Raw genomic sequence first — 72,089 nt, 5'->3', positions numbered from 1 at the left:
ACCACAGGTCTGGCCTAAGCCCTCCCCTCCCTGAGCCCTCTTTCTTTTGATTTGAATTGCTTCCCTGATGGCTCAGAGGGTGAAGAATCCATCTGCAATGAAGCAGACACAAGAGATGCGGGTTTGATCCCTGGCTCAGGATGATCCCCTGGAGGAGGAAATGACAACCCACTTCAGTATTCTTGCCCAGAAAATCTCATGAACAGAGGAGCCTCGTGGCCTTCAGTTCATGGGGTCTCAAGGAGTCGGACACAACTGAGCGACTAAACATGCACACATGACTTCATCGTCAGGGAGCAGCACTGGGTGGGATTTCTAGCCTTTGTGGACAATCCTGTAAGTTCCCCATTTTCTTTAAACTGCACTCTTTTCTTACCCAACCCTGGCTGCTCATCACCTACCATCTGCTTTTCTGTCTCTCCCAGCCCTTTCTCTCCTTTGCACCCTTTGCCCCAGGGAATCCAGCCTCTGGGGCAACTTCTTAGGTCCCACCTCTTTTTCCAAGGAGTTCCCTGACAATATGCAGGTTGTTAAATGAGTCCATGTTAGTTGTTCGGTCATTTCTGACTCCTTGTGATCCCATGGACTATAGCCCACCAGGCTCCTCTGTCCATGTAATTCTCCAGGAAAGAACACTGGAGTAGGTAGCCATTCCCTTCTCCAGGAGATCTTCCTGACCCAAGGATTGAACCCCAGTCTTCTGCATCACAGGCAGATTCTTTACCATCTGAACCACCAGGATGGGAGGGGTTATTTATTTCCTTTAGAAAGCTGTCATTTTGGGATAAAAAGTTTGACTTCCAGGAGTGATCAGTTTAGCATTTTGCTGAGAGTTCTCCTGACTTCCTCCTTCCCCAGAAAACAAACCCAAACCCTTTGTCGTGATTTCCTGAGTTTCTAATTTTAAAGTGTGCCCACAGCAGCCATCTTCAGAAAGGCAGTGACCACTGCTATTGAGATTGCAGAGGGAGATAGGAGCTTTTATGCTCCTGTTCCTCCTGTAGTGTTGGTTTCTATGAGCACGCGGCGCTGGATGGGAGGGTCTTCATGCAGGGCCAGCCTCTTGTGCAAATGTCACTTCAGACAATAAATCATTTGTCTCCGCCTCAATTCTTCACCTGCAAGATGGATTCTACACCCCCTGAAAGAGGATACGAGATGAAAGATATGCCAACTTTTTCAAGATAAAGATGCTTTTTTAAAATGCAGAGTGGTGGTATTATCCTGCAGAGGCACTGTGATAAAAATATTCACTATCTTTTTTTATTAAAGACTAATAGACCCAAAATGTATGTACTTGTTAGACTGGATTTCAAAGCAAATCTGTTTTAGAAGATAAAAATCTGAAGTGCTTTTGACATCTTCATGCTGCATAAATTATTTGAGCCAAACGATTTTTGTAAAACTAATTGTGTTGATTTTAAGTCAGAGTCTTCCTTTTATATTGAAAGTAACTGTGGGACAAATTAGAAGTCATTGTATAAGAAAAGTGAGCATGAAAAACCACGGCTGTTGAATTTTTGCTACTCAATGAGAGACCGTGTTTACTTCTAGCCATTGGGGAAACTCATCACTCTTTATGTTTGCTGGTGACAGTCAAATGCAAGAAAACACCATTTTAAAGAAAAAAATCTAAATAAATATTTTAGAGGAGATGCAGATCCTTTTACATTTCCTCATATGAAAATACTGCAAAGTTGGTTATAGGATATTTATTTCACTTGGGACAACCCCAGTTGGGTCTTTCCTTTTATTCAAAGAATTGGAGTTTAAATGAAAAATATGCCTTCACGTCACAGTGATGTCCTATGTGGCCTACATTTCAAAATTCATAACTATCTACATAATCTCTTCTCTCTTGTTAGAAACTATGATCATATTGTAAGTTTGCTTCTCTTCAAAGGTTGTGATGTGCCTGGAAAACAGGAGATTTGGTCGGGTATTAAGGCTGAAAGATTGATGAAGTCCAGAAGTTGCAACATGAGACAAGAAGAGGGACAAGGTGATTTCGGCAAAAACCATCTTGAGTTTCCTAGGAAAATGATGAAGACTGGAAGAAAGCCTAATTTGCCTCAGAAATGCAAAGGCATCTCAGGACTGGGCTGTCGACTTTTCTGGAATGAGATTCTGAAGCACTGTAGCTCTCACTTCACCCATCCCCCCACCATAAACACGTGCATGACTCACTGTGGAAATGTAAAGTTCCATGCCTAATGACGTCAGTATCTCAATTTAGAATTTTACACCTGATGAAAGACTCAGTTTTCTCTCCCTTTCAGTTTGTTCTGTGAATTGGTGGGGTTTTTTTGGGTACATATTTCTATCTTCTGCACAGGGTTATGGACAACTTTCAATTGTACCCCTGGCAAGACTCATCACAGTAGCTTGCTCATTGTGAGAGCTTAATAAATACTCTTAATTTAAGAAATGAAATTTTCTGGTGTACAAGGTATTTTACTAGACAAAAACTTTAAATAAGTGTTTACAACAAATAGAATGGTTTGGATCATAGGGCCAGCCAGGTAGAAGGGTACATCAGATCAAATCAGTCACTCAGTCGTGTCCAACTCTTTGCGACCCCATGAATCGCAGCACGCCAGGCCTCCCTGTCCATCACCAACTCCCGGAGTTCACTGAGGGTCATGTCCATCGAGTCAGTGATGCCATCCAGCCATCTCATCCTCTGTCGTCCCCTTCTCCTCCTGCCCTCAATCCCTCCCAGCATCAGAGTCTTTTCCAATGTGTCAACTCTTCGCATGAGGTGGCCAAAGTACTGGAGTTTCAGCTTTAGCATCATTCCTTCCAAAGAAATCCCAGGGCTGATCTCCTTCAGAATGGACCGGTTGGATCTTCTTTCAGTCCAAGGGACTCTCAAGAGTCTTCTCCAACACCACACTTCAAAAGCATCAATTCTTCAGTGCTCAGCTTTCTTCACAGTCCAACTCTCACATCCATACATGACCACAGGAAAAACCATAGCCTTGACTAGATGGACCTTTGTTGGCAAAGTAATGTCTCTGCTTTTGAACATGCTATCTAGGTTGGTCACAACTTTCCTTCCAAGGAGTAACGTCTTTTAATTTCATAGCTGCAGCCACCATCTGCAGTGATTTTGGAGCCCAGAAAAATAAAGTCTGACACTGTTTCCACTGTTTACCCATCTATTTCCCATGAAGTGGTGGGACCGGATGCCATGATCTTCCTTTTCTGAATGTTGAGCTTTAAGCCAACTTTTTCACTCTCCACTTTCACTTTCATCAAGAGGCTTTTCAGTTCCTCTTCACTTTCTGCCATAAGGGTGGTGTCATCTGCATATCTGAGGTTATTGATATTTTTCCCGGCAATCTTGATTCCAGTTTGTGTTTCTTCCAGTCCAGCGTTTCTCATGATGTACTCTGCATATAAGTTAAATAAACAGGGTGACAATATACAGCCTTGACCAACTCCTTTTCCTATTTGGAACCAGTCTGTTGTTCCATGTCCAGTTCTAACTGTTGCTTCCTGACCTGCATACAAATTTCTCAAGAGGCAGATCAGGTGGTCTGGTATTCCCATCTCTTTCAGAATTTTCCACAGTTTATTGTGATCCACACAGTCAAAGGCTTTGGCATAGTCAATAAAGCAGAAATAGATGTTTTTCTGGAACTCTCTTGCTTTTTCCATGATCCATCGGATGTTGGCAATTTGATCTCTGGTTCCTCTGCCTTTTCTAAAACTAGCTTGAACATCAGGAAGTTCACAGTTCACATATTGCTGAAGCCTGGCTTGGAGAATTTTGAGCATTACTTTACTAGCGTATGAGATGAGTGCAATTGTGTGGTAGTTTGAGCATTCTTTGCCATTGCCTTTCTTTGGGATTGGAATGAAAACTGACCTTTTCCAGCCCTGTGGCCACTGCTGAGTTTTCCAAATTTAGTGGCATATTGAATGCAGCATTTTCACAGCATCATCTTTCAGGATTTGGAATAGCTCAACTGGAATTCCATCACCTCCACTAGCTTTGTTCGTAGTGATTCTTTCTAAGGTCCACTTGACTTCACATTCCAGGATATCTTGCTCTAGGTCAGTGATCACACCATCATGATTATCTGGGTCATGAAGCTCTTTTTTGTACAGTTCCTCTGTGTATTCTTGCCACGTCTTCTTAATATTTTCTGCTTCTGTTAGGTCCATACCATTTCTGTCTTTTATCGAGCCCATCTTTGCATGAAATGTTCCTTTGGTATCTCTGATTTCTTGAAGAGATCTCTAGTCTTTCCCATTCTGTTGTTTTCCTTTATTTCTTTGCATTGATTGCTGAAGAGGGCTTTCTTATCTCTTCTTGCTATTCTTTGGAACTCTGCATTTAGATGTTTATATCTTTCCTTTTCTCCTTTGCTTTTCACTTCTCTTCTTTTTACAGCTATTTGTAAGGCCTCCCCAGACAGCCATTTTGCTTTTTTGCATTTCTTTTCCATGGGGATGGTCTTGATCCCTGTCTCCTGTACAATGTCACGAACCTCATTCCATAGTTCATCAGGCACTCTATCTATCAGATCTAGTCCCCTTAAATCTACTTCTCACTTCCATTGTATAATCATAAGGGATTTGATTTAGGTCATACCTGAATGGTCTAGTGGTTTTCCCTACTTTCTTCCATTTAAGTCTGAATTTGGCAATAAGGAATTCATGATCTGAGCCACAGTCAGCTCCTGATCTTGTTTTTGCTGACTGTATAGAGCTTCTCCATCTTTGGCTGCAAAGAATATAATCAATCTGATTTTGGTGTTGACCATCTGGTGATGTCCATGTATAGAGTCTTCTCTTGTGTTGTTGGAAGAGGGTGTTTGTTATGACCAGTGCATTTTCTTCGCAAAACTCTATTAGTCTTTGCCCTGCTTCATTCCGTATTCCAAGGCCAAATTTACCTGTTACTCCAGGTGTTTCTTGACTTCCTACTTTTGCATTCCAGTCCCCTATAATGAAAAGGACATCTTTTTTTGGTGTTAGTTCTAAAAGGTCTTGTAGGTCTTCAGAGAACCATTCAACTTCAGCTTCTTCAGCGTTACTGGGTGGGGCATAGACTTGGATTACTGTGATATTGAATGGTTTGCCTTGGAAATGAACAGAGATCATTCTGTCATTTTTGAGATTGCATCCAAGTACTGCATTTTGGACTCTTTTGTTGACCATGATGGCCACTCCATTTCTTCTGAGGGATTCCTGCCTGCAGTAGTAGATATAATGGTCATCTGAGTTACATTCACCCATTCCAGTCCATTTCAGTTCGCTGATTCCTAGAATGTCGAACTGAAAAAAATGTAGTGAAATTTCAGAAACGTAAATGTTACTTTTAAAAGAAAAATTTCACTCTGGGAAATATTATACTAGAAGGAAGCATTTGAATGTAGCAGAGACATGCAGGTTTCTCTCATTGTGCCCTTCTTCCTGGCCCCCAGGTCAAATCTCTGCCTTTCTCTGCCTTACTCTGTGCTCTAGGAATGTAGCTTCTATGAACATAAGTTTTTATTCTCTAAGATAAATGCCCAAAAGTACAATTGCTGAGTTGGATGTTCAGTGCATGTTTTATTTTGTAGGACAGCTCCATTTTAACTTTTCCTATAGTTCTGTAAATATTCTCTTTTTAATCTTTTGAGTTAGCTATCTCTTTCCCATTTGAGTTGATATGCTAAAATTGGAGGGGAAAAGTGCTGGAAATATTAAAAGTCTCTAATTTTGTAAAAGTTTTTTAGTCATGTGCTCTTTTCATATAAATATATATGCCACCATTTAAAAAAAACTCATAGCTGTAAATATAAGACAAGAAAGTTGAACAAAGAATTATCATTGTCTGACTTTCCCATGATTAAGAATGCAGGGGACATAGATTCGGTCCCTGGTCCAGGAAAATCCTAAATCCCACAGAGTTACTAAACCCATGTGCCACAACTCCCGAGCCCCGAACCTATGATCAAGAGCCTGCGAGCCACAATTACTGAACCCATGTACCTCAACTACTGAAGCCTGTGGCACTCTAATCCTGTACTCTGTAACAAGAGAAACCACTGCAGTGAGAAGCCTGTGTACCACATTAAAGAGTAATCCCTGCTTCAACTAGAGAAAGCCCACTTGCAGCAACAAAGATAAAGCTCAGAAGAGCCTAAAATAAAATAAAGAAAGAAAAGGAAAAAAAAAAATCATTGTCTCCACCCTTCTTTCACAAGAAATCCAGAATAACATCATTTTCTAAAATACATCAACAAAAGTTTAATTTGGCTTTGGTCATGCCTATTAGTTATTATTCCCATAAGTCTTATAGATTTTCCACATTGAAAAATAAAAATAAAAAACACCAAAAAGCTACAAAACTCAACAGAAAAAAATTGGAATCACCCACCTATATGTGAGTGTATGGTATCAGATGCATACCCAGCATTGCCTAGCACAATTGCATAAGTTGTTAAAAAAGCAGAGAAAACACAGCATGTCCAAGGTACAATCCTGAAATAGTGGGATGCTCTGAGTTTCTCTTCTGTTTGAAGTGCTATGTCTCATTAATCATCCATCCATTCATTCTGCAAATATTTTTTTGGTCATCTACTATGTAAAATGCATTGTATGGGAAAGGAAGTTATCTTTCTATGCTTCAGGTTAATTCTCTGAGGACAGAGTAATTCATCAGAAGTAGCTTGAGCTATCATCCAAACATGAATAAATGTGTTAGTAAACTTGAAAGAGAAACTCTGTACTTGGATTTAAATAGTGACCCAGTTCTGCATGAGAAAATAATTGAATCAATCAATTCACCCCAAAAGAAAAGCTTGATTAATTAGGGTATTGGTGGCAATGGTACAAGAAAAAATATTGATTAAAAAATTTTTCATACTGACTTTATCACTCCTGGATGACACAAACCTAGATATAAAACTGCTAGATCTTACATTAAAATTACTGCCTTACAAATGCTATAAATGGTATGTAAGCTTTATAAGCTGGGCTTCCCAGGAGGCTCAGTGGTTAAAGAATCCACCTGTAATGCAGGAGACTTGGGTTCGATCTCTGGGGTGGGAAAATCCCCTGGAGGAAGTCATGGCAACCCACTCCAGTGTTATTGCCTGGAGAATCCCATGGAAAGAGAGAGGAGTCTGGAGGTGGGTTGGGGCGCTACAGTCCATAAGGTCCTATAGAGTCTGACACAACTGAAGTGGTAACATGAATGCATGTAGCTTAATAAGATCAGAAGCTGAGCATAATATATTGCTCAAAACAGTAGTGTAGATAAGGAAACAGCTCAAAGATAAAAAGAGATACAGATATCATTATTGATCTCAAGAATTCGTGGCACTGGAAAGTGGACAGGAATCAGAAGATGCTGGACAAATTCAGCCTGAAGCACTTTCCCACAGTATGTAATGTTGGGTGATTCACTGACTGGGGAGCTTACCTGTCTCTCTCTGTCTGTATGTCTGTCTCTCTTTCTCTTCAGTTCTAATATTTTTTCCCAGTTTTATTGAGAAACAGCTGAACATACATCATTGCATATTTTTAAGGTGTACAGTATGATGATTCGAATTACGTATTTTATAAAATGATTACCGCAGTAGGTTTGGTTAACATCCATCATCTTATACATTTTAGACGCATGGGTGTTCAGCCACTAAGTCATGTCCGACTCTTTGCAATCCCATGAAGCCTGTCAGCTTCCTCTGTCCATGGGATTTCCTAGCAAGAATACTGGAGTCACTTGCCATTTCCTCCTCTAGGGGATCTTCGCAACCCAGGGATAAAACTGGCATCTCCTGTGTCTCCTGCATTGACGGTCAGATTCTTTACCACTGAGTCATCTGGAAAGCCCATATTTTAGATGCAAAAAGAAAATAAAACAAATTTCTGTTTGTGATGAGTGCTGAGGATCTACCTTTTAACAATTTTCCCATGCAACACCCAGCAGTGTTAACTACAGTCCTCATGGTGTCTATTACCTCCCTAGTACTTATCTGGAAGTCTTTTCCTTTTGACCACCTTCCTAAAATTCTTCCTCATCTCTCTCTTTCAAAAATTTTTAAACTCATGAAATATTAACGCATGTCTTCCCAAAGTGATTATAACCCTTACTTCACCAGACTTTTGGAGTGGTCAAAATGAGAAGCTTTATACAGAAATACAGTTAAAAGCATGCCTTCGTGGTCAAATAGCATGATTTCATACAAACGGTACAGTAATTCCTCCCAGTTGATTCCATTGATTAAAATTCTTAGAAATCCTCTTTTGGATGATATTATCGTGGCCACTTTCCATGCTTCATAACAAAATCAATCTCATTAGATTACAGCCGCACTTCTTTTTTGGTTAGAACATCTTTCCTCGGTTTAATCACCTACTTTATTCATCAGCTTCAAAATTACCTTTGACTTTTTAAAAATAAGTTTACTCATATCCTCAGTGAAGTGAACATTTGCCATTACTGAAGATATTCACAAGAAATTCCCTCACATTTTAATTTAACTTTTTACTGTAAATAATATTTACATATAGGAAGTTCTGTAAATCCTAAGTGTAAAGCTCAATGAATTTTCACAAAATGGACATGCCAGTTCTTCGCTACCCAGTTGCCAGGTCAGAAAACCGAGCACTGCTAGCACCCCCAAACCCCCTTTCTGCCTTCTTACAGTATTCATCAATTCTTTTCTTCCTCAAAGTTATCTACTATCCTGATACCCATTAACATCATTTATATAGATGAACTTTATACAGACAGTCATGAAGTATGTACACTTTTGCGTTATTTACTCAAAATTGATAATTATACAAATTGTTGCATATGTCTATAGTTTATTCATTTTTACATGATGATATATATCAAATGAATATTAGGAATATAGTCCATTGTCCATGTAATGGTTTGATGATCATTTGAAGGGAATGTCAACCAATTTGGGGCTATTTGAAATAGCGTTGCTGTAAACATTTCTGTGCTTGTGTTTTTATGTATGCGTTTCTCTTGAGTACCTTCTTGGAAGTGGAGTTGCCTCTCTGGTGGACGTGTATTTCGTCAGTTTTGTTTGTTACTGTGTGTGTGTCTGTGTGTGTGTGCTAAATCACTTCAGTTGTGTCCAAACTCTCTGTGATCCTTATGGACTGCAGCCTGCCAGGTTCCTCTGTCCATGGGATTCTCCAGGCAAGAATACTGGAGTGGGTTGCCCTGCCCTCCTCCGGGGGATCTTCCTGACCCAGGGATCAAACCTGCATCTCTTCCATCTAACCTGCATTGGCAGGCAGGTTCTTTACTACTAGCGCCACCTGGGAAGCCCTTCACTTGTTACTGTTGCATTCTCAAAAGTGATAATACCAATTTGGACTCTCCTGATTAGAATGTAAGAATTTCAATTTTTTCCCTCTTCCCTCCTTCTCTCCTTTCTTTCTTTCTTCTCCTTCTTTCCTCCCTTTCCGAATTACTTAAATTTCAAACATAAGGTAGATTTACAGTGATTTGACCATTAGTGATTTCTGGATTTTCTTATAGTAGAGAAGATACTCTATCTGATTAAGTTCCTTTGAAATTGTTGCAGCTTGCTTTCTAGAAATGCATATAGACAGTTTTGATAACTACTCAATGCTTATTTGAAAGAGAATATATATTCATCTGTTCATGGTGTTTTGTTATATATTAAGTCAATCAGGTCAAGAGGATTAGAATAATTGTTTAAATCTTTTAGAACTTTAATGATTTTTTTTGGTCTGATTTCTCTTTCCATTACTGAGGTAGGTGTTTAAAATCTCTCACAATGACCTTTCTACTTCTCTTTATACTCTGGCAATTTTTACAGTAAATATTTTACGGATATATATTATTAGATGCGTACAAATTTAGAGTTGCTTTATTTTCTTTGTGGAGGAACATGAGGGACTATCACTTTCTATGTCTAGCAGGCTTTTTTGCTTACATTTTTCTTTGATTTTAATTTACACATGCTAGCTTTCTTCAAATTGATATTTGCATAAACTGTCTTTCATGCTTTTGCTTTCAATCTTTGTCTTTTTATGTGTTTTGTTAATGTGTATTTTAAGCAGCATTTGTCTTGGATTTTAAAAAACTCCAGTCTGGTAGCTTTTTTTTTTAGAGTATTTAGTCCACCTATTTTTATGCATGGATTTTTGTTATTTTTTGAATGTTGAGTTTTAAGCCAGCTTTTTCACTCTCCTCTTTCACTTTCATCAAGAGGCTCTTTAGTTCCTCTTTGCTTTCTGCCATAAGGGTGGTTCATCTGCATGTCTGAGGTTATTGATATTTCTCCCTGCTATCTTGATTCCAGTTTGTGCTTCATCCAGCCCGATCTTTTGCATGATGTATTCTGCATAGAAGTTAAATAAGCAGGGTGACAATATACAGCTTTGACATACTTCTTTCCCAATTTGGAACAAGTCCATTGTTTGATTGTCACGTTCTAACTGTTACATCTTGACCTGCATACAGATTTCTCAAGAGGCAGGTAAGGTGGTCTGGTATTCCCATCTCTTGAATAATTTTCCACAGTTTGTTGTGATCCACACAGTCAAAGCCTTTGGTATAGTCAATGAAGCAGAAGTAGATGTTTTTCTGGAATTCTCTTGCCTTTTCTATGATCCAAGGGATGTTGGCAATTTGATTTCTGATTGCTCTGCCTTTTCTAAATCCAGCTTGAACATCTGGAAGTTCTATGTTCACATACTGCTGAAGCCTAGCTTGGAGAATTTTGAGAATTACTTTGCTAGCGTGTGATATGAGTGCAATTGTGCGGTAGTTTGAACATTCTTTGACATTGTCTTTCTTTGCCTTTCTTTGGAAATGGAATGAAAACTGACTTTCTCCAGTCACATATTCTTTCTTATGGCTGAGTAGTATAACAGTGTATGATTGTTTTTCTGTCGACATAGAATTGCTTCCAGTTCTTGCATATTATGTTTAAAGTTATTAAAAGCATGTGTATGTGCATACGTTTCCATTTTTCTTGGGAGAAATAAAACAGGTTGAAATTTTGGGGTCATAGGATAGACGTACTTTTAGTTTTGTAAGAAACTGTCAAAAAGTTTTTCAAAGCCATTGAGTTGCCTTAGACTTCTACTAGACCATTTAAATACTTGTGATGTAATCATTGATACATTTGACGTTAAGTCTATTATCTTGTTCTGTTTTTCATTTGCTCTTCTTGTTCCATTTACTTTCCTTTAGGTTTTTACTTACACATTAATTAACTGTATTACAAATCATAATATGAATCCTTGACCTATGAGTCTAATATAATGGAATCTTGGACTCTATGAAGATCTTGCTAAGTTGCTTCAGTCATGTCTGACTGTTTGCGACCCTATGAACTGTAGCCCACCAGGCTTCTCTGTCCATGGGATTTCCCAGGGAAGAATACTGGAGTGGGTTGCCATTTCCTTCTCCAGGGGATCTTCCCAACCCAGGGATCAGACCGGAATCTCTTATGTCTCCTGCATTGGCAAGTGGGTTCTTTACTACTACGCCACCTGGGAAGCCCATATGAGGATCTTGAATGCTTTATTTTAATATCATTTATTGCCACCGCTTGCCTTTCAAATTGCTGTCATGCATTTTAATTCTATAAATACTTTTTACCATACAGTGTGAAAATATTATGATTGTTTTCAGTTAATATTTATTTATTTAAACTTACACACCTATTTAAGATTTCAGTGTGTTTTTCTTTCCTGTATTTCTGTGCTTCCATCTATTACAAGTTTCCTTTGGCTTGAAAAAATATATATAATATTCTTATATGCAAATCTGTTGGCAACAATTGTTATAATTTTAGTTTGTATAAAAATGTCTTCATTTGTCTTCATTTTAGAAGAATATTTTTACTTATCATAGATTTCTAAGTTGGCAGTTTTTTGTTTTTTTTAATTAGAAGATGTTTTCTGGCTTCACTTATTTCTATTATTTGTTATAGGGATTATTTTGCTCCTTGAAAGTAAAAGCCTGTAATTTTTCTCTAGATGCTTTGAAAGTTATCTCTTTTCCCTTAAAAAAAATATTTATTTGTTATTTTTGGCTGTGCTGCATTGTGGGCTTTGGACACAGGCTTTCCTCTAGTTGTGGCGAGTGGGGGTGAGGTGCATGGCCTTTTCATCATGGTGGCTTCTCCGTTGCAGACCACGGGCTCTAGGGTGTGTGGGTTTCAGCAGTAGCACGTGGGCTCAGTACTTGCAGCTCCGGGCTCTAGAGCACAAGCTCAGTAGTTGTGGCTCCCAGGCTTAGTTACTCTGTGGCATGTGGAATCTTCCCAGATCAGGGATTGAACTTGTGTCTCCTGCATTGGCAGGTGGCTTCTTTACCACTGAGCCACCAGGGAAGTCACTTCACACATTTTGGTAATTTGCCTAGGTGTGTTTTTCTTTGTATTTATCACGCTCAAGGTTCATGTTGCTTTTTAAATTTGTGATGATGTTTTTTAATTTATTTGATAGAATTCTAGGCTATTATATCTTCAAATATTAGTTCTCTCTCTTCTGCTCTTGTCTTCCCCTTTGGGACTATAATCCACATATATTAGACTTCACATGTGTGCCTGCTCATTCACACAATCGTGTCTGACTCTTTGTGACCCCTGGACTGTAGCCTTCCAGGCTCCTCTGTCCATGGGGTTTTCCAGGCAAGAAATACTGGAGTGGGTTGCCATTTCCTGCTCCAGGGGATCTTCCTGACCCAGGAATCGAACCCGCTTCTCCTGAGTCTCCTGCATTGGCAGGAGGATTCTTTACCACTAAGCTACCTGGGAAGCCATGTTAGATTTTGACATCTTGTCCAATATTCTCTCAGTCTCTTTTCTAGCTTTCTTTCCTCTCTATACGTCAAACTGGATATTTTGTCCTTGGATCCATTTTTCAGGTCATTTTCTTTTCTTCAGTTGTGTCTAAACTTTTATTATGCTTATCTAGGGCATCCTTAGTTTCAGTTGGTCATAATTTTCTGTTCTGGAGAGCTTGTTTCATTCCTTCTTTGAATAGATCTCAGTTTTCTTAGTCTTAGTTTGTTCAGGCCGCTGTAACAGAATGCTACGCACTGGGTGACTTGTATACAACAGGGATTTATTTCTTACAGTTTGTGACACTGGGAAGTTGAAAACTCAGAGAAAAAAATCAAAGAAGCAGGTCCTTAGCAATCCCTACCCCTTTAGAAAAAGTAGATATTTGATAAAGTCTGCTCTGAGGAGCAGCTCTGATCTATGCACGAAAATTTCAAAACACGTATGACTTTACACAATAGTTTTTGTCTGATTGTATACTATAGAAATATTATAAAACATGAGGCAATACTCTCACAGAAAGAAGTGGAGACTAATAAAATCATTCCATTAACTTGGGCTATGTCTATGTTATTAGTTGAAATATCTTAATCATCAAATCCCCTGTCTCTTTTCCAAATACACACACACACACACACAACCTCCAAAACTTTCTAAAATTTTTATGTGTAAATTTTAATATAAGATACATGAAGAGGAATACCACGAATACTAATTTGAAAAGATTCATGCACCCCAGTGATCAAAGCAGCATTATAGCTCAGACATTGAAGTAACCTGAGTGCCTATCAACAGACGAGGGAATAAAAATGTGTTGTGTGTATATATATGTGTACGTGTATATGTACATATATATATGAAATATTCCTCAGCCATAAAAAGAATGAAATTCTGTCATTTAAGCAATGTATATGGACCCAGAGAATATTATGCTTAGTGAAATGACAGAGAAAGACAAATGTTGTATGATATCGCTTATATGTGGAATCAAAAAAATAATAGAAATGAATGCATATGCAAAACAGAAACAGATTCACAGATACAGAAAACCGACTTGCAGTTACCAAAGGGGAGAGGGGAAAGGGGGAGGGACAAATTAGGGATATGACATCAACAGATACAAACTACTATGGATAAACGATAAGCAACAAGGATATACTGCATAGCACAGGGAATTATAGCCATCATCTTGTAATAACTTATAATGGAATATAATCCACAAAAACATTATGGAGTACACCTGAAACAAGTATAACATTGTAAATCAACTATACTTCAATTTTAAAAAAGAGAAATACAACAAACTTCTGTTTCAACTTTAATTGGACTAAAATATTTCAAGAATTTATTTTCTGAGTTTTCAGTTTTTTTAAATGAAAACAGAAATTGAATGACTAAACAGCAAATGTACAATTAACAAAACAATTGATTAATTGCTGTAATAAATCAGAGTAACCAAATTAGAAAATAAGTTTATGAAGACAAATATGGTTCACTCATTTCCTTTCAGATATAATGAATTCCTACCCTTACTATCTTAATGTCTTCTAACTTCTGGATTTTTCATTTGCTGGATTATTGAGATTAACTGCAAAATCCTTAGAAAAAGAAAATGAATAGCAAAAACAAAATTTTAAATAAATCATTAAATTTACACTTGAAACAAGCATTTACCAACATTTCAGAGTCTACTGCTTACATAATAAGTATATTATAATGCATTTCTGCCAAAGTAATTTTATCCCTTCCTTCTTTTTAAAATCAAGTCCTATTTTAATAGTGGTAGAGGATTTTACCATTTAAAAAATCCTGTAATAAATGCGTGAGGAAGAAGAACTTCTTTGGTAAAGTCAGCTCTTCCTTTCTGTTTATGCTTTTCCAAGTTTGGAATCACTGTTATTCAGTCAATAAGTCATGTCTGACTCTTTGCCACGCCAGGGACTGCAGCACAACCAGTCTTCCCTGTCCTTCACTATCTTATGGAGTTAGCTTAAACTCATGTCTATTGAGTCAGTGATACCATCAAAGCATCTCATCCTTAATCGCCCCCTTCTCCTCTTTCCCTCATCCTTTCCCAGCATGAGGGTCTTTTCCAATGAGTCAGCTCATCATATCAGGTGGCCAAAGTATTGGAGCTTCAGCATCAGTCCTTTCAATGAATGTTCAGTGTTGATTTCCTTTAGGATTGACTGGTTTGATCTCCTTGCTGTCTGTCCTCAAGAGTACTCTCCAGCATCAAATGTTTGGTGCTCAGCCTTCTTTATGGTCCAACTCTCACATCCGTACCTGCCTACTGGAAAAACCACAGCTTTGACTACACTGACCTTTGTCAGTAAGGTGATGTCTTTTCTTTTTAATATGCTGTCTGGGTTTGTCATAGAATATCCAAGTTTGAAATAACCATTACTAAATTGGAAAAAAGAATGAAGCAGAGCTATTTTTTGAGCAGATATAAACAATTCTGACACCCTATTCAAGAATGCAACTGTATTTGAAGTAATAGAACAGATTTTGAAAACACAATTAGACCCTTTGATATTAATAAATGCATATTTATCTAAATTGACATTTACCGGTTGGTTGTCTAGAGACTTACTTCCTAGGAGGGACATCTGTCTCCCTATGGCCCCCGCTATTGAGAGGCCATCTTTAAGACTCAACATTTTCCCTTAAAGCTTGCAGTAACATGAATTCCTTTTTAATCATAAGGTTAAATGTAGTCTTATGTGTTCTCTAAGTTCTCATTCTCTTTATTTGCTTTCCTTTGGCAGTTGTCTATAGCCAGAACCCTGCAGTTTATTCTGCTCAGAAGTGTTTAAGCCAGACTGCCAAACATCTCTTCCTGCAGCTTTTGAAAAACCATTTCTCATATGTATAGGGATTCTTATTTGTCGAAAATCTGCATGAATCTAAAATTAAACACAACAACAGCAATTCATGTTGAAAAGAATTTATAAAGAAGGAAACCATGGCAACAGAATCATTTATTTTTAAACTGCACCAGCCCTTATCTCTATATTCACCCCAAAACTAAGCACACTTAAGCCGTAGATTTCTCCATGCAGTTTTATTCCCACTGTCATTCGGCCAGAGTAAAAAATAGCCATGATAATTGTCATAGGTATGTTACTAAGTATTGTGCAAGCCTGCCTTCTTCATGTTTGCTCATTCATATTATCCGGCAAATGGCCTTGGAGGAACCTGCGTGGTTGTCAGGGGGAAGGAAGCTCAGGTAATGCATTTAACGAGGCAACACCACTGTTAATGCCAAGGACAGGCTCTCCAGTGGGGAGATTACAGCTCTGATTTAATTACTCAAGGATTCCGTATCTTATCAGAAATGGGCAAGAGCAGATGGAACTGCAGCAAATTCCAGCATGGCTTCCCCGGGCTCCCAGGAACCCTGTCTGTGCAGAGCATCTAGAAAGCTCTTTTTCTGCACTGCTTTTTATATCACTGCCCAACATTACATCACCAAGCCAGGAGAACTTCCACTTCCACTGTGCATGCTTTCATTACGCATACAGTTACAAACTTCAGGCAAAGTGTCTGAAATGTCTTAAGTCTTAAAATGTCTTAAAAGTGCTCATCAGAAAATTTCAGGTGATTGATAACACTGGAAAGCATAAGCATAGTTTTCTATGAATAATTTCAAAAAAAACACATTTTTCAGATTGGTATATATTTGAAAATCTACTAAGGCTGAGCACCGATGAATTGATGCTTTTGAACTGTTGTGCTGGAGAAGACTCCTGAGATTTCTTCAGACTGCAAGATCAAACCAGTCAACCCTAAAGGATATCAACCCTAAATGTTCTTTGGAAGGACTGATGCTGAAGCCGAAGCTCCAATACTTTGGCCACCTAATGCGAAGAGCCGATTCATTGGAAAAGACCCTGATGCTGGGAAAGATTGAAGGCAGGAGGAGAAGGAAGTGACAGAGGATGAGATGGTTGGATGGCATCACCAACTCAATGGACCTGATTTTGAGAAAACTCCAGGAGATAGTGAAGGACAGGAAAGCCTGGTGTGCTGCAGTCCATGCATGGAGTTGAAAAGAGTTAGACATACCTGAGCAACTGAACGACAACTAATGTTAGTGTTTTTTTAATAAATATCAACTGAAATGACATGGTATTTGAAATGTGTCTTTCTTAATTCCTTTGTCTATTCTATTTTCCATTAGTTCATGTGAAGAACTTAGGGTGTCCGAAGATAAAGATTAATTCATCATTGACTCAGTCAAGCTATTTACCCCCAGAAGAGCCCTCAGAGGAACACAGACTTTAGTTTTGAAGATCAAAGCCTTGGGTAATAGAATTAGGCACAAGAAGATATTTGAAGCCATGAAGGGCATTAACCCAATGAGCTGATTGAATTACTTGGAAAATTGATCTTATATTTTCTGAAATAAACCAGAAATCTGAAGGTTAAAAGGATGGTGGACCACTATCTATGAACCGTACTCAGAGTTAAGTCAGAAATGGCAGAAAGCCTCTGTCTTACAGTACACTCCTAACAACAAGAGGAATGCAGAGGCATTGCCTCCTTAGCGCTTCATTCTAACTTTTACCTTCTTAGCCCACTTGTTTCTGAGGCCCATTTCCCAGGATTCCCTCTGTTAGGTTGGTCTGTAGGTCAATGTGCCTGACTTTGTTTCACTGAAGGCTTTCTGGGTATGAATGAGCCAAAGGTTATCAGGTGTATTTGCACAAAAGCTTTGGCAAATTCTCACAGAGATACTGAATGAAAAGAATGAATCTTTGCCAAGGGCATGAAGTGCCTGGGTTTCTCTGAAGTGAAGGAAAATAAGAAAAACATTGGTCAGAAAAATGTCTTTGAAATCAGACAAAGCCAAAAGTATATGGCTTTTCAGCTTCAGTACAGAAAGAAACAAAAAAGAAACCTTTCCCATTTGGGGGAATTATGAGGAGAAGATCAGGAATTTCATGCAATTTCTGTATTTCCAGCTGCAGCTACTTTATATCAGAGATTGCTTCTTTGTCTCCAGTACTTTCCATATTTGGTAGCAGCTCTGAGGATTTATTCAGCAAATATTTATTTTGCCCTTAGAAAGTCTTAGTCACTGCCCATGATAAATGGCAGGTGGAGAGCTGGGCTACAAAAGCACAGAAACATGAGGGCGCCTGGGTGTAAATAAGGTTCCGAATAGCCATCTCTCACCATCCCAGAGAGACTCACAAAAAAGAAAGGGGCTTATTCAGCAAGAAAAAATAATAAGATCATAAAAATAAAGAAAAAGGACAGAGAAGAGATTTTTTTCCCCCCTCTGTATTTTGAGGAACATGGCTAAATGACCATCCTTGAAACAAACCGAATTTTGACACTATAATTCAATGAACTGGTAAGAAAAAGATAAAAGATTATCTTTGCTGAACCTATGGCCAGCTTTGCTATAGTCAGGCTTTATCAGCTTGGATGTCTTTGCACTGACAGAACAGCTAAGAAGTTGATAAATATTTCTATTATTTGGACAATTTATTAAGCATATTAATTAGGTAAGCAAGTGACAGGTGATTTTATTTATTTTTAATTGGAGGATAATTGCTTTACAATGTTGTCTTGGTTTCTGCCACACAGTAACACAAACCAGACATAGGTTATACATATGTGCCCCCTTCTTAAACCTCTCTCCCACCTCCCACCCCATCCACCCCTCGAGATTGTGGACCTAGAGGACCAGGAGGACCTAGAGGACCACAGAGGACCAGGTTGAGTTCCCTGCAACATACAGCACATTCGACGGGGGATATTTTGAAACGTTTGAACACATTGCTTTTAGGTGTTCAAGGTGCACCCATTTTGGGGAGTATGTAAGTATTTAAACTCCTTTCCATTGTCAGCAAACACAATGTAATGAAAAGAATGTTGAAGTGAGCATAAGGAAAACTGAAGGTTTGTACTTGAATATTTTTATAGCTAACCTATCCATTTAAAAAATTTTATTTTATTTTGGAGTAGAGCTGATAGTGAGCCTATTCTTAAATCATTGTTTTAAAGGGTCTGATGTGTAATAAGATAATGAGGGTTAAAATCAAGGGAAAGGGGATCACTGGATAGAAAAGAGCTGAGATTAAGCGGGAGGAGGGTGGGGATGCAAAAGGTATGTCTGTCCTAAGGTGCTGTCCCCTGGCCAGGAGCTTCCTGGCCACCGTCCTAAATGGAAAATGAGCATTTACATAATTCACATTGTCTATGAGCTAAATCTGGAGCAGTTGTTAAGAAGAAGCATAATTATTTCTGGTACTTAGAATTGAGAGAAATCTCTCCCTCCCATGAGTCCTCATAAAAAAGCCAGTGAGTCATCTTGTGAAGGTCCAGAGAGCATCTTCCCCGGGAATGGGGGTGGGGCACAGAGTGGGGGAACATTTTATGGAGGAGCTGCCTCCTATCAGGTCCCCAGGGTCTAACATCCACTCAGTATATGAAGTCACTTAACCTCTTGTGACTGTGATGCTTCCACTGAAAAAAAGGGGCTGAGTGGCCGTTTGGACTCCATCCAGCAGTAAAATTCTGTTTCTTGGATACTGATCATTATAGGATGTCCTTAAAAAGCTGTTTGTTACAGTGTTTCATCTTAGAAAGGCATATTTCAATGTTCTTGAAATAAAACTACATGCGTGTGTTCATGTGCATGTATTCAGACTTTTTAATTCATTGATCTGCTGTTTCAGAGTTCTAGGAAACAGAATTCACACCAGTAATTTGAAAAGAGATCATTTAATACAAAGAATTATTAACTGGTAGCAGGTATATAGAGAAGGCAATGGCACCCCACTCCAGTACTCTTGCCTGGAAAATCCCATGGGCGGAGGAGCCTGGTAGGCTGCAGTCCATGGGGTCACTAAGACTTGGACACCACCGAGCAACTTCACTTTCACTTTTCACTTTTCACTTTCATGCATTGGAGAAGGAAGTGGCAACCCACTCCAGTGTTCTTGCCTGGAGAATCCCAGGGACGGCGAGTCTGGTGGGCTGCCATCTATGGGGTCACACAGAGTCCGATACAACTGAAGTGACTTAGCAGTAGCAGTAGCAGCAGCAAGTATATAGCCTCTCAGAGGGCATAAAGGAGAACTCGAACAATCCCCTAGCACTGACAGACAGTACCTGATGAAGGAAGACAATTAGAGTGAGGGTTGGGCACCCTCTCCAACACAGATTTGGAATTCACTGGTGAGAGTGTGACTGGACCCATCCAGTGGCAGAATAGTTCACTGAATAGCCCTAGGACAAAACTGGTTATGGCCAGCTGGAAGGGGCTGGTGAGGAGGAACTGATTTCAGAGACTTCCATTGGGGTCCTGGCAAAACTTGCCAGAGGGCTGTGCAACTGGACCTGCTGAACCCACACCTCTAGCAGCTGCATCTGAGGGACAAGATGAGAGGATGCAATCCAGTCAAATGAAGTCTCTCTGGCACTGTCCCTCCTGTGACATACTCTATTGACAAAGCTTAGTATGGTACCAAATGGCAAAGGAGAAATCTTCATGTGTTCCAACTCCAGTATCACAAAGCAAGGAGCTGAGGGGTGAATTTGGAGCCCAGAGACAATACATTGATCACTGATACCTACCTTTCCTTAAGGTGTTAAATTCCAAAATGTATAGAGTGTATTTACAAATGCTCATGACATGGGGCTTCACTGGTGGTCCAGTGGTTGAGTCTTCTTGACAAGGCAGGGGATGTGGGTTCGATCCCTGTTCGGGGAACTAAGATCCCACATGCCACAGGGCAACTAAGGCTGTGTGCCACAACTACTGAGCCCATGCTGTAGAGCCCGCAAGCTGCAACTGCTGAAGCCCACATGCCCAAGAGCCTGTGCTCTGCAGCAACTGAAGCCACCACAGTGAGGAGCCGGCACTGCCAACAAAGACCCATCGCAGCCAAATATGGATAAATAAATAAACAAACAACAACAAAAAACAGACAAGTGCTCCTGTAGTATAAAAAAAGTGATGTGTTTTACAGTGTTCAAAAGGATTGGAATAAGAAACAGTGGGAATGAGGCCTAGGGTATCAGTACTTTCACCAACGACCACTTGGGGAGCCAGTAATCATCTGAAAACTATTTGGGGTAAATGTTCATTCATTTGTTCAGGCGGCCAACAAATATTCAGCTCTGTATCTGTGGGTTCCACATCTATGGATTTGACCAGAATTGAGAATATTCTGAAAAAAGAATTCTAGAAAGTTCTCCCAAACAAAACTGGTTTCCTGTGTCCTAGCAAATATTTACATGGTGTTTACATTGTATGAGGTATCATAAGTAGCCTAGAGATGATTTTAATATCTGAAACCATGTGTATAGGCTATATGTAAATACTATGTCATTTTATATGAAGGACTTGAGCATCGATGGATTTTGGTATTCACTGGGCTCCTGGAGCCAACCTTCTGTGGATACCAAGGAACAACTGTACTTACTATATGCCAGGTACTGGGGCTACAGAGCAAAATAAAAATGAAAGGGCCCCAAGGACTTTGCAGTGCTAAGTGATTTGAAGAAGCTGCATAAGTGCTGTGGAAGCAAAATTAGAGAAGATGTTACCTACCCAAGAAGGCTGGGGAAAATGCCATCAGGAAGCACAAGAGAATGTTAATGGAAAGGAGTTAGTTGCTCAATGACAGGATGTGGTGGCAAAAAGTGCCGCACGACTGGGCATATCAGGTGGCAAAGACCCGAGATGCGCAAGAATATATGTTCAAGGAACTGAAGGAAGGTCTGTGTCCCTGAAGGCTGAGGATCTCTTCTTGGGAAGGGATCACTGAGGGAGGTGAAGTCTCCAGTGGACCGCCTTTAACTTCACCTGTTCCATCCATTCTCCTGGGTCTCCCACCTGCTGGGCCATGCTGTGGATTTGGACTTGCCAGCCTCCCTGTTTATGTGATCCGATTCCTTATAATAAATCTCTTTCTATTGATACCACACTATCTATAAGGACTTTCCAGGTGGCTCAGTAGTAAAGAATCTGCCTGCTATGCAGGAAACCTGGGTTCAATCCCTGAGTCGAGAAGATCCCCTGGAGAAGGAAATGACAACTCACTCCAGTATTCTTGCCTGGGAAATCCCATGGACAGAGGAGCTTGGCAGGCTATAGTCCATGGGGTCGCCAAGAGTCAGACAGGACTTAGTGAATAAACACACACACATACTATTGGTTTTGTTTCTCTGGAGAACTCTGAATAATACAGGATTTGATAGGTAGGAAAAGGACATGCAGACTTTTTTTTGAGCATTTATCTCAATCTATCTCAGTGATTCACAGCCGACAGGAATTTGGGGACATTTGGCAATATCTGAAGACGTGAGTCAGACATGACTGAAGCGACTTAGCACAGCAGCATGGCATGGAAGACATTTTTGGTTGTTACCACTTGGGGAGAGTGATATTAGTATCTGGGGATAGAGACCAGTCTGTATCTTCTAAAATGAGAAGTGACAATCCCCACCACCAGGAATCATCCCATCCATATTGTCAATGGTAGCCATGTTGAGAAAGTCTGCTCTATCTGGATGGATAGTGACTGACATATGTTAAGCAGAATTGTGCCTGTGGTTGTTGGGGTGAGGTGATGGGCGGCAAGAGCAATGAGACTGATGTTTTACATTTCAAAAATGCCTTGCTCTAGAGGTGTACACTGAGATCAAAGGGGTCTTAAGAAATAATGCTGTTAGTATTACCCTTCTAAAACCCTAAGTAAAATTTGTTTATTATCTTTCATGTATTATTACTTAAAAATCACAGTTGTAAAAATTCTAGACCCCATTTTTTCAGGAAGAAGGAGAAAAAACGAGAGACAGCCTTATTTGAATGGCTTAAAGTAGGGGAAACACTTAAAACATGGATAATGTCCATCATTTAGTTATCTTATCCAAATGATGTACCAGATTTCTGTGAAATTAAGGGGTCAATTTATCTTCTATTGACTCAACTTTCAGACTCAAAACACTTTTAGAACTCAACAAATTCCCTCCAATTTCCATATGGTTAATTAAATTTTATTGAAGACTAGCTCTACAGGAAGTCATAAATATTCCAATGGGAAAGTAATGAAGAGTGAATTCTGAGATTTCTAATTTGAAACCACAGGACCCTTAGCTGAGATCTGAGGGGGGAAAGATTCTGGCTGCTGCAGGAAGTTTTTGGTGTTGTGGTGATAGATGCGAAAATTAGGAAAAAAATACATTCAAATAGCACAGAATGTTACATGGTATCCACAGACTTTCAGAGAGCAGAGTATACCTGCCACTCCACAGTTTGCAGCCCATTCACTTTTTCCTACCTCGACCTTAGGAAGGATAATGTTATACCAGTTGGACAACTTTCTATTGAAATCTGTCTAGAGATTACAAAATTGATAGACTGCAGATATACCTCTATAAACAGATTTGTATTAAGATTTTAAAAAGAGATTCCATTTTCAACTATTTAAAATGAATTAAAAATACTGAAAAATCTTTGTTGCCAAGATTTTAACTAGACTTGTTTGAGTACTTGGCAAACCCTTCATCTTCCTTCTAAATTATAATTAAACCAGGTTACTGTCCATCTAGAACTAACTTCATCAATGTGCCAGTTTGGACTGTATTTTCAAAGCAGCAAGCACTTCTTTTGATCCTTAGAGAAAGAGAAGCTGTGAGGAAAAAAAAAAAATCGGTGGATTTCCACTATAAAGCCAGTAAAAATAGCTAAAAATAAAACTGTCCCCAAAATAAATATTAAAATGGTCTATCTTAATGCAAAAAGAAAAAATAAGAATCTTCATGGGGGCTGGGAAATAAGTAACCATAACAGTATTCCTTAAGTAGACAAATCTCAGAGTATTAAAGAGATTGCATTTAATTCTCAGCTTGGTGAAAAAGCATACATCACCCTTTGCTGTATTAAGCCTTCACTCTTTTATTAAACTATAACTTCAAGCTTCCTCTTCCCTAATATTTGCTTTAAACAAATAAGCAAATGAACAAACTTGAGTATTAGAAAGGAAAACTCGCAAAAGGTCAAATCAATTGATAGTTACCAATCAGTAGTCTGTATTAGCCCTGGGTATGGAAGATCCCCTGGAGAAAGAAACGGCAACTCACATTTTTGCCTGGAAAATTCCATGGACAGAGGAGCCTGGTGGGCTACAGGCTTTGGGGTCACAAAGAGTCAGACACAACTGGGCAACCAAGCATGAATGTACACATGTGTAACAGTTGATATCATAAAGACTAAATTTGGGATTGACATGTACATACTGCTAGATTTACAATAGATAACCAACAGGGACCTACTATAAAAAATAATCAAATAAAATATAAAATAAAAAAAGAATTACTGTTAAAAAAAAGACCAAGTAATATTTGGGACTGAACATTTTATATACTGAGTAACTGTTCGATGCAGAGGGCTACTACACACATTTTTATTTTTATTTTATTTTATTTTTTTTTTTACACACATTTTTAAAATGAACTGTCTTGGTTCCTCATCTGTACTTGAGTTGGTTCCAATTCTGTTTTAGTCCAAATGTTTACACATATTCACCTTTCACTCACAATCCTGATAAGGGGAACTGCATTTCTTTGGACATGGAAGCAATTTAGATAGTGGTTAAAAGGAAGTGTTGATGAACACACAGCTGCAGGGGTGATGTCTGCAAGTTTTAATGACCAGCCTGCAAAGAATCAGAAGCACAATTTATAACAGCACCAAATTCCCACCTCTTGCTACATCACATTTTAAATCAAAGAAAACAAAGATTTTAAGAGAGGGAACATGTGGCCAACTGTTCACACTGTAGTCCCTGAAATCAATCTATTCCACCAGAGGACACTTTAAATGTTAGATATTTTCCTTCATGCTTTGTGATTTTTTTGTTTTTGTTTATGATACTTATCTTCTCTTGGCCAGATTGTTGGCTGACAAACTATTTTTAAACATTTATATGACTTCTGCTTATGCATTCCAGAGGGGGAAAGAGCTTTTGTTATAGGTAGTAAAAATCAAGAGAAACAGATAAGTCAGGGTTGTGATTTGCCAAAGGTCAAAGGTCATGACAAATGAATGACTCCAGAGGCTTTGAGGTCAAAGGTGCAACTGGGATCCCATAACCTCCAAGCAGCCTTTTACATCACAAAGGAAAGCAAAGCTTTTCTAGGCTTCATGAAGGAAATCTGTAGGCACATTCACACTTTTTCTTGAAAAATTATTTCAAAATGATTCTGCCCATGATAATTCTTCCTCTCAAAGCCAAGTGGCATGAAATAAGCTTTTATATAAATTGAATGTCTCCTTAGCATTTTATTAGTATTCTATATTGACAACCTAGAGGAAAAACTAACAAAGATGAATATGTGTTTCTTTAAAAGTGGAAAATAAGCACATTTTTTAGAAGATCAAGACCCACACTAAAGAAGTACATTTATCTTCTTTGTTATTTTTTCCAATCCCATGTGTATTTATAGAGTATACCTAAAATTTTGTTTTTCTTGAAAAACAAATTCACTTGAGAGAAATAGTGATCTCTTGTGCTTTCTATTTGGCATATAACTTTATGCTAAATTCTGAATACAGGTCCTAAATAAGGTTTTGTAATGCGCACCATTCTGATACTAGTATGTGCTTTTTCTTTTTTTAATTCTTTTTTTTTTTTTTTTTTGCTAATTTAAAGCAAATAAAAAAAAACTTCAGTGATACCAGGGCCACTGTTTATATCAGAATGTCTGTGGCGGTTCTCACAATATATTAGTAGCTGGAGCTATATCTATACCATGTAAATGGGAGAAAAAAAATGCAAAACCTTACTTTTCAACTCCATTGCTTTCTAACCTCTCATGAGCACTTAATTCCTCATAGAGAAGGAAATAGTCACGCTGTAGAATCCTGTGGCCCATGAAGGGTAATTGGATAACATCTTTTGAAAGATTTACAAGGCTGCCAAGGATTTTGCCAGCTTTAAACCTGATTGATTCAGTGTGAAAAGATCTGAACAATTCTGACCTAAAAGTTTAAAGGCAGACCTTTCCTGTGAAAGTATAATTTAAAGCCTGTAATAAAATTGTATTGGAAAACACCACATTGAAGAACACAGCTATAAATTGCAAAATAGCATTATGTTAAAGGACATTTTTTTTCCCCCGAAGTCCTCTGAAAGAACCCTAATTGTTCACCAGATACTTTAATAATGAGGTGTTTTTGGTTTGGCCTTTTATGTTCTCCTGGAAAAAGTCCCGAAACAAAGACAAAATGAGCCAACTATTTTGCTTCCCTCACCAAAAAGTTTGACTTCTTGCTTATGCACACAGATGGAATTTCTACAACTTTTTTCTTATTAGGTAAAATAAAGAAAAGTGAAATCTCGTTTATCTTGAACAAAGAAGAGACCAAACAGACTTGTTTCATATTTTAATTTCTCAAAGTGCTGATTCTCATCATATATTAATTTCCATCTTGACAAAATATATACACGCATAATGAGTGCAATACTTTGTGAGTGGGCGCAAATGCTTGTGATGACTCAGACAGATTAATGATTAAACATCTTCCAGCTAATTACTCCAGGCCATTAATTATTTATCCAAGTCCATAAGTCTATCATCTATTTTAGCCACTCTCTTCTATGTCCCATTTTAGAAGAGGTGGGTGTAGAAAAACTAGAAGCATAAAAATTTCAAATGAAATTAAGTGATGTTACACATATTTTTTTCCTTTGTCTTTAGAATCAGGGAAAAATTGAGACTGTGGTATTTAGACAGAGTCTGTGTATCTTTAACAAAGCCTCCTTTGTAACACGTTCACTAACTTTGCATTTCCTCCTCAAATTTCAGCTTGAAGGATTTAGGGGAAAATTCCATGTGCCCACTTAACCTGTGAAGATTTGGGCTCTCTGCCATTTGCCTTTTGATTTTTTGAAACATATGAACTGGTCTTAGGATGTTTAAAACAGGAATCTTGATTTATGGGTACTTTGTCACCACATACAAATTTACTTGTGACCAGAAATGACTGCTTTCTGTGTCAATTTGTGATCACACTGACTTTCCAACAAAGTGAAAGCCTACTTTCCTCCCGTCCTTTAAAAGGACAGAATAAGACCTGTGGCACTAAAGGAAAAAGTTGAGAAATACCTAAAAGAGAAGCTGTCTTTCGTGTAAAATAGTTTGTACCAAGAAAAGGCATTCAGAAAGGAAGGAGGGACAATGTTCTGGACGCTATTTCTTTCCTGAAGAATTAGGTAATGAGTTAGCTCAGGCTTGCACCCCCTTTCCATCCTCTAACTAGAGTTCAGTTCTAGGAGGTAATTCAACCAGCTTGCTGAAAATCCTCCATGGTCCCCCTTATTGCATCAAGAGTGGAATAATTTCCACTGTATCAGCTTCCAGCTGGCTGTTAGCTATTTCTTCAGGATGCAGTACTTGGTCTACGCTAGTGCTCTAAACTGGCAGGGTCCCCAGAAGCTGTTCTTTAGAATGTTACAGTCAGTTAAGCTGAAAATTGTTAACTATTGGGAAATACACCCCAGGGTGAAGGAAAAGGCAAATTAAGAATTGGCTATAAAAATATTTTTTGGTATGTTCACATCACATCAATTTTCCTTATACAAAGTCATCCTACAAAAAAGAACAGAGGGACAGCCTTTTCTGGTGACCTGATTTTGAGTTCTGGTGCCACCTAGTGGGAAGGGAAGGAATAGAGCATGCCAAAGAGGCCTGACCGGAGTCACCACTCAGCAGATCAAGACAATTGATTCATTTCCTTCTTGTCACTATGTACGTGTGTGTATGTGCGTGCGTGTGTGTGTGTGTATGTTTAAAACCTTCGTCACTTTCCTGATGCAATGCTTTTCAGCACTCCATATCAAAGGATTGAGGTCAAATCCCTCTTTTGCTGACATTCAAGGCTTCCTGCAATCTGATTCCAGTTTATATTTGAAACGTTACTTGGCAACCATTCTTCGTGAAGTTTTTCATAACAGCCAGGCTGGTCTGCTTCAAACAACATTCCTTACCTTTGCTCGTGTCGCCTTTCCACTCAATATAGATTCTCTTATCCTTTTAGAATCTCATATTTAGAGAGATCTTATGGTTAGATGTCTTCAATACTAGTGCCTCCCAGAAAATTCCCTTTTAAGAAGTCCTCCAAACCTCTTTTTGAGACAGTGAATTTAATCTTATCTGAGATGACTTGTTATATTTTCAGCTACTTCTGGTAGAAAGTACTTTCTTATATGGAACCCACACCTCCAGTTCAAGAGCAGAGTGAGTGCTCGAAGTAGATGGTTCAGTGCAGACTCGGAAACAAGGTGGGTTACAGCTTTGTAACCTTCTTAGCGTGTGACATTGGGCACATGATAAGTTCACTAGATCTTAGTTACTTTACTTGTAAAATTGGGATTAGAATAGTGCCTCTTATCATTCAGAATCATGTATTGGCTTATATGTGTGAAAGCGCTTAGAACAGTATGTAACATGCAGTGTGTGCTTTGTATGTGTCTGATTTATTATGTTTATAGCTTTTGGAAGCCATTAACATAAAGATCGGAGAAGGCGATGGCACCCCACTCCAGTGCTCCTGCCTTGAAAATCCCATGGATGGAGGAGCTTGGAAGGCTGCGGTCCACAGGGTCGCTGAGGGTCGGACACGACTGAGCGACTTTATTTCACTTTTCACTTTCATGCATTGAAGGAAATGGCAACCCACTCCAGTGTTCTTGCCTGGAGAATCCCAGGGACGGGGGAGCCTGGTGAGCTGCCGTCTATGGGGTCACACAGAGTCGGACACGACTGAAGTGATTTAGCAGTAGCAGCAGCAGCAACATAAAAATATGCATGATAGTTGCGGTAATGAAAAGAGTGTATTGAACAACACATGTTGTTCAACGGCTTACTTGGAGCACCCCACCTATAAGACGCTGTCCTCGCTAAGGTTCTATGGGGACATAAGTTGGGGAGATGTCACATGCCATTTGCATCTACATCCTATATTATATGATATATGATAATTAGCATAATTAAGGCTGTCAACTTCTGTCATATAACAACCTACTTTTATCAATCCTGGCATTTCCTAAACCTATTTGACTCAAGAATTCTTTTTAATATAACATCTTGCATGTGTGCTAAGTCACTTCAGTTATGTCCAACTCTTTGCAACCCTATGGACCACAACTCACCAGGCTTCTCTGTCCATGGGGTTCTCTAGGCAAGAATACTGGAGAGGGTTGCCATGCTCTCCTCTAGGGCATCTTCCCAACCCAGGAATCAAACCCGCATCTCTTATGTCTCCAGCATTGGCAGGCAGATGGGTTCTTTACCACTAGCACCACTTGGGAAGCCCAGTATATAACATCTCAACATCTCATTATCTATTTATATTTTAGGAGACGAGGGCTTCAACTCAAAACCTTAAAGGATTTTCCTTAGTTTAAGCTGGGGAAGTAGGCTGGGTGAAATACAATATGGAGTAGGGTGAGTTATGAAAAACTAGAGGACACATGTCTTACTTACCTAAGAACATTTCAATTTGGCTCCTGAAAAAAACACTGCGAGGCCAATGGAAACATAGCTACAGGCTGAATCTGGGCCATGTTCAGCAAATTTGTGATTCCTGAAGAGCAGGAAAAGAGAAGTAACTGTGTAACCTGGGAAAGAACAATATTTTAGAGATATTCGAGAGATGCTAACAAGAAATTGCAAAGGAACAGTAAGAGATGTGGAACCTGGAAACAAAAAGAGGCAAAACAGGGATGTCTTTGGGGTCAGAGAGAAAGTGTGTTGGTTTCCTTTTGCTGCTGTTACAAATCGCCACAAACGTAGTGGCTTAAACCAATGCACGTATATTATCTTTAAGTTCTCCTAAGCAGAGGTCTGACCTGGGTCTCACTGGGCTACCAGGAAGGGATCAATTAGAGTCTCCGTGTTCCTCCTGGAGACTGAGGGAACAATCCGCTGCCTACCCTTTCCCAGCTTCTAGAAGAAGGCTGCCTAACACCCTCGGCTGGGGGTCCCTTCCTCCAGTGAAGATGTATCCAGTCCTCTTCACATCACATCATTCCGACCTCCTCTCTTGTCTCCCTCTTCCACTTTTAAGGAATCTTGTGATAACGTGAGACTCTCCTAAATATTCCAAGATACTCTCTATTTTAAGGTCAACCAGTTAACATTAATTTTATCTATAACCATTAATTCCCTTTTGTCATGTAACACGTATTCACAGATTTTGGGGAATGTAGATATGTAGATATCTTGGGGGATATTATTTTCTCTGTAGCAGAGGGTAAATTGGAAGAATACTGAATAGAGACAAGATTCGAGCTCCCCCCACCCCAGCAATGCATCTCTGTATTTATAACAATGGGAGAGAAAGTTGGGAAAGAAGAAGGAATTGAAACCCACTTGGTGAGCAATTAGACTCATCATCATGGCACAAATGATAAAGAATCCACCTGCCAACGCAGAAGATGCGGGAGACCCGGGTTCAATCTCTGGGTTGGGGAGATCCCCTGGAGGAGAAAATGGCAACCCACTCCAGTATTCTTTCCTGGGAAATCCCTGGCTGGCTACAATCCATGGGGTTTCAAAGAGTTGGAAATGACTGAGCACACACACATTTTCACAGTGTATGGCTCTAATCAAGCTGCATGATGGTGTCTGTGCAAATTAGAATAAAGATGCCCCTCCAGGAAGATGGTGGCTCAGCTGGTAAAGAATCCACCTGCAATGTGGGAGACCTGGGTTTGATCCCTGGGTTGGGAAGATCCCCTGGACAAGGGAACGGCTACTCCAGTATTCTGGCCTGGAGAATTCACTGTATAGTCCATGGGGGTCACAATAATTCAGACATGACTGAGTGACTTTCACTTTCCAGGAAGATGAGTTAGAAAAGGAGGCTTTTCTAGCAGGTGAATTCCTCCCAACCCATCCTCCCTCACCTGGGGACAGACGATGGCACAAAGATGGCCCTCATCCAGGCTGATGCAGGTCTATGTAGGGTGAAGCAGCTGGGCAGCCCCCGGCTGGACTCCTCTGTTGGGAGTCTTCACTACCACAGTGATGGCCTGCATCCCGGCCTCCGCTGGGAAAGCTTCTCCTTGTTCTCTCTCGTGCCCAGAGTTGTGCTTCTGGCCCGGTTTTCCCCAAACTTCCTGGGTTCTCTCAGAACAATTTGTGCAGAGTTCTAGAACAGCCCACAGCACATGTCAGCTTGGTTTCTTCCTCTTTAACAATGAGTTTGCTGAAAGAAAGGACACTTGAAACATTTTTTTTTCAACTGCAGCAGAATGTTTGCATTTATATCATTAGATTTACCACGGGTGGGGTATGTGACACGATTTTACACAATATTAGAATATATTTTAAAACACTGCTGGCAGACCTGGGTTCGATCCCTGGGGTTGGGAAGATCCCCTGGAGGAGAGTGTGGCTACCCACTCCAGTATTCTGGCCTGTAGAATTCCATGGACTAGTCCAAGAGGTTGCAAAGAGTAGGACACGTCTGAGTGACTTTCACTTAATGCATTGTCATAGTGACTTCCCAGATGGAGCCCGTGATAAAGAATTTGCTTGCCAATGCAGGGGAGGCAAGAGATGTGGGTTCCATCCCTGGGTGGGGAAGATTCCCTGGAGCCGGAAATGACAACCCACTCCAGTATTTTTGCCTGGAAAATTCCATGGAGAGGAACCTGGCAGGCTACAGTCTATGGGGTTGCAAAGAGTTGGACATGACTGAGCATGTATGCATGTGACAATGCGTTGTCATACCAATCTTGTAAGTACCTGGTTCTTTCTTCCTTTCCACCTATACCCTGGTGTTCTTTTCCTTTTTCCTGCCCAAGTCACTAATTTCAAGGTTTTATCTTATTCATTTCTTTGCTCAATCAGTTAATAGATATTTACTGAGGACTTGACTATATTCTCAGTATTGCTACATGAGTCAGAAGTCCCTGCTCTAGTAGACAAGATAATATATAGGTATTATATAGATATTTTGTATCTATATAATCTATAGAGATTTTATAGATATCTACTGTGTAAATGTTATACCACCATACCTATGGTCTCTGAAATTTGGGTAGGCACCTGAAATACTGCCTTTATCACTGACTTACCTAAAAACAAACACAAATTTGCTCAAGTTTGTGTGAATCAGATGGCCCAGTGGACACATGCAGATGTCACATACCTTAACTGTAAGTGAAAGTCTCCATCCTTAAGTCACAGAGTTCCTGCTGCATAGGAAACAAGACCAGCTGAGCAACAGTATCAATGCCAAGCTCCACCCAGATTCTATAGCTCCTAGGAATGGAATCTGCCATATCTTCATTCCTTAATATGAAGGAGACATGGGCCCCTGAAGGCAGTGGACGGTCAGGGGTTATAAATAGTCAAATAGCCCTTTGCTCTGAATGGCTAATTGCTAGCTGCTACTTTGAGATTGCTCCTGGGGCAATACAGCTTTACTCTCGAAATCCTGGGCATTTAATTGTTCAACCATATCATCCTTAATCTAGCCTGCATGAAGCTAGGGATTTTGGAGGAAAAATACTTAACTATAAAGGCTTTTAATTTTCATACTTTCAAGAAAGCCAGACTTCATGATGCAGATAAAGTAAAATGTTTTTCATGATTCTATTGTCTGTTGACCAGTAAATCTTTTAGAGGGTCACACTGGGAACATTGTCAGAGAAGGCAATGGCAACTCACTCCAGTACTCTTGCCTGGAAAATCCCATGGACGGAGGAGCCTGGTAGGCTGTAGTTCATGAGGTCGCTAAGAGTTGGACACAACTGAACGACTTCACTTTCACTTTTCACTTTCATGCATTGGAGAAGGAAATGGCAACCCACTCCAGTGTTCTTGCCTGGAGAATCCCAGGGACGGGGGAGCCTGGTGGGCTGCCATCTATGGGGTCGCACAGAGTCGGACACGACTGAAGCGACTTAGTAGCAGCAGCAGCAGGGAACATTATAAGGCTGTGTTATGCTGATTTGAGTTTTTCAAATGCCTAAATGAAGTGATTCCTGAGTGACTTGGAGTATAGTTTTAAGATTAAAAGGCATGGGGCATTTGTACCTATGGAATATCCTTCACCTTTGAAAGTGTTAGTCACTCAGTCATGTCCGACTCTTTGCAACCCCATGGACTGTAGCCTGCCAGGTTCCTCTGTTCATGCAGATTCTCCAGGCAAAAATACGGGAATGGGTTGCCATTCCGTTCTCCAGAGGATCTTCCTGACTCGGATTGAACTTGGCTCTTCCACATTGCAGGCAGATTCTTTACCATCTGAGCCACAAGGGAAGCCCATGGAATATCCTTCACCTTTAAGGAAAGCTTATCATTTGAAGAGTTAAGGAAACTGGCAATCAATGCTGTATTCACTAGAGAACTGATTCAATATTCCAGTGAATTTCTAGAGTGAATTTTTGACAACTGAAGCCATTTTATTGATGTAAGAGCTATAATTTAATGTTCATTTCATATCTCAAGTGCTTTATTTGTACCTTCTCATTTAATCTTCAAAACTTCCATTTTATGGGAGAGAAAACTGAGGTATAGTTGACTTGAATCCAGGGGCAATCTGAAAATCAAGTTCAAGCTCTTCAGCCTTTCATTCCTTTCTCAATATGAACTTTAAAGCATTTTTTTTTCTTTTTAAATAATGAAGCATGAGTGTGTAATATTAGGAAAGAAACTGGCCAGCTTTAAGTGAAAATGAAATGGAAAGCAATTAATTTCTCTTAAAATGAATGAAGGTTGTTCTAAATGCATACAGAGGGGATTTCATGTATGAAAACTTACCAGAAAAATAAATCCTCTTCTCTAAATAAGCAATCATAGTGTTAATCCTTCTGTCTTTTCAATGTTTATATTTATATTTTTAAACATTTGTTCTTAAAAGTTGGTATTTTCTACCATTGTATATTTCTACCATTGTATATAATCTACCATGGTATATTATTTTCTCTCTGCCTCTCCTCTCTCTCTATATATATGTGCTAAGTCATTTTAGCCCTGTCCGACTCTTTGTGACCCCATGGACTGCAACCTTCCAGACACCTCTGAACATGGGATTCTACAGGCAAGAATACTGGAGTGGGTTGCCGTGCCCTCCTCCAGGGGGTCTTCCCAATCCAGGGATTGAACCCACATCTCTTATGTCTCCTGCATCTACAAGCAGGTTCTTTACCACTAGCACCAGCTGGGAGGCCCGTATATGTTTATGGGCTTCCTTTGTAGCTCAACAGGAGACCCCGGTTCAATTCCTGGGTGAGGAAGTTTCCTTGGAGAAGGGATAGGCTACCCATTCCAGTATTCTTGGGCTTTCCTGGTGGCTCAGACAGCAAAGAATCTGCCTGCAATGCGGGAGACCTGGGTTTAATCCCTGGGTTGGGAAAATCCCCTGGAGGAGGACATGGCAACCCTCTCCAGTATTCTTGCCTGGAGAATCCCCATGGACAGAGGAGCCTGGCAGGCTACAGTCCATGGGGTCACAAAGAGTCAGACATGACTGAGCGACTAAGCACACACATATATACACATATACATAAAACATTACTTATTCATAAACTAACTGAGAATCACTGCCCTGAACCCTCTCTACTTGCCTATAAATCAGTTCTCCAGCATTTGGAAAGGAAGTATAAGCAGTAGAATAACGTGCAACCAAAGAGGCTTTTAGTCAAAGCCTAGTCAAAGCCTTTCCTAAACCTGACTGGCTGTTTGCTCCTCAGTATCTTCTCTCTGTAGCATGGGAACCATAGCAGAACTTAAAAGACAGGGCTATTGGGAGGATTATGTGCAATGAGAAATGTCAATATTATTCTCTCTATGGAGGAACTTTAGGATTTGAGCCTTCTAAATCAATCCGTTTGCTGACGTTCGAGTAAAAGACAGTCTTTTTCGAGGAAGAGAAAGTCGCTCAGTCGTGTCTGTCTCTTTATGACCCTACGGATTATAAAGTCTATGGAATTCTCTAGGCCAGAATACTGGAGTGGGTAACCTTTCCCTTCTCCAGGGGATCTTCGCAACCCAAGGATCAAACCCAAGTCTCTGGCATTGCAGGTGGATTATTTACCAGCTGAGTCACAAGGGAAGCCTCCTTTTTGGTTAAATTCCAGCCCTGTCTCTCTGAGTCAGTAAGCTAGGGCTTGACATAAGCCCTGCTCAGCTGACCCCCCTGTTCTGTGTGGTAAAAACTGCACCTCTCACAAAGACAGTTTTGCCTCCAGTGTGTGGTAGCAATGAGAGAGACTGAGAAACAGTCAAACAAAGATCTAGTGAATGAAGTTCCTGAAAAATCACTGAAGTGATGTACATCGGAAAATGCATGATGGCACAATTTGTAATACAATTTTAAAGTTCAGTTTTTTTTCTCTCTGTAGTTATTGTTACCAAGGCAGTTGCCCCAGAACCATACCTCTCCCTCACATTGTTGTTTGTTGTTCAGTCGTGATCATGCCAGGACTTCAGCAAGTCAGGCTTCCCTGTCCTTCACCATCTCCCGGAATTTGCTCAAACTAATGCCCATTGGGTCAGTGATGCCATCCAACCATCTCATCCTCTGTCACCCCCTTCTCTTCCTACCCTCAATCTTTCCCAGCAGCAGGGTCTTTTCCAATGAGTTGGCTCTTTGCATCTGGTGCCAAAGTATTGGAGCTTCAGCTTCAGCATCAGTCCTTCCAATGAATATTCAAGGTTGATCTCCTTTAGGATTGACTGGTTGGATCTCCTTGCAGTCCAAGGGACTCTCAAGAATCTTCAACACCACAGTTCAAAAAAATCATTTCTTTGGTCCTCAGCCTTCTTTATTGTCCAACTCTCACATCCATACACGATTACTGGAAAAACCATAGCTTAGACCTTAGTCTTATTATACACTCATTGTGATACATTAGTTAAACGACATACCCAAAGTGCCATGACAGTTGATGAGTGCCATGACAACAACCAGAAAAGTCCATACAAGGACGAAAAAGGAGAGATGCATCAGTTCCGGGTCCAAAACACACACCTGTTCTTGAAATACTCTTGAATATTCTGCTCACTCTTTCCAGTGTTTCCCCTTTTTATCTTGATCCTCCTTTATATTTAGTGTCTCCACCCAAATTGGGCTGACAAGTTGATTTGTGAATTAGGTTCTCACTTCTCTATTCTTTGGCCTTTTAGTAAAGCCTATGCTGTTCCAGTCTTAGCATTGATTTTGCTGTTGGCTGGGTAAATTCAACCAAAAAAGGAATCTCTCCAGGACAGGGGGCCTCAGCCTGAGCTAGAACCCCAGTTGGAGGTACGGTTGATGACTTTAGTAACATTATGACCATGGACAGTCCTTTTTATGTGGCCACGAGACTTATATATGGATTGTTTAGATTTCTTTCTTCTATATCTTTTAGGAAATCAACTGCTTTTTTAGCCATCAGAGGGACATGAGTTTGAGCAAGCTCCGGAAGTTGGTGATGGACAGGGAAAACTGGCGTGCTGCCGTCCATGGGGTCACAGAGTGTTGGACACGACTGAGCGATTGAACTGACTGACTGAAGAGTAATTAAGGAAATCAAAAAAGAAACACTCAAATGTTTTAAATAAATATTCTGTCAACTTAAATCTTCTATACTTAGCATGTATTGGAGTATTTATAGTTTTAAAACACTTTAAATTACTTTAGATAATGTTTCTTAAAATGACTTTTTAAAAATTTGCTTTGGGGATGATTATAGCCATTGGGTGGAGCCAGCAATTAAAAAGTATTTGACACTTCAAAAAAATAAAACACTTTTGGCATGTGAAAAGTCATTTACAATCACACCTCAAACTTTAGCTGTTAATATTAACAGCCGAAAGGGTCGTTACACACTTATAAAGGAAGTTTCACTAAATATAGTCGACATTAAGGAGACGTGTTGACAAGAAGAATTGAAAATAAAACCTCAAGACAACTTTTTGATTTAAAATTCTATTTTTTGAGCGTGAATGTCATTTTTGAGGAAACTTACACTGTCTTGCAACATTATAAAGAAATGAGAAAATAAGCCAAAGAAAATGCTGTTTAGGTGGATAGTCTTAAATAGGCACATAAGTTTCATCTTGTTCACCCTGTTCGTCTATTCAGGAGACTTCCTTACCCCCGTTGATTGCAATATATTATGTTTTTTAATTGAATTACAGGAAAATGATTTTGTCCTGATAAATAATTTGGATTTTCTTTACTATAACACAAAGGGTTAATATTCTTATAAATATTAAACCAAAACATTTACATTTCTTACTGAAAACATGTCTCCCTTCAGGTCAAGGGCATAGGGGAAGGCAGTTTTGGTCTCTTTACTGAAAATGATAGCCTTGCAAACCCAGTTATTTTCATGAGAGGGTTTTCCTAATTTATTTATATCTTCTATAAGCATATTAAACCTGGAGGCCTTGAACTTGGGTTTTCCACAGAGAAGATAATCTTTCCAATGTACAGACACAGTAAGCTCTCCTAAATGTTATACTTTTTGAGGCCCATAGGAGTCAAATAACCATTATTTTTTTCATTGTGCTAGAGAATAGCAACATTCTCACCATGACATTTGAATCTTTAAAAGAAGTTTAAATTCATCTCAATATAAATTGAGTGATTTCATTCCTTTCCTCAAATCTGTGCACTGAGGAATCCGGGAATCAACCGCAATGCCACTGGATTTTAGATTCAAGATATTGGACAAGTCACTTAAACTTCTCAGCATTGATAGAAGCATAAAATGATGCCAAAGTATAGTAAACATGACATGAAGAGCCTTGGCTTAAGGTAGTAGCTGTGGAGATGGGGAGAGTTGATATTATAGGCCCTATAACATGCATGCCCCAAAAGGGCATATTCTGGAAGTAGAGTATGACAGGAGGAGAAACAGGAAAATCAAGGACAGCTATAAGTTTTTCGGCATGCAATTGGGTAGTCTGTGATACCATTTGCTGAACTGAGGAAATTTAAGGAGGAAGAAAATGATGCCATGAGGAAAATGTTCAGAGCCACCTGGCCAACCTCAGGTGCTGATGGTGTCCATTCCTTCAAATGTGATGACTTAGGAACCGAGTAAACCTGCCTCTTCCTTCCTCCTTTCAAGACGTCGTTCACCTTCTAGTTCATGCCTAGAACTTTATGCAAAAACTTGAATTTTGATGCTTAACATTTGTCTAGAGCTCCATGTCTGCAATTCTAAGATCCATTAGCTTGAAAAACTAGAAGGTTTGCATAACTCGCCTGGTGACAAAACTCATCTGATGTGATCTCATCTGGTGGCAGATTCAAGCTTGAATTTAATTTGAGGCCAGTTTATAACTTTCATCCCTCTTGGTATTGCAATTCTTACATTTTAGTGCAGAAATATTGGTGGTTCCCTGATGGCTCAGATGGTAGAAAATCCACCTGCAATGCAGGAGACCCAGGTTTGATCCCTGGGTAGGGAAGATCTCCTAGAGAAGGGAATGGCTGCCTCCCCAGTATTCTTGCCTGGAGAGTTCCATGAACAGAGGAGCCTGGCAGGCTACAGTCCATGGGCTTGCAAAGAGTCAAGTATGACTGAGTGACTGAGCACAAAAGCTAAAAATAAATCATCTCTATAAGGGTACTTAGGGCTTCCCTGGTAGCTCAGATGATAATCTGCCTGCAATTCAGGAGACCCAGGTTCAATCCCATGGTCAGAAAGAGCCCCTGGAGAAGGGAATAGCAACCCACTCTATTTTTTCTTGCCTGGAGAATTCCATGTACAGAGGAGCCTGGCAGGCTACAGTCCATGGGGTCACAAAAAGCTGGATACACTGAGGAGAAGTACTAAAACATCTGATTACAGGGTGCTGCTCTAGATCCTATTGGATTACATAGGATATGATACAAATATGGTATTTTCTTTATAAAATTAAAAGAAATTGAGAATTCTGACACACATCTGTACCAAGGCATTAGAGAATAGATTGTAGAGCTGGTATTCCTAAACTTCAAATTGGATAGTACTTTATTACACGTTTTATTATTTGATTGAAAAAAAATGTTGGATCCTCATCTGAGAGAAGAAGGTATTTACAAGGTACACTCTGCCCAGGGAAGAAGTTGGGAGAACAAACCTTGCTGACATTATAATCTCTCTAGATCCAAGCATGAAGAACAATGTAGGGGACTCCAAATTAATGGATTTTGAGGGCAGAAAGGTCAGTATTCTTATGAAACAAAAAGTCACATAGACATGTTAAACAGGTTACATTAATCAGCAGTTGTTTCACTGTAATAAATAAAGAATTATGTCAAAACTCAAATTGTTTTGCTCACATTAACAAGGAACAGCTTGAACATGTAATGCCATTAATTCTAAATTATACATTTTCCACCTTTTAGCTTTTATGAAATGGGCATGTATCTTACAATGGATGTAATCTCAAAATGGACCCTGATCAGGTAGAACGGATGATGTATTATTGCTTGAGTGTACTCAACCTTGATTGTTGTTTCTGGCAGCATGATGGGAAAAAGAAACCCTCAATGTCTAAATCATAAACTATCTAAGGGCTTTAATATGACAGTATCTTAGTCCACTCAATCTGCTGTAACAAAAATACCATAGGCTGTGTGGCTTATAAGCAACAGAAACTTATTTCTCAGAGTTCTGGAGGCTGCCAAGTCCACGATCAAGGCATGAGCAGATTTGGTGTCGGGTGAAGAACGCATTCCTGGCTCATAGATGGTCTCCTTATTGCTGTGTCTTCACATGGTGGAAGAGGCAAGAGAGCTGAGGTCTGTTTTCTAAGGGCACTAATTTTATTCATGAGGGTGCCACCCTCAAGACCTACTCACCTCCCAAAGTCCCCACCTTCAAATACCACCACATTAAGGATTAGGCTTCAATATATGAATTGTGGTCAGACATAAACATTAAGTTTTAGAATAAGGTCATAATCGTTACCTGAAATCCTTCATGGTCAGTATTCAGTTGGGATTAAGAAAGCACCATCATCAAAACTTGCAGGATGTCAGAAACTTGAAAGAAAACCTCAAAGGCAATTATTGGGACATATTTTAAGAGTATCACCAGTTTTCTGGATGGCACAGAGGTTCATAGTTCATAGTTAGTTCAGTCGCTCAGTTGTGTCCGATTCTTTGCGACTCCGCGGACTGCAGCACACCAGGCTTCCTTGTCCATCACCAACTCCCGGAGCTTGCTCAAACTCATGTCCATTGAGTTAGTGATGCCATCCATCACCTCGTCCTCTGTCATCCCCTTCTCCTGCCTTCAATCTTTTCCAGCATCAGGGTCTTTTCCAGTGAGTCAGTTCTTCACATCAGGTGGCCAAAGGATTGGAGTTTGAGCTTCAGCATCAGTCCTTCCAATGAATATTCAGGACTGATTTCCTTTATGATGGACTGGTTGGATCTTCTTGCAGTCCAAGGGGCTCTCAAGAGTCTTCTCCAACACCAGAGTTCAAAAGCATCAATTCTTCTGCTCTCAGCTTTCTTTATAATCCAACTCTCACATCCATGTATGACTACTGGAAAAACCATAGCTTTGACTAGACAGACCTTTGTTGGCAAAGTAATGTCTCTGCTTTTCAATATGCTATCTAGGTTGGTCATAGCTTTTCTTCCAAGGAGCAAGCATCTCTTAATTTCATGATTGCAGTCACCATCTGCAGGTGATTTTGGAGCCCACGAAAATAAAATCTGTCACTGTTTCCATTGTTTCCCTATCTATTTGCTATGAAGTGATGGGATCAGATGCCATGATCTTAGTTTCTTGAATGCTGAGTTTTAAGCCAGCTTTTTCTCTCTCCTCTTTCACTTTCATCAAGAGGCTCTTTAGTTCTCTTCACTTTCTGCCATAAAGGTGATATCATCTGCGTATCTGAGGTTACTGATATTTCTCCCAGCAATCTTGATTCCAGCTTGTGTTTCATCCAGCCTGGCATTTTATATAATGTACTCTGCATATAAGTTAAATAAGCAGGGTGACAATATGCAGCTTTGACGTAATCCTTTCTCAATTTGGAACCAGTCCATTGTTCCATGTCTGGTTCTAATGGTTGTTTCTTGACCTGCATACAGATTTCTCAGGAGGCAAGTAAGGTGGTCTGCTATTCCCCATCTCTTTCAGAATTTTCCACAGTTTGTTGTGATCTACACAGTCAAAGGCTTTGGCATAATTAATAAAGCAGAAATAGATGTTTTTCTGGTTTTATCCTGCTTTTTCAATGATCCAACGGATGTTGGCAATTCTTTTTTTTGTGATAAAAAATTTTATTTGAAGTCCACCAATTCCTTTAATTTTTTCCTCTCAATGAAAATTACAGCTGCTACTTTTATTTTTATTAATTTTATTTTATAAAATATAAATTTATTTATTTTAATTGGAGGCTAATTACTTTACAATATTGTATTGGTTTTCCATACATCAACATGAATCCACCATGGGTGTACATGTGTTCCCCATCCTGAACCCCCCCTCCCACCTTCCTCCCCATACCATCCCTCTGGGTCATCCCAGTGCACCAGCCCCAAGCATCCTGTATCCTGGATCGAACCTGGACTGGCGATTCATTTCATATATGATATTATACATGTTTCAATGCCATTGTCCCAAATCATTCCACCCTCTCCTTCTCCCACAGAGTCCAAAAGACTGTATCCAAAAGTCTACAAGCAATAAATGCTGGAGAAAAGGGAACCCTCTTACACTGTTGGTGGGAATGCAAACTAGTACAGCCACTATGGAGAACAGTGTGGAGATTCCTTAAAAAACTGGAAATAGAACTACCTTATGACCCAGCAATCCCATTGCTGGGCATACACACTGAGGAAACCAGAAGGGAAAGAGACACATGTACCCCAGTGTTCATCGCAGCACTGTTTATAATAGCCAGGAAGCCATGGAAGCAACCTAGATGTCCATCAGCAGATGAATGGATAAGAAAGCTTTGGTACATATACACAATGGAGTATTACCCCGCCATTAAAAAGAATACATTTGAATCAGTTCTAATGAGGTGGATGAAACTGGAGCCTATTATACAGAGTGAAGTAAGCCAGAAAGAAGAACACCAATACAGTATTCTAATGCATATATATGGAATTTAGAAAGATGGTAATGATAACCCTGTATGCAAGACAGCAAAAGAGACACAGATGTTGGCCATTTGATCTCTGGTTTGGTTCCTCTGTTTTTTCTAAATCCAGCTTGAACATCTGGAAGTTCACGGTTCTTGTACTGTTGAAGCCTGGCTTGGAGATTGTGAGGATTACGTTACTAGTTTGTGAGATGAGTGCAATTGTGCAGTAGTTTGAGTGTTCTTTGGCATTGCTCTTCTTTGGGATTGGAATGAAAACTGACTTTTCCAGTCCTGTGGCCACTGCTGAGTTTTCCAAATTTGCTGGCATATTGAGTGCAGCACTTTCACAGCATCATCTTCTAGGATTTGGAATAGCTCAACTGGAATTCCATCACCTGCACTAGGTTTGTTTGTAATGATACTTCTTAAGGTCCACTTGACTTCATACTCCAGGATGTCTGGGTCTAGGTGAGTGATCACACCATCATGATTACTGAAGATCTTTTTTGTATAGTTCTTCTGTGTATTCTTGCCACCTCTTCTTAATATCTTCTGCTTCTGTTAGGTCCATACCATTTCTGTCCTTTATTGTGCCCATCTTTGCATGAAATATTCCCTTGGTATCTCTAATCTTCTTGAAGAGATCTCTAGTCTTTCCCATTCTATTGATTTCCTCTATTTCTTTGCATTGATTGCTGAGGAAGGTTTTCTTATATCTCCTTGCTATTCTTTGGAACTCTGTATTCAAACGGGTATATCTTTCCTTTTCTCCTTTGCCTTTTGCTTCTCCTCTCTTCACAGCTATTTCTAAGGCCTCCTCAAACAACCAGTTTGCCTTTTGGCATTTCTTTTCCTTGGGGATAATCTTGATTGCTGTCTCCTGTACAATGTCACAAACCTCCGTCCATAGTTCTTCAGGCATTCTGTCTATCAGACCTAATCCCTTGAATCTATTTGTCACTTCCACTGTATAATCATGAGGGATTTGATTTAGGTCATACCTGAATAGTCTAGTGGTTTTCCCTACTTTCTTCAATTTAAGTCTGAATTTGGCAATAAGGAGTTCATGGTCTGAGCCATAGTCAACTCCTGGTTTTGTTTTTGCTGACTGTATAGATCTTCTCCATCTTTAGCTGCAAAGAATATAATCAATCTGAGTTCAGTTTTGACCATCTGGTGATGTCCACGTGTAGAGTCTTCTCTTGGATTGTTGGAAGGGGGTGTTTGCTAAGACCAGTGCATTCCCTTGGCAAAGCTCTATTAGCCTTTGCCCTGCTTCATTCTGTACTCCAAGGCCAAATTTGCCTGTCACTCCAGGTATTTCTTTAATAATTAGTAAAATAACTATATTGGTGTATTCATTCTTTTTACCATGTTATATAAATTACCACAAATTTCTCGAGGTAAAAGCATATAAACATTCAGTATTAGATGTAATAATGAAGTAATACTTTGATTAATTATTTTTAAATACAGTAACAAAGATCCATAGATTAATTATATTGAAATGTCCTGAAATAGTAAGTACTTAGGCAGGTAGCATGCAATATACAACTTAAATCTCTGAAAATAATTTGTGTCTTTGTGAACTATGTGTTTTTTTGTTTGAATATATTGTATGAAATGTTAAATAATGCATAATAAGAAAATGATCAAATCCTTGACAAATGCTGTTAATAAACACAGAAATATGGTAAAAGAGTATAGTAAAAGGTGAAAGTGAAACAGAGTTCTTATTGATCCCTAGTCTTTCCCATTCTATTGTTTCCTCTATTTTATGACAAAGCAGAGCTTATCTATAACTCTTTGTGGGAAGTGATTCAAAAGAGTAAGTTCTGGTGAAGAAGTTATGGTTCCTTTACCAATTTTTTTATATTCTATTTTCCTTTTTTATGAGTGCAAAAGAGACCGATATGAAAATATTATATGCATATGTAATAATTTACATTTTTATGTGAACCATTTCTAAAGTCTCATTTGAATTTGTTACAATACTGCTTCTACTTTATATTTTGTTGTTATTTTTTTGCCCCAGGGCATGTGGGATCTTAGTGCCTTGATCAGGGATAGAACCCACATCCCTGCATTAGAAGTCAAGGTGGACTGCCAAAGAAGTCCCAGCATATTATTTCAACAAACATAAAATAAAAATTCTAGTTATAAGAAAGTACTGTCAGGTTGATTCACATTGTTGTACAGCAGAAACTAACACAACATTTTAAAGCAATTACATCAAAAAAACTCAATTTAATTGGCTGATTAAAAAAAATAGCTCTATGAACCAGGGGCACATTTCAAAATTGATGTCTTTTATTTGATGAAATATGAATCTCCTTTATAGAAAAAAGCTAAAAGGACTCGGAGATAGACAGATGACTGTGCAAAAGGCAAAGATTGCAGTCTCAGGTTATACTTCTACTCTGCTTTTTTTCTGAACTCAGGTTCATGTATTACTTTCCCTCTGGCCTTTTCCTGGCACTCTGCTCTCATGCTTAAAAGGAGTATTCACTTCATTAATTTCCAGCATTTCCAGCACATAAACCTTTGAGTACCGGTCAAAGATTGGACTTATGGCCACAAGCAACTTAAGTGCATGTTTTTCTCAATGATGGCATATGTCTCAAAAGGTTAGCCTTCATTTTCATGAATCTTAACCTAATGCAAAATTAACTTTGAATTTATATTCCTTGAGTCTATCCTGCCTACCAGCTTTTTCTCTTAAATTCTCATTACTAAAGAAGAGTATGAGCTCATTTGTAAGGTTTTTTTTTTTTTTAATTCTTTAACTGAAGGATAATTGCTTCACAGAATTTTGTTGTTTTCTGCCAAATATCAACATGAATCAGCCATAGGTATACATATGTCCCCTTGTAAAGGTTTTTGATATGCAAAATTGTATACCTATGCAAACAGGAGACAGGGATCAAGACCATCGCCATGGAAAAGAAATGCAAAAAAGCAAAATGGCTATCTGAGGAGGCCTTACAAATAGCTGTGAAAAGAAGAGAAGCGAACAGCAAAGGAGAAAAGGAAATATATAAACATCTGAATGCAGAGTTCCAAAGAATAGCAGGAGAGATAAGAAAACCTTCCTCAGCAGTCAGTGCAAAGAAATAGAGGAAAACAACAGAATGGGTAAGACTAGAAATGTCTTCAATAAAATTAGAGATACCAAGGGAACATTTCATGTAAAGATGGGCTCGATAAAGGACAGAAATGGTATGGACCTAACAGAAGCAGAAACTATTAAGAAGAGGTGGAAAGAATACACAGAAGAACTGTACAAAAAAGATCTTCACGACCCAGATAATCACGATGGTGTGATCACTGACCTAGAGCCAGACATCCTGGAATGTGAAGTCAAGTGGGCTTTAGAAAGCATCACTACGAACAAAGCTAGTGGAGGTGATGGAATTCCAGTTGAGCTATTCCAAATCCTGAAAGATGATGCTGTGAAAGTGCTGCACTCAATATGCCAGCAAATTTGGAAAACTCAGCAGTGATCACAGGACTGGAGAAGTCAGTTTTCATTCCAATCCCAAAGAAGATCAGATCAGATCAGTTGCTCAGTCGTGTCCGACTCTTTTCGACCCCATGACTCGCAGTACGCCAGGCCTCCCTGTCCATCACCAACTCCCGGAGTTAACTCAGACTCACATCCATCGAGTCAGTGATGCCATCCAGCCATCTCATCCTCTGTCGTCCCTTCTCCTCCTGCACCCAATCCCTCCCAGCATCAGAGTCTTTTCCAATGAGTCAACTCTTCCCATGAGGTGGCCAAAGTACTGGAGTTTCAGCTTTAGCATCATTCCTCCCAAAGAAATCCCAGGGCTGATCTCCTTCAGAATGGACTGGTTGGATCTCCTTGCAGTCCAAGGGACTCTCAAGAGTCTTCTCCAACACCACACTTCAAAAGCATCAATTCTTCAGCATTCAGCCTTCTTCACAGTCCAACTCTCACATCCATACATGACCACAGGAAAAACCATAGCCTTGACTAGACGAACCTTTGTTGGCAAAGTGATGTCTCTGCTTTTGAATATGCTATCTAGGTTGGTCATAACTTTCCTTCCAAGGAGTAAGTGTCTTTTAATTTCATGGCTGCAGTCACCATCTGCAGTGATTTGGGAGCCCCCCAAAATAAAGTCTGACACTGTTTCCACTGTTTCCCCATCTATTTCCCATGAAGTGGTGGGACCGGATGCCATGATCTTTGTTTTCTGAATATTGAGCTTTAAGCCAACTTTTTCACTCTCCACCTTCACTTTCATCAAAAGGCTTTTGAGTTCCTCTTCACTTTCTGCCATAAGGGTGATGTCATCTGCATATCTGAGGTTATTGATATTTCTCCCAGCAGTATTGATTCCAGTTTGTGTTTCTTTGAGTCCAGCGTTTCTCATGATGTACTCTGCATATAAGTTAAATAAGCAGGGTGACAATATACAAACTTGATGAACTCCTTTTCCTATTTGGAACCAGTATAAAGAAAGGCAATGCCAAAGAATGCTCAAACTACCGCACAATTGCATTCATCTCACATGCTAGTAAAGTAATGCTCAAAATTCCCCAAGCCAGGCTTCAGCAATATGTGAACCGTGAACTTCCAGATGTTCAAGCTTGTTTTAGAAAAGGCAGAGGAACCAGAGACCAAATTGCCAACATCCGCTGGGTCATCGAAAAAGCAAGAGAGTTCAAGAAAAACATCTATGTCTGCTTTATTGACTATGCCAAAGCCTTTGACTGTGTGGATCACAGTAAAGTGGAAAATTCTGAAAGAGATGGGAATACCAGACCACCTGACCTGCCTCTTGAAAAACCTATATGCAGGTCAGGAAGCAACAGTTAGAACTGGACATGGAACAACAGACTGGTTCCAAATAGGCAAAGGAGTATGTCAAGGCTGTATATTGTCACCCTGCTTATTGAACTTATATGCAGAGTACATCATGAGAAATGCTGGACTGGAAGAAACACAAGCTGGAATCAGGATCGCTGGGAGAAATATCAATAACCTCAGATATGCAGATGACACCACCCTTATGGCAAAAAGTGAAGAGGAACTCAAAGCCTCTTGATGAAAGTGAAGGTGGAGAGTGAAAGAGTTGGCTTAAAGCTCAACATTCAGAAAATGAAGATCATGGCACTGGGTCCCATCACTTCATGGGAAATAGATGGGGAAACAGTGGAAACAGTGTCAGACTTTATTTTGGGGGGCTCCCAAATCACTGCAGATGGTGACTGCAGCCATGAAATTAAAAGACACTTACTCCTTGGAAGGAAAGTTATGACCAACCTAGATAGCATATTCAAAAGCAGAGACATTACTTTGCCAACAAAGGTTCGTCTAGTCAAGGCTATGGTTTTTCCTGTGATCGTGTGTGGATGTGAGAGTTGGACTGTGAAGAAGGCTGAGTGCCGAAGAATTGATGCTTTTGAAGTGTGGTGTTGGAGAAGACTCTTGAGAGTCCCTTGGACTGCAAGGAGATCCAACCTGTACATTCTGAAGGAGATCAGCCCTGGGATTTCTTTGGAGGGAATGATACTGAAGTTGAAACTCCAGTACTTTGGCCACCTCATGGGAAGAGTTGACTCATTGGAAAAGACTCTGATGCTGGGAGGGATTGGGGGCAGGAGGAGAAGGGGATGACAGAGGATGAGATGGCTGGATGGCATCACAGACTCGATGGATATGAGTCTGAGTGAACTCCGGGAGTTGGTGATGGACAGGGAGGCCTGGTGTGCTGCGATTCATGGGGGTCTCGAAGAGTCCGACACGGCTGAGCAACTGAACTGAACTGAACTGAACTGAATGCAAACAAAAAATGCACATTGTAAGAAATGTCAAATTTTCAGCTTTTAGCCAAAACACATTAAATGACAAAATTCATTTTATATTTACTCTTCCTAAAATGTCACAGTGACTACTAGGACATTGGTTTTCAGATCCTTCTAATTTGTCTTTTATGGTCCAAATGAAATTGTATCCATTGAGGCCAGTTTAGATGTGCTTGTATGATTAAAAGAGACACAAATATTATTTCCAAAAGTGTTAGAAAGTAAAGTTTGTTGATATTTTTTGTATTTTTGATGTTTCTATAAAAGATATTATGTTAGTAAACTATGTGCAGTCTAGTGGCTGAGTGAAGAAGCTAAGAACCAGACTATCTGGGTATGAATGCCAACTCTACTACTGTTAAACTCATTTTAGCAAGGTACTTTTCAAAGTTCCAGAGTATTCTTATGTGCAAATTGGAGGATGATAAGATGATGTTACTATTTTATAGTGTTGTTGTGAGGATCAAATTGAATTCGTACATGTAAGCCCCTTAAGAGTGATACCTATTACATAATTAATAATCAATGAATGTTCATTACTGCTACTAATTTTAAAACATGTCTTTTTTATGTTGCTTTCACTCATAGTGACAATTATTTCTCAAATTTCTTTCCCTTGGGTCTTTTAAGTCTTTAGCTTATTTCATTATGTCACTTTCTTTCAGGTCAACTGTTTTCTTATTTTCTAAGTGTAGCTCTTTTCTTTCTTACATGAACCAACTTAGCTTTTGTAGGCATAATTCTCTACCCATTATTGCAGATAGCCCAATAAAAGTCTGCTGCTGCTGCTGCTGTCGCTTCAGTCGTGTCTGACTCTGTGCGACCCCACATCAGGCAGCCCACCAGGCTCTACTGTCCCTGGGATTCTCCAGACAAGAACACTGGAGTGGGTTACCATTTTCTTCTCCAATGCATGAAAGTGAAAAGTGAAAGTAAGTCGCTTAGTAAGTGTCCGACTCTTCGTGGACCCATGGACTGCAGCCCACCAGGCTCTTCCATCCATGGGATTTTCCAGGCAAGAGTACTGGAGTGGGTTGCCATTGCCTTCTCCAAATAAAGTCTAGAGCCCAGTAAAATTTGGAGCAGGTAAATAAAGTATCTTTCTAAGAAACAGAAGTGACTGGTACATGAGTATCTGGTGGGGAGGAAGGAGACTTATATAGAAGACTTATAAAAAATATAGAAGACTATATTTTTTATTTTATAATGTGTCCATTTTGTGTGCATATTGTGTGTATGTTCTTGTGGGAATTTTTAAATTCTATTTGTAAAAGTTGTATAAATATATAAAATAGGACATGAAGTAATTTAGTATCTCAGCCAACAATGGAAAATATATGCTGACATTTATTTTTAACAATTAATGGAATGAAATTTAATGGGTCAAGTCTGGACTGGAAAGCAGGGTGTGTTATTGATTTCTCATTGAGCCTGCCAAAGCACTCTTTTTTTCTTGTTGAGTGAAGTGGGGTAACACATTTAGAAATGACCTACAGGAACATTTTGAGGTTCGTTGTCCTCAAATTAATTTCTGTACTTTAAGAACATGACAAAAATATTCATATCTTTTGGTAATATTACACCCTATATATAATGGTATGCTGGTAAATGCTTAACTGCTGCACCCTGACACCCATCCTCCCCCCACCCCAAAAAGGAAGATTTTGGGAGAGATATTAGTAGGATATCATTATAGGATATTTCCACCATAAACATTGTAAATAACCTCAAGAGCATAGATAATAGGAAAATCCATTAAAGTGATGAATTTAAGTATTTACTGCCTTTGATTTTGATGTAATTATTTAATTTTAAATTTATATGATTAAATATTTGATAATGGCTATGTTTAGTGACTGACTTTCAAACTGCCAGAAAATTAAAGAACTGCTGCTTATAAGCTTATAGGAGCAGGCTTTAAGAATAGCACTTCCATATGTATACATGCTAGTTGATGTTGCCCTTTATAACATAATAACATAGGTTAAAGATACTGGAACTTAACCTCCTGTCATATCCCTTCCTTCTTTCTTGCATTCCTTCCTTCTTTCTATAGGTTTTTGCAGATTTGCTGCAGACATCAAGGACTTAAATGGGCAGATATCAGTTTGGACAAATTATCAAGTTACTCATTTATGGTGTTGACATGGGGACTGAAATAAGAAGGCTATTATTTCAATTAGGATTTTACAATATATACTTTCATTATATATCATGACATAGCATATCTGCCAGTGTATCTAGATAGAGTAGAGGACCTATCTTTGTTTCTATAAAAAACATGTTGAATGCTATGGAAAGAATTAAGAAAGGTGAGTCACTGGAAAAGGGTCTCTAGGACTTCGCTGGTGGTCCAGTGGTTAAGAATGTACTTCCAGTGCAGGGGCATGGGTTCAATCCCTGGTTGGAGAACTAAAATTCCACATGTCTCAAAGCATGGCCAAAAAATAAAGCAAAAAATTTTTAAAAGGTTTCTAGGTATGAGCAAGAGCTGTGAAGGATAGATATAAGGAGGACCAGCTGAGAGTTTCTGTATCTGATTGGGCTACTAGCCGCTTCTTTAAGTTCTTGGACCCCTTTACAGAAATAAAACTGGAAATTTTAGATAATGAACTTCTGATTGTGGAGAATACTAATCTGTTTATAATCAAAGCAAATAGCCATATGTAAAGAGAGGCAAACCAATGTGCTTTTATGTTAAAATAAAAATAATTTTAATTACTACTAATGATTATTTGCTTGAACTGTTTTTTCTCTCTCTCTCTCTTTTTTTGCCACTAACTGACAAACTACTGCTCTAAACTCAGTGAATAACATGGCTTCAATTATATTTACACTTACCATTTCCAAAATTTATAGACAGAGAGTAAGAATGTTGTAAATCAACCAGATAATTAACAGCTTTAGATGTTTCTCTCCATACAACTAAATTTGACTAAATTCTATCGGAAAAAAAAAATCAGCATAGCTAGTTCATCTCTTTTGTTGAAATTATTACACAGTTTATTTATTTTAGAATCAATTTTCTAATTCCTAACAGTTCTTGTTTACTTTTTGTTATGTAGTCCAGGCATAATAGGTACTTCTAAAGGGGAAAAAAATCCAAACTCTCTTGATCACAAAAGTCTTTGTACAGAAACAAACACACAGACTTAGAGAATGGTCTTAGGGCTTCCAGAGAAGAATAACAGGGGAAGAGATTGTCAGGGAGTTTGAAATCAACTTGTACATACTGCTGTATTTAAAATGGATAACCAACAGGGACCTACTGCATAGCACAGGGAGCTCTGCTCAATGTTATGTGCCTGACTGGGTGGGAGGGGAGTTGGGGGAGAATGGATCCATGTATATGTATGGCAAATACCCTTTGCTGTCCACCTGAAACTATCACAACATTGTTAATTGGCTATAATCCAATATAAAATAACAAGTTAAAAAAAGGAATAAAAAATTAAATTTCTCTAGACCTGCAATATTTTATAAATGACATTTCTTGGGTTACTATGTAACCTATAGCATTATTAAAAATAACTTCTTTCAAAAAAAAACCAAGTAAAGTCTTTGTAATGAATGGGACTTTATAGATGCTTCTAAAATAAGTGTGTATGTGTGTCTTGGCACAAAATAACTATTCAAGGATTTTTGTGAAAATTAATATTAAATTTGTTAAAGTCAGAAATTCTAAAATGTAGTTCTTTGTTTAGTTGTAAATCAATCTATAGAGTTCAAATTAGAGGGGTTTAATGATACTTTAAAGACATCTTTAATGATTAGTGCTATTTATAACTTAAAGACTAGTAAATGTTTTAAACCAAATTTTCATTTGACATAGTCAAACATACTTTTAAAGTAATTTGATTTTTTGACTGACCAACATTCAAATGCTCAAGTAGTACACTTACTTATTAAAATTATTAATATAGTTATTTGTAAGTTCCATTAAATGTCCAATACTTTTCATTATTATTTCATTTACACTTCCAACTTTAAATTATGAGTTGAAATAAATTATTCAGCAAGGCATATTAAATTGAAATCATAAAGCTGTTCCTCTAATAGGGCAAATTCTCTGGAACATTACAAATTGTAGAAACTAAAAGCCCAGATATCTTAATGTGTGTGTGCTAAGTCCCTTCAGTCATGTACAACTCTTTGTGACCCCATGGACTGCAGCCCGACAGTCTCCTCAGTCCATAGGATTCTCCAGGCAAGAATACTGGAGTGGGTTGCTATGCCCTTCTCTAGGGGATCTTTCTGACCCAGGGATCCAACCTGCATCTCTTATGTCCCCTGCATTGGCAGGTGGGTTCTTTACCACTGAGCCACTTGGGAAGCCCAGATATCTTAGTACAAAGATATTGTCTCCTGAGAAATCTGTATGTGGGTCAAGATGCGATAGTTGGAACCCTGTATGGAACAGCTGATTGGTTCAAGATTGAGAAAGGAGTACGGCAGGATGTGTGCTGTCACCTTGCTTGTTTAATCTATAGGCTGAGCACATCATCAGAAATGCCGGGCTGGATGAGGTACAAGCTTGAATCAAGATAGGCAGGAGAAATATCAACAACCTCAGATATGCAGATGATATCACTCTAATGGGCAGAAAGCAAAGAGGAACTAAAGAGCAGAATGGAGGGAGGGAAGGAAGGGAGTGAAAGAGCCAGATTAAAACTAAATATTAAAAAAGCTAATATCATGGCATCTGGCCCCATTACTTCATGGGACATAGAAGGGGGAAAGGTGGAAGTGGTGACAGATTTCCTCTTCTTGGGCTCTAAAATCACTGCAGATGGGGACTGCAGCCATGAAGTCAGAAGATTATTGCTTCTTGGCAGGAAAGTGATGACAAACCTAGATAGTGTGTTGAAAAGCAGAGACATTACTTTGCCAACAAAGGTCTGTATAGTCAAGGCTATGGTCTTCTCAGTGGTCAGGTACAGTTGTGAGAACTGGACTGTAAAGAAAGCAGAACACCAAAGAATTGATGCCTTCAAACTGTGGTGCTGGAAAAGACTCCTGAAAGTCCCTTGGACTGTAAGGAGAGCAAACCAGTCAATCTTAAGGGAAATCAACCCCGAATACTCGTTGGAAGGACTAATGCTGAAGCTTCAGTATTTTGGTCATCTGATTCGAACAGCCGACTTATTGGCAAAATTCTTGATGCTGGGAAAGATAGAGGGCAGAAGGAGAAGAGGGCGTCAGAGGATGAGGTAGCTGGATGGCATCACCGATGAATGGACATGAACTTGGGCAAACATCGGGAGATGATGAGGGACAGGGAGGCCTAACATGCTGCAATCCATGGGGTCGCAAAGAATCGGACAAAACTGGGTGACTGAACAACAACAACAACAGCATTAACATCACATGCTTGCTTCTCTTAGGCCTTTTTACAATGAATTTTAAAACCTCCCTGGGTTTAAGGAATCTTGTTTGTTAAATAAACACGTTTACCATGCCAAGCAATTTGAGGTATATATGCTTAGCTGGTTGTGATTGCTCAACAACCAGAAGCATTTGACAGAATATCCACTGGCCTCTTTTTTTGGGACACCAATGGGACAACATACATATGTCCTATTTATAACCTCTCATATTTTAAGCTCTAAACCTATAGCCCCCAAAGTCTACTTTCCAGGGCTACTCATGAAAACCTGAAATTCCCACCCATAGTGCTATATTATTTGATTTGTCTTTGCATTCTCTTAATATTTAAATGGGGCAGTCCAGTGGTTAAGAATCTGCTCACCAATGCAGGGCACAGGAGTTCCACCTTTGGTCTAGGAACGTCTCATATGGTGTGGGGTAACTAAGCCAGTGTGCCACAACTACTCAGCCTCACGACTACTGAGCCCACATGCCCTTGAGCCTGGGCTCCACATACGAAGTTTCCACAGTGAGAAGCCCATGCACCATAACTAAAGAGTAACCCTTGTTGCTGCAACCAGAGAAAGCCCATGGACAACAACGAAGACCTGGCACAACCATAAAAAAAGTAATAATATTTAAATGACTTCCTATGCAATTTAAAAAGACCTTAAAAATTGAGGGGATCATGCACTCATTTCATATTCAATTTATCTCTTGGGGCCATACAATGTTTCAAATATAATAATGGTGTATGATTAAATTTTGAACATATCTCATGGCTTTAACTTGGAGAAGGAAATGGCAAGCCACTCCAGTAATCTTGCCTGGCGAATTCCATAGACAGAGGAGCCTGGCAGGCTACAGTCCACTGGGTTACAAAGAGTCAGCATGACTGAGCAACTATCACTCACTCATGGCTTTAACTAATTGGTCTTCCAAGATCTTTTGACTGTCAGAAAAGCATTCAAGCCTTCTCTTTAGTTCAAACAAGATGAGTGGTGCGTCTATGACTTTACCACCAAAAGAATGGAACAGAGGTATGGTGAAGAGAATGAACCAGTGCCGTCTGTTCAGTCCTCACCTTTTGGTTAATGTCTTCTTTGTGAAGAAATTGGGCTTTCTGGGTGGCACTAGTGGTAAAGAACCCACCTGCCAACGTGGGAGATGTAAGTGACGTGGGTTCGATCCCTGTGTTGGAAAGATCCCTGGAGGAGGGTATGGCAATCCACTCCAGTATTATTGCCGGAAGAACCCCATGGACAGAGGAACCTGGCAGACTATAGTCCATAGAGTTGCACAGAGTCAGACACGACCGAAGCAACTTAGCACATGAAGAAATTATGCCTATGACATGAGAATATAAAGAGCCCTTTTAAAAATTTTAAACTTCTCTAATTATAAACACTGTCAAGTTGAACTATAACCTCCCTTAAACCCTTGGCCTCCTGGAACCCTTCAGAAAAAAGAGAAATCAGCACCATTGATTTCTCATGAAAATATATGGAACATAAACACAGTGGGTACATAGATCAAAGATATTGCGGCAGTAGCTTTAGTAAGAGCATAATATGCCTTCAGGACAGGCTTCAACATACCACCATGCACAGAGGGGAACGTGGGGTGTGAAGGAGAGGAGAGGCAGTCAGGGAACAGTATAATGTAGCATTATTTCAATCCCACCATCATATCTTTCTGCATTTTGACGGAAATGATTGGAAAATAGTATGTGTTTTGCTTTTGAGTGCCTGTACCCTGCCTGTTACTGGAAAATTCACTACATACATCATAAATCAAATGACCATCATAAAATCTCAAAATACACTCATAAATCTTAAAAATGTTCTTCTTGAGATGAGATGTGGTATGGATTAGTCAGCTTTTCACAATATGAGGCAAGGAGGCATCGGGTGCAGTAGTAAATCTGTTCAAAAAAGTCATGTCAGAAGCTACCAGTCCACTGGCTTTTTTTTTTTTTTTTTTGCTTTATCTGGATTTCAAGCAGTTACATTTTGCTTTGTGGCTATCCTTGCCTGCTACATAAGTTTCCCTATTTCTTGCTCAATGTCTTGAAAGCATTTTCCAACTATAAAATGTGATTTTTCTCATGGGGACAGCTTGTATATTCTGAGACCATGTTTATATGCATAAATTGAAGTAGAAAATAGAGAATTTTAAGTCAAATACTTTTGACCTTTGCTTGCAGCAAATCAGTCTTTGGATTTGAATGATCATGGTTCCAATTATGGGTCTTCCTTGTAGCTCAGCTGGTAAAGAATTTGCCTGCAAAGCAGGAGACGCTGGTTCGATTCCCGCATTGGGAAGATCCGCTGGAGAAGGGATAGGCTACCCACTCCAGTATTCTCGGGCTTCCCTGGTGGCTCAGATGGTAAATAATCTGCCTGCAATGTGGGAAACCTGGGTTCAGTCCATGGGTTGAGAAGATCCCCTGGAGGAGGGCACGGCAACCCACTCCAGTATTCTTGCCTGGAGAATCCCCATGGAGAGAGGAGCCTGGGAAATAGTTTCCCTTGGAATAAGCTTTAAAAATACTCCTCAGTAACAATGAGCTTTGAAGGACATGTAACATTTTTTAAACCAGTCTTTTCACTTTTTGTTTTTTTTTTTTTTTTTTGGTTGTTAATATCTGTGTTAACATCTACTCATCTGATAGATGGAGCACAGCTGTAGGTATTAGCTCAGGAAAGAAGTTGTGGATCTAGACTAGAATATATGTTTCCTTGTACAAAGAAAGTGAAATGCTAAGTGAGCATGAGTCCATTACTCATGTCTAATTCAAGCCACCAAGAGATCTCAGATGCAGGGCTTAAGACAAAAGCAGGAACAAAAAATAAATGCAGGAATGTGTGTGTGTGTGTGTGTGTGTGTACGTGTGTGTGTGTGTGTAAATTGTTAGGTTTTACATTGATAAAAGTCAGGTGTAATTCTTAACATAAAAACTACTTTGATGTTACTTTGAAAAACATATTAATTCTCTTTCATTTAGCAAGCAAATATTTTTTTCTGGGTAATCTCTCCTTTTCTTTTTTTCACTATACATTTTTCTAAGCCAGTACCACTCCAAACTCGTATTGTCCATTTATTTAACAGTTCAATCAATGAAGGTATTTATACTGATTTATATTGATGGGCTTCAGTGGTTAAAAATCTGCCTGCAATGCAGGAGAAGTGGATTCGATCCCTGAGTCAGGAAAATCCCCTGGAGAAGGAGCTGGCAACCCACTCGAGTATTCTTGCCTGGGAAATCCCATGGACAGAGGAGCCTGGCGGGCTACGGTCTATGGGGTCACAGATGAGTCGGACAGGGCTTAGCGACTAAAACAACAACGACACATTTCTCGTAGGGAAAAGAGAAAGCAAGCAACCACAAAATTTATATTGATACTGATTTATAATGCAGATCACTGTTTCCCTGGTGATCTCCTGAGCTGTGTTCAATGTTTTATATAGCCTTTCTAAGGATCACAAAATTATTTGAGAAATTTGGTAATGGTAAGAGATGTGCATTATCAAAGTGAAGAACTGAGCAAATGGTAAAAATAACTGACAATTACAGATAGAAAAAGAAAGGGAGGAGTATATTTCCACGTAATTCAGATTCCAGGCAAGAAGAATGGTCATTTATAGAACTCTCTGGAAAATTACTGTTGTACTTTAATTCATTCATATAGTATAAGCTTTGACCTCATTGATAGTTCATACTACATACCTATCAATTATGATCAAATTCAGTAAGTACATATTTCAGCAAAAGTGACTCTTTGTGCTAAAAAGCCTTGTATACTGTGGTTTTCATCTTATTTTTCTTTTTTTAAATCAGCTTTGCTTTTTGATTATCACTGAATCCAGTTGTCTGCTGTGGCTTGAATTCAGGCAGTGCATGCTTAACTGTGTGGTTCTGCTCAAGTGTGAAATTAATAACGCTGCTGGGTTTCTTGTGTGGCCTCTGACTCACTTCCCCCAATTTGAGGAGGTGTCAGAATTACGGCTTCTATTAACATTTCTTGGTGAGGGATTTGTGCACCAATCAGCTTTGTTCCCAGAGAGAATCAGCAGAAATACAGCAATAGTATTTGTGGTCCTTCATTTCAAAACTGGGATGACACATCGGTCTCACCTTGTCAAATCCTTTCAAACCACCCACTGATCGGAACGTGTCCAGCTTGATAGCCCTGCACACCTGTTGTGATTGTGGCTAAAGTGGTCAAGAGCTCGAAAAACAAAATAGAGTCCTTGAAAGATACCTCACTAGGATGAAAATCACAGCCTCAACTTCCAGAGAAAATGTTTTCCATTTCCCAAGAAGCACCAGCTACCGTTGTGCTTACTGTGACTCATTTACTTCATGGGGAACGTTCCCTCGTGGATTCAACCCTGAAGGTAGGCCCGTGACATCGACAGTAAACGCATTAGAGCAAATCATAAATATCCCTTTGTGCCTCAAAAATATAGCCTTTTATTTAAGTATCAGAGATTTTAATATGAGAGATATCTAAAGTCTGGTGAAGAGTTTACAATGAGTGAGTAAACTGATAACAAGAGTGAGGAATAACACAATTTTTGTCCATAGGACTTGTTTTACTTTAACAGAAATCCTCTCATCTATGGTATCCTTTGAAGTAGCAAAAATACAGCTCCACAATCTACTTACCACAACTGTAGCAGGTTTATATTGTTGTTGCTTTTGTTTTAGCTTATGCTTCCCCAGCAAGAGCGATTTCAGTAATCAGTTCAATGCAGAGCTCTTCCTCCTGTGACAGGGAAGCGTTTTGATTGAAGATCTCTTTCAACCTTGAAAGGGTCAGTTAAATTTTACCCCAGCCAATGGCTTTATTGTCAGTGTTGCCTTGAACTGTGTTTCAAATAATAGGGCCTCTGCTCTACTTTTAAATCTAGTACTTTTTAGTGTGTGTAGCTTTTGCTTCTCCTAAGAGGAAGGGTGCTGGAGGCATTTTTTAAAGGAGTAATCGTATTCTCTTTTGGCATGAGAAATATAAATACATAAATACAAAACAAACTTTAAACATGGTTAGTATTATTTTTACCCTATAAGAGAAGACTTTTCAGTTCTTTATGACAAAAGTTTTGTTGGGAAAAAACTTGCTTCAATTTTTAAAGAATTTTTTTGATGTGAACATTTTTAAAAATTTTAAGTCTTTATTGATTTTATTACAGTGCTCTTTCTGTATTATGTTTTTGGTTTTTTGCCCTAGAGGCATGTGGGATCTTAGTTCCCTGACCAGGGATCAAACCCATACCCCCTGCCTTGGAAGGCAAAGTCTTAACTACTGAACTGCCAGGAAGTCCCTTCATTTTAATGTCTGTACAGAGTTCAGTTGTCTCAGGGTACCAATGCTTTGTAGTCAATAAAGGGGATATTTTATCTAAGATAAGCATTTTAAACTAAATCTATTAATATACTCTTTTCTTTGTAAATGGGCATTTCATTGCATATGCTAATACTTCCAATAGTAACATAAAATCCCACCCTCCCTCCTTCACCTTCCCAAATCTCTCGGAATGCAGTCCCCTGAAATTCCACCACTGAAGGCGTTATTTCTGCCTTTGATGTTTTCAATGCCACCATAATTTTCCAAATCTTTGTTGAAAAGACAATTTCTCAGGGAAAGGTAATATTTTTAAAGTCATCAGTCATTCTTCCCTGTGTCAGAATTAATGTTGGTTCCATTCCTAAGGTTTGATGTCTTATCGAGGAAGGAAAACCATGTATAGTAGGGAGTGGAAAAGACAGAGGATGTGACTTAGGGCACAGAAGATTAACATTTCATGAATAATTTTAATTGACTGCAGCCAGGAATCTTAAGGCTTTTTGCAGGATTGGCATATAACTTGAATGTTTATTTGGAAGAAAACTTTCCTTGTGCCCAGGTTGCAGACTGGGTTTTGGATTTAGAGTTAGATCACATGGTGTTTCTTAAAAGTTGTGTTGCTGACATTAAAACATAAACTTGGAATTATTAATCCCTTACATTATTTCCCCAAGTTGTTAAATATTGGAAGACCCTATGAAGATTATGTCTTGCTTCTTGTAGCTGACCTTAGTTGGAAAGGTCTTGGGGATGTGCCAAGTTCAGAAACAGAATACGTTGAAGGAAATCTCACGGCATTTCTGATTGTCGGTGGTACTTGTGTATCTTCTCTATCTTTGTCTCTTCTTCTCTCCAGATGATCTCATACATTTTCATTCCTTTAAATACTATGTTGTGCTGATAATTTCCAAATTAATATCTCAGCCAAGATGTGTCCTTTGATCTTCAAACTCACATATACAGACATGTCTGCTAATAAGCATTTCCACATGAACATAACTAAGCATGGACTCCTGATTCCTACTTCTACACAACCGTGGCCATCTCTCGTCTTTGTGGTGAAGGGAAGACCAAATCAGTTTACCCTAAGTTCGCTCATTTCTTCTAAGGGTCAGTCCTGGTTCCTCACTTTCCTCACTCCCATCTCCACCATCTAATCCTTCAGCAAATGCTCTTCAATCAGAGCCCAACTCTTCTCCGTCATTACCATAATTGCCCCAAATGAGGCTGCCGTCACCTCACATCAGAGATGCTTCTGTTGCCTTTAACTAGCCTTCCCACTTCCACTCTGGTTTCCCTTAAAATCTAATCTTCACCTGGCAACCAGAAAAGTGTTCTTTTTTTTTTTTTTAAGTTAAATTAGATCATGACCTTGGCTGTACTTGGAATAGGTGTGAAACTCTCTCATTGCACTTGGAATAAGATTTTTATCTTAGTTTTCAAGGCTCTGCATTATCTGGCCACTGCCTTTTTCTCTAACTTCATCTTTTGCCAATCCCCCTCTTGCTAACTCCACTGGCATCACTAGGTTTTATTTCCACTTTCTTAGACATTCTGTTTGCCCTTTCTCAGGAAACTGGTACATGTTCATGCTGTTGGGACAACATTTTTTCCCACTTTTTGGATGGTTGTTCTTTTTTTTTCCCTACACATTTTAGGTCTCAGAATAGAAGTCATTTATTTTCAGAAGTCCTGGCTGACTCCACCCTTTGTCCATACGTTACTGTTTACCCAAGAACGTTGTTTATTTCCTTCCTTATGCTTTCCACTAGACAACAACTACAGGAGGTCGGAGAAGATGCTTGTCTTATTCGTTGCTGTCACCCAGTGCTTGCCATTCAGCCTGGCACTTGGCTAATATTTGCGTATTGAATGAAATGAGTTCTCACTTCATCTTGATTCTCCAGTTGCTATAACCATCCTGAAGCCTGTCTGGTTGCTTCTTTTTCGTTTTTTGGCGCCTCTGCTGCTTCTCATTTGTTTTCCCCATTTCTTTCGATATACCTTCTTTCTTGTTGGTTTCTGTGCATTATTTTGAACTGAATCCATGTGTGTTCATCTGATCAATTCATTTAAATGTATTTGTGAACCCTTTAAACGAAAGATGATCTGTTGTACATGGGAGGATGTAACTATGAAAAAAACAAAAGCCTGCTCTTATTGGCACATTTTTAGATAAAGACATAAGGCAGAGATCAAGAAAGGAAAAGTGTGTAAACAACTACTACATTAGAGTAAGGTAAGAACCACAGGCACTTCTAAATGCCTCGCCATGCTCTTTGTTGCTGACATACTACATAATCTAAATCCTAAATTTTCTGGCTTCTAGAATAATCATGCTTTCTTTTTTTTAATGCTCTGGAAACTGTCACAATTCTAGAACTGTATATAATAGGCTTATTTTTTGTTACTCACATGCATCTTTATATTTCTATAAACTTCACTAAGCATTTCAGCTCTTGGGCCAATGGATTGTTACTTTAACGACGAACGAAAGATTTAGAGGAGCTTGTTTTATAATTTCAATGGCACAGATAGTGGAAAAATCAACTGATTACAATATATTATTAAATATGCTGTAACCAGATTCACCACTTCAGAATGCTGATGTTACCCTGAAGACATATCCTTGACAGTTCTCCATATCAGCAGCAACAGTAGAATTTTCCATTACATTATTATAACCCACTCTCTTATAAACAAAATTTTACTAAGGTTTTAGAATCTGCAAGTGAAGTAGCTGCTTAAAGTATAGAAAAAGTTCAACCAAACTTTAAGAAATGTTTAGAAACAGTTAAACCAAAACTATTTCCTTTAACAGTTAATATAATTCTTTTTATTTTTCCTTCTTCATAAGGAGAACATTCAGTAATATAAAAATTCATCCTTACTTCACATTGTCTCTTTGATTATTCTGATATTAATCTGCAAGGGAACCAGCCAGAAAGTGTTCATGTTGATCAAACCTTGCATCCAAATTCAACAGGCCAGTGGTTATTAAAAACTAGTGGAAGCTTAATTGCATAGCAACCTTACTCCAGCAAAAACCAAACACACAAACAAAACAAGACAGAAAAAACCCACAGAATTAAATTATAAGCAGTTGAATCCTGCAGTAACAAAATAATAAGAAAAGATGACTGCTTTCTTTAAATCTATCCAGGTAGAAACAAAACTTTTCTGATCACTAATAAGAAATTAATGTCTAGTATCTTGGATCTAATCAGTTTAACATTGTTGTTTATTTAGTCAGCCATCAAACATATATAAAAACATAGAAGAGTTTCCAAAGTTGCATAAAAATGGTGACATCAATTCTCATAGTAGTTTATTGGCTCAAATATATTGCTATTTCAGTTTTCAATTCACATGTTTGCCAGAACTAGCAACCACTGGCCAACATGACTGGAACTCACAGGAGAGGGTAATGACTTAGAGAGGTATGAAAAAGAAATTTTATAATTTATAAAAACAAAACATTATCAACAAAAACCTCACTGAATAAACCCAGGTCCCTGCCACCAAAGAATGTATATTCTTGTAAATGAGTGACTGGAATCGTTTTCTTTCATTGTTGTTGTTTAGTTGCTAAGTTGTGCCAGATTCTTGAACCAGATGGACTGTAGCCTGCCAGGCTCCTCTGTCCATGGGATTTCCCAGGCAAGACTACTGGAGTGGGTTGCCATTTTCTTATCCAGGGGATCTTCCTGACCCAGGGATTGAACGTGAGTCTTCTGCCTTGGCAGGCAGATTCTTTACCACTGAACCACCAGGGAAGACCTTTTTCAGTCATAGACTCTTTAAAAAAAAGAAATAGCAGAGGCAGCCATAAATATGATCACATCTCTGTTTTGACATTTTTTCCTTTCAGCTTTATGTTTTTTTTTTGTTGTACAAGAGGGTGTTAATTAATTAGATGGTACTGAAAGAAACAAAAATTTCATTTGAGAATAACTATAAAGATGCCAAAGCTGAAGCTCTAATACTTTGGCTACCTGATGGCGAAGAGCCAACTCATTGGAAAAGACCCTGATGCTGGGAAAGATTGAAGGCAGGAGAAGGGGACAATAGAGGATGTGATGGTTGAATGGCATTACTGACTCAATAGACACGAGTTTGAGCAAACTCTGGGAGATGGTGAAGAACAGGGAAGTCTGCGTGCCGCGGTCCAAGGGGTCGTAAGGAGTCAGACATGACTTAGCAACTGAACAACAAAGCAATCTCTCCTTTCCTTTGTTTCCTAAAGGTCAGTGTGATTCTAACCAAATATAACAGTCCTTATCCAAGTCCTTATCCAAGTCCAGACCTTATCCAAGAGTACGCCCATCCTCTTTATAGAATTACTTGAAATACAATTCATTGCTCTGTGTAGAATACAGTAACATTTTGACAAAACTACACTATCAGTATAAAAAGGTGTTTGGAACAAGGGAACTTGAAAGAGAACTTATTTCTTTCAAAATGTCATCATTTTGAAATTAATGCTGCTGCTGCTACTAAGTCGCTTCAGTCGTGTCCGACTCTGTGCGACCCCATAGACGGCAGCCCACCAGGCTCCCCCGTCCCTGGGATTCTCCAGGCAAGAGTATTGGAATGGGGGTGCCATTGCCTTCTCGGGAAATTAATGCAGCCTAATGCAATTAGATTATTATCTTAAAATGATTATTGAGCTAATTGATCAATTTAATGAAGAAAATTGAGAAATTTCACAAATAATCAAGTCTTAGTGTGCTAAGACTTGAAGCCACAAAGTTATAGTAAATGATTTGAGTAATAGTGTTTTATAAAATAGGTGTCAATATCATTGATTTGAGTTATAGTGTTTTATGTAAAACAGGTGTTAATATCACTATTGCTTCACTTTCTGGATACTTTATAAGCTTGTCCTAATAGAGTTTAGTTTGTGGAGGGCACAGCAAAACAAGTAGTATTCTTTGTTACAATACAACTAATCTTTGCAACAGCTGTGCATTTACCATCCTCAGCTGCTCCAGTTACAACAATCAGCCTTTTCACAGCCTGACACCTGTCTCTTATTATATTTGAGAACAATTGTTAATTTCCTTAAATTTCCCATCCCTCTTCGTGCCCTTGTGTCACTTTATTTCTCTGATGCACATTTACATGGTCTATTATATTAATTCTCTCATTTAATCTCGAGAACTTAAAAATTATTAGGAAGTTAATTGTGCAGGGATCAGAGGTTTTTTTCACTTACAGCATAACTCTGTTAAATGACACAGTTTGTTCCAGCTTCTTGCTGACACTGCAAGGGATTGTCTAGAACAAAGAGTTCAATTACTTTCACAGTGCTAATCATATATCATTATGTACAGGCATGAATCCTTAATTCCCAAGCCAGCGCCCAGAGCAGTGTGGTGGCGATAAAGGACACAGCCCAAATTCGTCTGTCCACCGCAGCAAGCAGGGCATAACTGAAGAATAAAATAATTGTGTCTCCTTGGCTATGCTCTTTATTCATTTGAATATTTGATGCCCACAGTGAATCATGTTCCATTAATTTTTATTCATCCACACAAGATTTTTGTCAGAATTGATTTAAGATGCATCATTCAAGGCCAAAGATATATTTACACTTTTTTTGGAGAACTTTTTACTGCACAATTCAGGAAACGCTTGCTTTCTGGTCCTTTGTAACTTTTTCAAGATACAAATAAAAAGGCAGGAAATAACTGACTTTGGAGTCTCACAGGTAAAGAATTCCAAATAAAGCCTGATTGTTCCTTCTTGCCACACATCTTAGACCCAGAGGTTAATGTGTAACCCGGACCATTCCCTTGTTCAGCTATCCCAAGGTCAATGAAAAAACGGATTCCGAGAGAATATTTTGTTTGTTTCAGAGGCAGGAAAATGGCTTATGAAATCTCAGAGCAGGGTGTAACCTCATTAAGTTAAATATAAAAATAACTCACCAATCACAAGTTATGAAACAGGAAATCAACGCCCATGTTGTATAACAAAGGCACTCTTACATTTTTGACATTAAAAAGAAAAAAAGCTTATGTTACCATTTTCTTTTCTCTCCTTCCCCCTCTCCTGTTATCCTCTCTGTTTGCCTGGGCAGGAAACTTGGCTGCCTCTGCTCACGTTGTCTGCTGCCCTTTTGTTCTATCATCTGCCCAGCCAGTGGTGGGAGGAGGCTGATAAATTTCCCCTGTTAGTTGGATGAGAAACTTCCATATCTGGGAGAATTATAATCAGATTGCCTTTTGGAAGAGAAACACGGACAGTGAGCGCAGTCCATGCTGTTAAACATTTTTTTCTTGCTAGGCTGCTCAGGATCTTACTATCTATTTTTTTACCCGATGTTTTGTAGACTATACATAACTGTAAGAGCTTTTGAGATGTTCTGATTGCAAGCACATCATTTTATTTACAGAAAATAACTCCAAAAGGAGTTTTCTATTGTAATCACTTCAATCAAGTAGCAAGGTTGGCAAGTTGTAAGTTTGAAATTGTTCCACTGTTTTTATTTGCTTGATTTTCCCCAAAATTGATTTTCCCCTTTCTTTCTCTTCTTCTTTCATTCTTTCTTTCCTTTTGGTAAGCCAAAAGGAGCCACTCTTGTGCTCTATTGTATTTCATGTATCTAGCTCCTACACCTGGACTTTGGTCAATATTCAGCTAATATTTCTTCTGTGTCTCTTTTATAAATCACCTGTAAATATAGCTCAATATTATGTTACCTATATTTAAAATGTATTCGATTTTTCATAAGTTGAACCTAAGATGTCAGAGTGCTTTTCTGTTTTCCAGTCTTTTCCATCGCATAATGTTGAAACTAAACACGTACTCTGCTTCATATTGGAGAAGGAAATGGCAACCCACTCCAGTATTCTTGTCTGGAGAATTCCATGGACAGAGGAGCCCGACAGGCTACAGTCAGTGGGGTCACAGAGTTGGACAAGACTGAGTGACTAACACACACACACTGCTTCGTATAACTGGGAACTAGTATTTTTTGCATACACAAGCTTTTCTATAGGTATAGCAGATTCTTTGTGGGGTTAATTGGTAATCTGTTGCCTTTATCTGTTATATAATCTACTTTGGTGACTGAGAGACACAGCTTACCAAAGTATCACTGTGTTACTTTGTAAATATTTAATAACCTGACAGTTCCTCCAGGTTATGATAATCAGAGTACATGACCCAATCAGGCTGAATGCAGTGAAATGGGGACCAGCCTGCGACCGGCTAGTTGGCAACTGTAATTAATCATTAATTGACTTATATATTCTGGGGATGGGTGAAAGTTGTGATACTTCTTAACCTTGGTTACAATTTAAATGGCCTAAGGCAATGGCACCCCACTCCAGTACTCTTGCCTGGAAAATCCCGTGGATGGAGGAGCCTGGCAGGCTGCAGTCCATGGGGTCGCACAGAGTCGGACACGACTGAGCGACTTCACTTTCTCTTTTCACTTTCATGCATTGAAGAAGGAAATGGCAATCCACTCCAGTGTTCTTGCCTGGAGAATCCCAGGGACGGGGAAGCCTGGTGGGCTGCTGTCTATGGGGTCGCACAGAGTCGGACACGACTGAAGTGACTTAGCAGAGATCTTTTAAATAACAAATACCAATGTTAGACTAACGAAATCTGAGGTGGGACCTGGGTACCTGTATTTTAAAAAGCATCCTAAGTGATTCTGTTGCACGTGAAGCTGAGAATCCTTGTGTCTGAATCATTTAATAACAAAGAAAATGCAAACCTGCTTGGGATTACTTTGACCAGGCCAACAACTATTGATCTTACATGCATCTAATCCTCTTATTACTGTTTATTTGCTTTCACCCTTTCCTATTTATGGACATATAAAAGTTTGGTTCGATTTATAATCCCACCAAATCAATATTTGCTTTGTGTATATTAGCTAAGGTCTGGCTAACCTCTTGACATCAGTCTCCATCTCAGAACATATTTCAAGTTAGCTTTCTTAAGTATTTCATGATCTCATTTGAAAAATTGTCATTCTGAAGTTTACTTTGAAAAATTTATCTGCTTTTTAATGTATTTTTTAAGTCACTGAATTCCATGATTTTACTCTTTGAACTAATGCTTTCTCATTTTTCCAAAAATCAATGCCTTAAAGACTCAGACATCTGTTTAATGCTAATACAATAGACTTTTAAAATAAACATTATATTTAGGTTTATAATTTTTTGGACTGATTATTAATGGCATTCATGTATATTATTGGGTCTGTTGCAATTTCATTTCTTCCTGAGTTACAAATAAAATCATGTCATATATAAAAATGTCATATTTTGTTAACCTTGAAATTTTTTGTGTAAATACAGTCACAAATGAGAACATATACTCTTAATTCATGTATCTTCCTTATCAAGAAAATAGTCACATTATATGTAATCATTTTTATTTTTCTTTCCTAATCCTCAGAAATGCTTTTCTTTTTCTTTGTGGGGCAATCTCCCATCCTTTTTGATTTCTAGATTCTGTTTTTTTTTTTTTTATCCATTGTAATTTGTGAATGGCCATTGTATCTACTAAGGAATCCCTCAGAAGAAATGGAGTGGCCATTATGGTCAACAAAAGAGTTTGAAATGCAGTACTTGGATGCAATCTCAAAAACGACAGAATGATCTCTGTTCGTTTCCAAGGCAAACCATTAAATATCACAGTAATCCACGTCTGTGCCCCAACCAGTAATGCTGAAGAAGCTGAAGTTGAACAGTTCTATGAAGACCTACAAGACCTTTTAGAACTAACACCCAAAAAAGATGTCCTTTTCATTATAGGGGACTGGAAAGCAAAAGTAGGAAGTCAAGAAACACCTGGAGTAACAGGCAAATTTGGCCTTGGAATACAGAATGAAGCAGGGCAAAGACTAATAGAGTTTTGCCAAGAAAATGCACTGGTCATAGCAAACACCCTCTTCCAACAACACAAGAGAAGACTCTACACATGGACATCACCAGATAGTCAACACCAAAATCAGATTGATTATATTCTTTGCAGCCAAAGATGGAGAAGCTCTATACATTCAACAAAAACAAGACCAGGAGCTGACTGTGGCTCAGATCATGAACTCTTTATTGCCAGATTCAGACTTGAATTGAAGAAAGTAGGGAAAACCACTAGACCATTCAGGTATGACCTAAATCAAATCCCTTATGATTATACAGTGGAAGTGAGAAATAGATTTAAGAGACTAGATCTGATAGATAGAATGCCTGATGAGCTATGGAATGAGGTTCGTGACATTGTACAGGAGACAGGGATCAAGACCATCCCCATGGAAAAGAAATGCAAAAAAGCAAAATGGCTGTCTGGGGAGGCCTTACAAACAGCTGTGAAAGGAAAAGAAGTGAAAAGCAAAGGAGAAAAGGAAAGATATAAGCATCTGAATGCAGAGTTCCAAAGATTAGCAAGAAGAGATAAGAAAGCCTTCCTCAGCGATCAATGCAACGAAATAGAGGAAAACACCAGAATGGGAAAGACTAGAGATCTCTTCAAGAAAATTAGAGATACCAAGGGAACATTTCATGCAAAGATGGGCTCGATAAAGGACAGAAATGGTATGGACCTAACAGAAGCAGAAAATATTAAGAAGACGTGGCAAGAATACACAGAAGAACTGTACAAAAAAGATCTTCACGACCCAGATAATCATGATGGTGTGATCACTGACCTAGAGCCAGACATCCTGGAATGTGAAGTCAAGTGGGCCTTAGAAAGCATCACACAAACAATGCTAGTGGAGGTGATGGAATTGCAGTTGAGCTACTTCAAATCCTGAAAGACAATGCTATGAAAGTGCTACACTCAATATGCCAGCAAATTTGGAAAACTCAGCAGTGGCCATAGGGCTGGAAAAGGTCAGTTTTCATTCCAATCCCAAAGAAGGGCAATGCCAAAGAATGCTCAAACTACCGCACAATTGCACTCATCTCACACGCTAGTAAAGTAATGCTCAAAATTCTCCAAGCCAGGCTTCAGCAATACATGAACCGTGAACTTCCAGATGTTCAAGCTAGTTTTAGAAAAGGCAGAGGAACCAGAGACCAAATTGCCAACATCCGCTGGATCATGGGAAAAGCAAGAGAGTTCCAGAAAAACATCTATTTCTGCTTTATTGACTATGCCAAAGCCTTTGATTGTGTGGATCACAATAAACTGTGGAAAATTCTGAAAGAGATGGGAATACCAGACCACCTGATCTGCCTCTTGAGAAATGTGTATGCAGGTCAGGAAGCAACAGTTAGAACTGGACATGGAACAGACTGGTTCCAAATAGCAAAAGGAGTTCATCAAGGCTGTATATTGTCACCCTGCTTATTGAACTTATATGCAGAGTACATCATGAGAAATGCTGGGCTGCAGGAAGCACAAACTGGAATTGAGATTGCCAGGAGAAATATCAATCACCTCAGATATGCAGATGACACCACCATTATGGCAGAAAGTGAAGAGGAACTCAAAAGACTATTGATGAAGGTGAAAGAGGAGAGTGAAAAAGTTGGCTTAAAGCTCAACATTCAGAAAACTAAGATCATGGCATCTGGTCCCATCACTTCATGGAAAATAGATGGGGAAACAGTGGAAACAGTGTCAGACTTTATTTTTTGGGGCTCCCAAATCACTGCAGATGGTGACTGCAGCCATGAAATTAAAAGACGCTTACTCCTTGGAAGAAAAGTTATGACCAACCTAGACGGTGTATTGAAAAGCAGAGACATTACTTTGCCAACAACGGTCCATCTAGTCAAGGCTATGGTTTTTCCAGTGGTTTATATGGATGTGAGAGTTGGACTGTGAAGAAAGCTGAGTGCTGAAGAATTGATGCTTTTGAACTGTGGTGTTGGAGAAGACTCTTGAGAGTCCCTTGGACTGCAAGGAGATCCAACCAGTCCATTCTGAAGGACATCAGCCCTGGGATTTCTTTGGGAGGAATGATGCTAAAGCTGAAACTCCAGTACTTTGGCCACCTCATGCGAAGAGTTGACTCATTGGAAAAGACTCTGATGCTGGGAGGGATTGGGTGCAGGAGGAGAAGGGACGACAGAGGATGAGATGGCTGGATGGCATCACTGACTCGATGGATGTGAGTCTGAGTGAACTCCGGGAGTTGGTGATGGACAGGGAGGCCTGGCATGCTTTGATTCATGGGGTCGCAAAGAGTCGGACATGACTGAGCGACTGAACTGTACTGAGTGGTTGGCACATGTACCATATATTGATTAGTTCTTGCTGCAGGACAAAATTACCCAGAAGTTCTATGGCTTAGAACAACAATCGTTTGTAACTGTTCTTGTCTCTGTGAAGTTTGGCAGAAGTCCAGCTGATGTAGGTTGGGATCAGCTTTGTGACTTTGGTTCTCTGTGCAGTTTTATGGGATGCCTGGGGAGCTCTGTTCAGACTGTGAGAACAAGGATGGTTTCCTATCATGTATCTCTCATCCTTCTGATGTGACCACAGCACCACTTGAGGTATGTTTGCATGAAAATGATACAGAGCAAGTGGACACACGAGGACATGATGGGCTTGACTCAGAAGTCTACTCTGTCCTTCCTCAGGTTATGCAAAAGTATGGATACAGAAAGAGGGTTGGATTTGGGTCAATAAGTCAATCTATGACATGGTAATGCTCTTCATTTTTGTGCTCTTGGGTGATGTCATTTACCTGTTAAATCTCTCTTTCCTATAGAACTAAGGTTGGTCTCAGAATTGTTTTCAAGTCAGTGTTCTATGAAATGATCCAAAATGGATTCCCTGTTAGAGTAGGACCATTTTCTCTTCCCTACCTAGTGTTTACTTTCTTCATGTTGATTATTTCTTTCTCCTTTATATTATTAGAACATTAAAATTTGGTCTAGATTGAGTGACTATTATAAAACATTAGTTACTCAATATATTTTTATTTAACCAATGGTTAATTTTTGCCTCTATTAGGACAAGCCCACAGGGTGATGAGAAGATAACGCTTAAGAGAAGATGACGCTTCTCTTAAGGTGATGTGTTGCCATTGACTTTCGTTCCCAATGGAGTGTGAGCAGAAGCGATCCTTGTTTCTTCCAGAATAAATCCTTTAATTTTAAGAATTTTCAGTGCTTTTACCCTTGCCCTATAGTCGTGGAAGCAAACATTGAACTGGAGGTGTGACCCTGGGCCATTACGTAGAAAACAGATCCCCTGAAGCATCAGCCAGACTCATTACCAATTTGCTTGCTGCTGCTGCTGCTAACTTGCTTCACTCGTGTCCGACTCTGTGCGACCCCATAGACGGAAGCCCACCAGGCTCCCCCATCCCTGGGATTCTCCAGCAAGAACACTGGAGTGGGTTGCCATTTCCTTCTCCAATGCATGAAAGTGAAAAGTGAAAGGGAAGTCGCTCAGTCATGTACGACTTAGTGACCGCATGGACTACAGCCTACCAGGCTCCTCCATCCATGGGATTGTCCAGGCAAGAGGACTGGAGTGGGGTGCCATTGCCTTCTCCAACCAATTTGCTTAAATGAGGAATAAAACTTTTTTTAAGCCACTGAGATTTGAGGACTTTATGTTATCCCAAAACTTAACCTACTACGGATAAACTGTGTTTTCCTAACACTGAAGCTGAAGGTAAAGATATATGTACTCACTGTAGTCAGTTCACAGTTTTAAACGAACAAGTATAATCATAGATGTCTAGGAAAGGAAGCGCTCAGCAGACAAATGTGAGTGATTTTCACTATTTCTTAGTTCTTTTTCTTATCACTGGTCACAATTCAAACTGATGGCCTTTGGAAGATTTCTCATGCTGATCACTACCTCTAGCCAAATAGCAGAAAAAATGGACTAAGAAAAAGAGAGACTTAAAAACACCAAGCAAAGTGGGCATCCTTAGCAGATTTTCCTTTTCAGCTGTCACGCACACCTGGCTGAACTGACATTCGAATGTGGTGGCATTGATTGGGATGGTATCTTTGAACAAGTCTGTTCAGTCTTTGTTTTACACCAGGCAAATCTTGGACTGAAATTTAAGATGCGACTCTTACAACTCTGCATCGATTTATCTCTTGCCTGCCTACAAAATTGATTTATCTCTTGGCTGCCCACAAAATTGACACTTATTTTGGCATCTTGGAAAGTACAAACTTGAGACTTCAATATACTAATACTTGTGGGCAGAGACAGAGAGTAATTTTGGTGAGGGGGAGCATCTGGCAGAGAAGTGTCCTTCAGTCGTGTCTGACTCTTTGCAACCCTATAGACTATAGCCTGCCAGGCTCCTCTATCCATGGGATTCTCCAGGCAAGAATACTGGAGTGGGTTGCCATTTCCTTCTCCAGGAATCTTCCTGATTTAGGGATTGAACCCGTGTCTCTTTTGTTTCCTGCATTGGCAGGTGAGTTCTTTACCACTGGTGCCACCCGGGAAGCCCACAGAGAAGTGTCTTAATTCATTCAAAATATTAAAACATTCTTACTTAAGAATGTTCAGGAACATTGCTTGATTCATAAAGACCTCACCAGTCCCTTGAGAAAGAATTTAAGATGTATACAATTGGGATTCAGATATATAGAAATAGATTTATAGACTGACAGACCTGGGGATAAGGATTCCTAATGGAACGTCACAGGTGAATGAGAAAGGAATCTTATAGGCTAGACCAGAATGAACAGATATGGATGGATGTTAAGGATGGTGAAAG

General features: G+C 39.2%; 1 long non-coding RNA gene across 3 annotated transcripts; it reads right to left on the bottom strand.

The window, feature by feature from the left end:
* Positions 1 to 24,060: 24,060 nt before the first annotated feature.
* LOC101907906 (uncharacterized) lies at positions 24,061 to 57,871 on the bottom strand. Of its 3 annotated transcripts, none has more exons than XR_236774.5 (4): positions 57,736 to 57,871; positions 30,728 to 31,029; positions 29,304 to 29,437; positions 24,061 to 24,472 (listed from the first exon to the last, which is right to left on the bottom strand). It is a non-coding gene; the product is annotated as an uncharacterized lncRNA (long non-coding RNA). The 3 variants fall into 3 exon arrangements; XR_003037558.2 differs by having other exon boundaries at positions 24,062 to 24,472; positions 29,304 to 29,403; positions 57,736 to 57,870; XR_236773.5 differs by having other exon boundaries at positions 24,062 to 24,472; positions 30,728 to 30,972; positions 57,736 to 57,870.
* Between the last annotated feature and the right edge of the window lie 14,218 nt (positions 57,872 to 72,089).

The sequence above is a fragment of the Bos taurus genome, chromosome 12 (assembly GCF_002263795.3).
Source record: "Bos taurus isolate L1 Dominette 01449 registration number 42190680 breed Hereford chromosome 12, ARS-UCD2.0, whole genome shotgun sequence".
Taxonomy (NCBI): Eukaryota; Metazoa; Chordata; class Mammalia; order Artiodactyla; family Bovidae; genus Bos; species Bos taurus.
Note: the sequence above shows the minus strand (reverse complement) of the source record. Positions and strands in the feature narration are given on the sequence as shown.